A 62,440-nucleotide genomic window follows, 5' to 3' on the forward strand; every position below is an offset into this window, starting at 1 on the left:
TGATAGACCCAGCTCCTTCATCTCCCTCCTGCAGGTTGTGGAGGACTGAGGTCCCCGGCCTCTCCCCGGCTTGTGCTCCGGCCAGCTCCAGCCCATGCGTGTAATGCTGTTTGTAATGAGAAATCTAAACAGGGAACCGCAGTGAGGCATGGCAGGAATGTGTTTCCATTGGAGGGAGCTCCATGCAAGAAAAAGAGGAAAAAAAAAAAAAAAAAGAATAAGAAGAAACGTTGAGGCAGAGATGTGTCCAGAAGGAGCGCTCACTTGGGCCAAAGCGGAAGACTAATGTTATTGTACACTGACTGTCACTCTGCCAGCCCTCCCTCACCAATTGGTTCCTAGTATCCCTACCAGTTTCTCCTCCGCCTCTCTCCCTCTCTCTCTGCTTCCCCAAGACTCTGTTTGCTCAGGTGGACAGTGACACAGTTCTGAACGAGCCCCAGCCGCCGCCCCCCCTTCTGCACGCATGGCTGTAGACTGTGTCATCAACTCAGAGTCCGGAGGGGCCTGCAGAGAGCTGGAAGTTGAATCTGAAACCTGGGTTCACCCTGGATGGGAGGGAGCAGGAAGTTGAGGGACAAACACTGAGGGGAACAAAACAAAAAATGGAGGGAAAATACAAATGCAAAGAAGTTCGGAGCATGAGAGGCATAAACAGAAGGAGAACATAAGACGGGGTGGAAAAGGAGAAAAAGACAGACAAAGAATGAGCGAGAGCAAAAAAATTCGACCACCCATTTTGAAAATCAGAGCGGGGTGGTTGTAGTCTGTGGAGACCGTCTTGGTTTATGGTCCATGGAGGGATGTCTTGAAACGGCACTGTTTAGAGTTTATTTTATCATGCCACACCATTTCAGACCCTCTGTCAGGAATCTCATTCTGCAAAGACTAATTACAGTGTAAACACTACATTAAAGTCTGTAGCCCACTCAACTTCACTATTTACCTTTTCTTCCAAACAATCCTGACATCCCTCCACAGATTGATTTTGTCCATAGAAACCTCCGCTGCTGGTGTTTATTTGTTTTGAGACTGGCATGCAATTCATGCTCAAATGGATGGATACAGATTTCAGTGAGAACGTGATTAACGTAGCTCAGTTTGAAAGACAGCAGAGTTGGTCCCACCTGCGAATGCAACTTCATTTCACTTTACATCTGACCTTAACCAGGTTTTCCAGAAAAAGAGAGTAGAAAATACCAACGTTCAAGTTGCCAAAACATTCAACAGATACAGTACATTTTTACAACTGGTGACTGTCAAAGTGGTAAGACACTCAGGGGAGGCAGCTGAACACAAAAGTGAATGTCGCAATCCTTGGGAAAAAAAAAAGACAACCAGGAAACTGTGCTTCATTAGCACATGCATGGGTGCTGAGGAGTGGTCACTCAGTGTCAGTCACCTGCATGGCCGAGCCAGAGGACTTAATTACTACCACATGGGCCCAAAGGACCGGAAGAGAACGCTTTTAAGGCAGATGGAGAGTTATGGCCTCCCAGATCTTTTACTATATAAAGTAAACAAGGGAACTGCTACTGCATGCAAGTTTATGTGCTTGTGTCGCTGTTTGTAGCCATTGTGTTTTTTATTTTTCATTTTATGATAACTATATAGCATTCCTGCACATGCTGCCTGACTGAAAACTACGCTATACCTTCTGGCAGACTGCAGTTAAAGATTTGCTGATACGAACGGTTAGTTACCACAGTAGAAGACTCTTTTACTAGAGTAAAAGTAGCAGTATCACCTTTGTAAAAACACTCAAAAGTACAAAAGTATGAGCAGCAAAATGTGCATTAATTATCAAGTCATATTTTTTCTGTGTTATATTATGTCACTGACTTACTGTTACTTATGTGAGGTGTAAGTGGCATTTTAATGTTTTGGCAAGCTGTCCGGGAGCTCATTTGAACTGCTTATTCAGTGTTGAATACTTTAATTTGCATCAATGCATCATATCTGATCATGTTTTATACGTAAAATCTTAATATTAAACAATCAAGCAACTACCCGTCGAATACATGTAGCTGATAAACAAGTCCAATATTTGCAACTGAAATGTAGAATAGCATAAAATGGACATATTAAAAGTATAATTATCTCAAAATTGCACGTAAGCACAGGTCTTCGTTACACTCCATCACAAGTTAGCCATAGTTAATATGTATTAATGGAGGTGTCAGGATAAATCAAAAGAATAAAACAGGACACATAGTTTGTGTGGAACAAAATGCAACAGTATCCCTCCATATTCAACACTGTGGAGCATATGACTTAAAAATAGGAGTCTAGCATTTGTGTATGTTGTGTGATTCTTGCACTGACACCTGAGGAGTGTTGATATTCAGGCTGGGCCAGTATACCCGGCAGCTGCCTGGGAGGTGTAATAGGTTGTCTTACAAAGAACAGAGAGGAAATGAACTCTGGTATCTCGCTTGAATCAGCTACATCTGGACTCAATTATTCATCCTGGTTGTTTTTGGCTGGTGATAAATGATTCAGTCACACTGCTGACACCATTTCTCAAGTACAAATATAACTCCGATATAGCTCAATGTATATATTAAAAAAAAAAGCAATTTTGGTCCTTAGGTGAAGAGAATGTTGCAGTTATTCACCTGCAGCTGTGAGGAGAATGATTAAATTACTGGAGGGAAAAAAAATTATATTCTGTTTGGATTGCATGGCTTATTGGCAATTAAATGTTTGCTGGGTTGGATCATCCCTAAGCGTTCTTCGTTGCTTGATTTGTCTCTGTGGTGTGTTTTCTCTATTGTGATTAAGTGTGTCTTAGACAATAAATCCACACTATGCCTTCTGTAATTTCATAACAAAGTGAACACACTATTATCCTTATCTTGACACAATGATCTGATGTTGAGGCTGATTTGAGTATCTTGTTGCACTTGCATGCAGGGTGGAGGAGAGCAAAAACATTCAAATATCTCTCCAGTCCAAATCAAACACTGGCATTTTCTGGTGTGACCACAGGAGAAAGCGTAATAGCTCCTTGGAGGTTATGAACCGTTGACAGTTAATAAGTCATAAAATTTCCCCTTAAAGAGGATGCTAGATTCCATCTGCAGGGCACCCGGTACAAAGAACCGGAAAGTAAATATCTTGCAATGGAAGTGGACTGGAATCTCTCAATGGCTGCTCATGGAGAGTCTCTAGAGCATGTCCTTCAAGGTTTCCTGATTTCTAGAGGCATGGAGAAAAAATGACCACATTACTGAGTAATTTTCCCTTAAACTCCCTTTTTTTTTTAAAAAAAATTTGGAGAATATGGGGCCTTGAAAGTGGAGGCAGAGCATTGCAGGCAACTGACCTTCGTGATTACACCTCATATTATTGTACTTGTCATCTATTTTCCTTGGCCCTTGGGATGTTTGCCATGGTAACAGCACACAGCGGGCTGTCTGAGCTGACCCATGCTGTCCTCTGCATTTCCCAGCTTGGCTGTGATGAAGGGAAGTCTCTGCCCATGATCCCTAACCCCTGATGAGGAGAGTTCTCAGTTTCAGCTCCAGGTCTTGCATGGGCCTCATATCCCTCTCTGCTCCTTCGCCTCCCCCCCCACCCTTTTCAACCACAAAGGGCATCATTTCGTTGCGCAAGCAGCTTTTCTGAGCCAAACTGTACCAGATTGTCTAAACCCTTTCAAAGAGATCAAGTGCTGGTTTTCAGATCCTGAGTGTTGCTTGACATTTTGTTTAGAGAAATAGTTTAAAGAAATTTTTGCTTATTTGTCTTCTTGCTGAGAGTCAGATGAGAAGATCAATACCACTCTTATGTCTGTATGGTAGCTTTTCTTAGTACAAAGACTGGAAATGAGGGGAGACAGCTAGTCCACCTTTGTTTGCAGGTAACAAAATCCATTTACTAGCGCCTCTGAAGATCAGCAATCACTACCTTTATATCTAGTTTGTTTAATCCGTAGAAAAACATGAGTAAAAATGACATTGTTTTTCTTTGCCTGGCGCAGAAACTTCCTTGGAGTCTTGCTGCCACCATAAAATTGTCAGGTCAACACTGGAGACTGTGCCTGGCCAAGTATTAGTCCCTCACATAACCCCATATAAAACCCACAATGTCTAAGTTTTACTCTTGTTTCAATGAAATGTTTTTTAAGTGAACATGTCATGTCATGATTTAAGTCACTCGAGACTTTTTCAGTGTTAAACCAAGACCATATTTAACCTTAACCAAGTGCTGTGAGGGCTTTAACATAACCATAAAAAACTTTAAAACAAATGCATTGTCAGTGAGTGATTAGGAGACACATTTGTCATCAACAATTTGTGACTTGCCACAGCATTTCCCAATTATGCTCAAAAATAATGTGCAAAATCAGGTGACACAATCTTCCTTTCAAAACAACAGAAAAACAGTTTTGCTGTTGTTAATTATTCATGTATTAATGTACTTTCTAGGTGACAGGGTTAGCTTTAGAGGTGCTGGCACCAGCCAGACTGGCTGTTTCCTTCTGTTTCCAGTCTTCGCGCTAAGCTAAGCTAAGCTAAGCTACACTAAGCTAAACTAATCGTCTCCTACCTTTACCTTCATATCAAATGGAGGGATGTGAATGTAGTATAAATCTTCTTATCTAATTCAAATCAGCGTATATCCCAAAATGACAATGTTCTTTTTTTAATAGTGCCTTTTGGAGAGCTTCACTGTCTGATATTATTATTTCTGGAGTAGAGTTTTCCTACACATCATACTGTAACTGTGCTGTACACGCTGCTTTGACAGGTGTCCCTGCCAAATGCTGTGACAAAGTGACTGGGCACCAGAGAGCAACCAGGCTCCATGTTGATGATGAAGTGCAGCTACAGAAGTACAGACACGCTCACGCAGCTTCACCTAAGAGCAGAACTAACAATGTTTTGGCTGACTCTTCTCAAAATTTGGGGCATCCTTATCCTGGGATATCCAGAGAAGAAAAGTTGTGTTTTTTGTGTCCTGTGGGGTTGAAAGAAGAAAATCTATTTACAAAAGCATGAAAATATTTTATCACTAGCAGCAGGGGCAGGAGTGTTTTAATGACCTGATCCACAGGCCTCTGGCTGGCTGCAGGCTTTCTCAAACTGCAAAGAACCCACTGGTCTGCCTGCCAACCCTTGGGGCAGCATTGAGATGAAACAGATAAGATAATTGTCTCTAATGAAATCCAGATCTTTTGGTCCGTCTGGACTAGGACTAGCTGGGCCCTTTTCTCCCTTTCCTCCTTTTTTAAAGGGGGTTGCTCCATATTGATCTTGAATTTGACGAGAGACTGTGGAAGTCGGTCGCTAATTCAAACCAGAGCTCGCACACCAGCCCTGGTGGAGCTTTGATACCGTTTGAAGTTCTGCAAGCGAACACGGCACCGTCAGCCTGCTGGACCCCGTTGTCATGACAACCCCAATTATCTTCCTTTACGGCCAAGTTTTTACACAGGAAGGGAGCCATTATGTTCTTTGGGCATTTGCATCTCTCTGGGGCAAGTGTTAAAGGTCAGGGAAATGAACCAAAATAACACATAATATGAATACAACAGAGCAAACGTGTGTGTGCGTGTGCGTGTGTGTCTGTGTGAGAAAAGGTGACTCACTGCAACACATCGAATACTTTGGCAGGCATTTCTTTTGTTAAACATTTCTTGGATTACTTACTTAAACATATGTTCCCGAAGACGGTTGAAACTCCAACTTTCTGGAGCATTTTGTCGAGGTTATAGCAAAGAGCCCCTTCTTACTAACAGACACCACATTTTTCAATTGTCTTGCTAACGTTGCACAAATTTTAAATAGTTTGTCCCTTTTTTACTTTTTTTTTTTTCACTCAAACAAATAAAAAGCACAGGAAGGAGAGAGTGTGCATTGTGAAATAAACCACCATCCTCCTTCTTCAGAGTATTATTTTATTAATACTTTGAGTTTTGTCCTGAGAAAACAGCAGCCTAATCACAATACATTATTCATTCTTATAATGTGATAATACACTTGTAATACAAAATAAACACACTGCTGTTTTTCCTGATGGGTTTCCAGTTGTGTTCAGACGTCTTCCGTGGAAACTTAATGTGCCACATGTATTTCTTTGCTCTTGGATAATGTACGCTGGTACCAGACTATTTGGTTCAAAAACAGCAGAACATGGCCCAGAATAAACTGCTGCTTTCACACGGTAGATACTGTGATTCTGACATCTTGTTCATATATTTTAAAAAGGGAAAAGTGAACGACTGCCAATCAGCTGCACCAAAGTAGGACTTTCGAAATGACAAACAAAGATTTGATTCATTGCACCAGTGATTTAAGCTTCATTTCCTCTTTTTATTTCCTTGGGATGAATACAAAAGAAACATATGACAGCCACTGGTGTTAGTTATGCACGAGATATGCACGAGATGATTTTATACGCTCATGCTGTCGTGATGTTACAGATATATATGGAATGAAATTCAAACAAACTCTCAACATATAATTGATCGATTCAGTTCGTCTGTCTATAATAACTTTAACTTCCGTAAAACTGATGAAGGCCTGAGTGAAAGTCTTTTTCAGCGACAGTGTGGGCCCAACCGCTCACGGTTAATGTTTCATATAACATTTCTCTAATCTAATTTATGTCTTTTACTTGAGTGGGGCTGTTCTATGTGATGTCGCCAAAGGATTTTCCTTCTGTGCAACTGTGCATGAAAAAAAAAAAAAGGATTGGATCTTTGTGTTAAAATGCTAGCTAATGAAAATAATTTGGTTAACTTCACAGTGAAGTTGGGTATCACCCAGATCTTATCAGACTGACCAGTGTGACTGAGTGAACGGCTTTAAGTGGTGTCGCTCTGCCAGATGTCACAGAGAGCTGCGAATCAAAGGGGGAGCCAGAGGTTGACCAAACACGCTCTGCCCTCATGTAAAGCTATCTGCCAAACACCAGCGGTCCTCTTTGAACTTGATTTAGCACTAAGGTCACAAACAGCCGGTCCTCTGTTGTGGAGGACGAAGCCAGCACCCTGATGACACAGAGACAGAGTAGATAAGATGAGGTTTATGTTGTCTTGCACTCAGATCATCAGTGGGGTCTCAATGGGGTCTCCTGCAGGAACCAGTGGACAAACAAGCACATCCCCAATAACAGCTCAGACTGTTAACCAGCACTGCAAAAGCTATAGTTTTTCACTTCTTAAGATCAGACTTATTCACTGCATTGTGCATATGTGAACGTTAACAATTAATTTTCAGATCTACTTATTCACACTAAAATGACTTATAATACTTAAAACTAGTATTGGTTGACTTTTGTAGTAATTCACCTGAAGATAAAAAAAACAGTTGGTAACAACTTGATAGATTTTTTTTTTTTTGTTGTTTGTTTAGTTTTTTTTAATCCAACCTGATAATGCATAATAATTACAGTACAAGTTATCAGGAAAATACATTTCACTTTGACAAATTGCTTTTTAGTAATTAACATAAACCCTTAGTGTTCTCAGCTGAACAACCATGAGACTAATGAGCAGTGATGACACAGAAACAAACTTGTTGAAGATATCGTTGCTGTTGCTGTTCCTGACGTCATTGTCTTTGTCATCTGACCAGGTGGCTCCTATGTCGGCGAACCGAAGGATCCTGACGCCATGTGTGAAGAGTCAGCGTCCTGCACCGCCGCTCCTGCTGGGATGTGAGGAAACACACGATGAGTCATGACTTCTATAGAACATTAAAGCCAGGTGAGAACTTGACTTGCCTGAAACAATACAAATCAAAATTGATGCCGTTTGCTGCTCAGCAACCTGTACAGAGGACAAGATGATTCAGCAAGTATTCAAATCACAGAATAAAATTTCACAAAGATAAATTTATTCTATACACGCAAGAGTTTGTTGTTTAAACTCGTACACTTGTGCTTCAGTTAGATCAGTTTGATGGTGCTAGATTTGATTTTAGCACAATTTCTGTGCAATTAGAGCTCATCATTGTTTAAGCCATTTAAAAATCTGTCTATCCTCTGGACTTTTGCTCTGAAACTAAAGATGCAAACTCTCTTCACTTCTAATGAGAGATATCTAAATACATAATGAAACATTTTCTTTACAGCATGCAAGTCCATTATAGTAATGTGGTTCATTGCTGAGTTTACATTTAAATACACTTAAGTTTTTTACTGCTACATTCTTGTGAATTTTGTGATTTCTGTGCATTTCTAAATATATTATCCACTGCAAACTGTGAAGAGTTGGTTTGCTGACCGTTTATATGACAAAAATAACCAAGCACAAATTTTTATTAGAACAAGGTTTTGCAGTGATGACCAATTAGATTTTCTCTGCTTCCACCAAATCCTCCCACATGCCAAGAAGCGACTAAAGCCGATAAGAATAAAGTGTTTGAGATGGTGCAGGAGGAATAAGGAGATCATTGTAACTCTAGGTAACAACGCATCAATTATCAGTTTGACATTAGCCTCCCGGTATTCAGTGTTGGTGGGGCTGGTGGGCCAGCAGGTTAATGAAGGCAATGGGATTAATACCCAGGGAGTGGGGCGCCCTCAGGGACAGGAGCAGGGACGCTGCATCATTAGAGCCCTAATAACCCCCAGGCAATACACAAGGACTGCATGTTTCACTCACTGCCTCAATAAGGGACAAATTGTGCTCTGACTCTATTCACATCCACTTTTTAAGTTTCTAATATCATATTGAAAAAAGGTTCACACCACACACGTGCTATTATAATATAATGATATTGAATTTATATTAATATAAATAGGTTTAAATTTTCAGTGTATTGGGACATTTATTTAGTGAATGCATGTGTATTATAAGCTTTGCTAGATGTGTGGCTCAGTTTCCAAAATGAGTGAAAGACTCATCAAGCAGTTTACATTCTATAGTGAGGTATTCTTTTTCCCTCTTCCCTCAGAAAATAATCTTTTGTATTTCACGCTCAAAGTGGGGCTGCAGTTTTTTATATATATATATATATATATATGTGTGTGTATGTACTCTGTCTTGATTGAACATAAACAGGAATGTTTGAAATCACTGAGCTGGACTTGGACTGCCCTCCACCTCATCTGTATGTTTATACTTCCTGTAAGAGGCCCTCTATTTATGGACAACTGAAGAACACAAATAATCATCCCCCTCGAGTGAAAAATCTGCTTTTCTTATCTGCAAAGTTTTGCAATGCCTTTGTGTACGCTCACGCTGCCTTCTGATTGCCTGTTTATTATTACACCGTTTCTGCTGAGCCAATGGGGATCCAGCCAATTCCAAAAGGTGCCAAGCCCTTTTCCAGCCTTTTCCTGTCTGTGACATCATTGTGTATTCCTCTAAAACACACTGATCCGTGTCTTGTCTGCAGCCTGGGTGGCACACATCACACGCAACAAAAGGTTAAACACAAGGTGCAAACGTTTCGACCGTGCCCTTTGGACATGTATCAAAGGACGTTTCTGGTCCTGGATACAATCAGATTGCATGCCTCAATCATGGCGTCAGTCTTCAGGACCGATGTGCCTTTCGCTGTGATGAAGCACTGACCTGTCTCACATTTTCAGTTGAAATCTTTAATTTGCCAACTTAAACATGGTGTGTGTCCACAAGCCTTCAACCAGATTTAAACAAGCGGCCAGTAAACTTTTTCTCAAACAGCCGAAGGCGTGCGATTCCTTGAGCTGCGTCCACTTCTATCCAAATATCTCAAGAAATAGTGTTACAGCATTGTAACTCCGACACAGATCATTTACCTCAAGGCTCACGCTGCTTCTCAGATAAAAGCTCATATGATATATGATCTCTGAATAAAAAAAATCTTTGAATCTTGCAAATGAATGTTTTGCTAAAAGAAAGGAGACAATTCATTTAACACTAATGTATTTGGTCTACTTTCTGCCAGTTCTCTGCAAGTCCAGTTCAATTCTTTATTCTTAAAAGAAAAAAAAAAAAAAAGTCATCAAAACAAGTTTTTCTTCAACTTGCGGAAGGTACGACATATTAACGCAGTTTGGGTTTGTCAGAAAGCATGAGCAGTAATCAGTAAATCATCAACAAGAAAAAGACATTTCAGCCAATAATTTTGCCAGATTCTTTCAAAGCCAAATAACCAATCATCTCGCTCACTGTTTTATTCTCATATGTTTACATAAATCAAGTCAGTGCACCACAGGTGTCTGCGTTATTTAAACATCAAATGCAGCTGAAACTGCACAGAAATGTTTTTTTGGCATGAACATTATCTTCACTTCTCAATGCCAGGTTAGAGACGCAGTATTAGTGTCTGTCTCGGATGAAACTGATTTATATATAAAGACTGTTTTATATTCAGGAGAAAAACTCTTGAAAGTCAGATTCCCGTGTGTTTCCACAGTGATTTTGATCAGTTTGTTATCAGATGACAACTCTCTAGAACAAGAGTGTAATCTGTGATTTTTTTTTTTTTTTTTCCCCCAGAGGTAAACTTTGGTAAGTTTTAATAATTGACAATAAAAAAAGTGTGAAAATTCACACTCAGTTGCTCCAACTATCACCACCATTCCTCCACAGCCTTCAGAGAACAGATGAGAAAGGGGGTTGGAAATATGAAATTCCATCCTTTATTCTTTGGCACAGAGATATTCATAATCTGATGTCTGATCTCATGGTGCTGTCATCTGAAAAAGTAAACGCAGCTGCAGGTAGCTGCTCATTTTCAACAGCAATAAAGGTCAGTGGACCCAGCAGGTACTTCCAGCTGACAGCTGCTCTGAGATGCATAAAGATCATGGGTCAATAATATAAATATACATATTTTTTTTATTTATTTATTTTTTATTTATTTATTTTTTACTTATCATATTTCTAACTAATTATTTATTCCAATTCATTTCTTCTGGCATGTTGTTTGCTGCAACTCTTTTTCTCAGCCACATTACAGGCAAAGAAGTCAGTGCTGCTATGATTAAATGAAGTCACATTAATAACAGAGTTTCCATATTGCCCCAAAAAACGTAGACTTTCCTTCTTTAAAACACCTTTTATCAGTCACGCATAAAATGAAAGATCTCGCACAGACGTGTGAATCCATATGAAGTGTATGGTGCACAATGTGGCTGCTTTCACGCTGATTGAAGTCTTCTTTGTGTACAGCGACTGATCTGACTTTTCACATGTGCATTAGATAAAATGCCCTCTCAACAAAGAGCTGCATTAGAGATGCTAATGTATTCAATAATCAGCAGACTCCAGATGCAGGAGGAATGCACTGTAGCTGTCTGTTTCTGTTTAGCCTCTCTTCTGTTTCCTTGCCTCAAGTGCAGTCCTGTTGTCTGATCCTGTCTCCATGCAGCTCGACCTCTCCTGGGTTTAATATTCACTTTCTGAGGCATCGTTAAAGGTGTGGATCAAACTGTGTGTGTGGGGGCCTGAAAAGCTTTGATTACCAACTGGAGCACTTTCCATTTCTCTCTGAGATTTAAAATGGAAAATCTGGAGTTTCACTTAAAATAGTTGAACAAGCAGTAAAGTCTGCACCTGCTCTTACCTGAGAGGTTCAGAAATAAACATATTTTAGTTATCTGTAGTCTGCATTCAGGAGCCCTTCATAAAGCTTTGTCAGTTAGTTTTTTAAAAGTGGGTTCACTTGAAAAATCTAACTAATCAAATAGTGATTATATAAATGCAATACATAAATGTATTTTTATTTCAACAATGACACAGGACTAAACTTGAAATTATTTCTAAAGAGACAAAAATAATGAGTCTGTTATCGTTATCTAATTTATGAATAAGTTGTTTGACGTGATATATCAGCTGTCAGCTGCGGAAGCACGCGAATTAACTGGGGTTGCAAAACGGAGAGATTTTATTATGAATGACCAAATCGACAAAATAATTTAAATTTTTTTCGCCAACTTTCCTAAGAATCAAATGCATTAAATAATGGTAATAATAAAAATAAATGATAATAATAATAATAATAATAATAATAATAATAATAATAATAAAGAGTTCAATAACTTAAAATCAGTTTTAATATATTAAGGGAGATAGATAAGTTACCGTCTTATAATCAGCCACAAATTAATAATTTCTAAATAGGAACATTTCAGAGAGTAAAATAAAATGAAAAATAAAGAGAATAAAGTAAAATGTAATTTCATATTTCAGACAGTTCATTTTTTATTCTACTTATCGTCATGTCTGACACAACAGTTCTGTATGTTCTACATGTGTCATGTATGTTTTTCACCCCATAGCTGAATGATAAATTCTAGTCCATTTTTCAGTTACTCCCCTCTTTTTGAGCCTCCTCCCTCCCCCGAAACACACACACACACACACACACACACACACACACACACATACACACACACATACACACAGAGGACACTCCGCTTCAAACAAGTCTGAAACTTTGACGGCAGTCGGCCTGTTAGTGTTGCAAGCTTTAAAAAAAACATCCTGATCGTCATGTATCATCTTACAACCAAATAATCAGCAAGTCAACATGTCACACCATCATAACCACAGCAGAGTGTGTGTCTTTTCTTCCAGCCTACCTTTGTCTCCGCGTGGAACAGCAGTCAGATCCATGTTATTCCCTGCAGGTGGCCCTTTATTAAATCCATTTTTAATCAAACCTACCGGGTGATGTGACTGCAGGACTGCGGGCGTCTTAGTTAGTTGGTGTCTGTGTGAAAGCAAAGCTCCTCCGAGCTCTCTCTGCAGAGAAATGCTCTGCACGGCCAGTCTCTGCACAGTCTGAACATCTGCTCATTTCACGTGACTTTTTTTAAAAATACTAACATCTGTTCTAAATAGGTTTCATTCTGTGCCTCTGCATCGTGTCAATTGCCAACTCCTCTCTGGGAAAAAAAAAAGGCAGAGGGAAATTATTTGAGGCTATAGCATTGCATAAGGGCGGAATTGGAAATTGTTTTTTTTTTGTTGTTTTTTTTTTTTTTTTTTAAAGAACAAAAACCTGAGCTTTTTTGTGATACATGTCACGAAGAGGTTACAGCTTTTATTTCTTGTAGGCTCTGTTTATTTGTCTGGTATTGAGTTAAACCCCCTTAACTGTGAACGTTTCAAGAAAAGCTGTTTATTGATCTTTAGGCCTAGACTGTGTTTGTGAAGCAACCCCCCGCCACCATCACCACCACCACCACCAACACCACGACCCTCCAAACTTTCAGTGAGAATAGCCTCTATGTACAGACCCACAGCCAACCTTCATGGCCTCCTTAAATTTCATAGACATCTGGGAATTCCATACATGCCTCGCAAGCCAATTACACACCTTCAAACGGGCACACACTTTGATTTGGACAGTGAGAAACACTTCCCCCAGATCACTGAGATCCATCACAGCATGATAACGGAATGAAAGATTTATTTAGTGACAAAAAAAAAATTGATCGGGAATAGGCTTCATTTCAAGGCTGCACGACGTGCGCGAGGACGCAGAAAGTCTCTTGGTTATTATGTTGCGCTGCAGATCTGCAAATTCACACGGGATTGTCGTCACTATAATAAATCAGATAATGTTATCGATGACTTCATTATTATTTATTGTTGTCATCATGAACTCATATTGGACATACATTGCAGTAAAATGCTTGTACGTGACCTCTTTAGTGACAAGGTGTCTGAAAGTCTGCAGTATCCTGAATAATATGCACCACTGTTTATGTTCCGCTACTGGCACAGGAGAAACTGTAGCATGGACCTAATAGCAGGTTGACATGACCCCTGTATAAGTAATTTACTCCTAATGGTGAGTTTCAGGCCCAGACCTTAATGCAACTGTAAATCCAGGAAGAGAGAGGGAGAGCGAGAGATGAGACAGGAGACTTTTTCATTTTAAATCAAAATGGACTTTGGTTTTTCTACACCAGTCATACAACTTTTTCTCGTTTAAATTATGTGTGAATACTGGATGGTTTTTCCTTATATAGTTTGAGATAAACAAGAGAGGAATTTATGAAATCCTGATTTTTTTTTCTTTTCTTCTCCTTTTTTTTTTTGGATGTGTAACAGTATGAACAAATAGCTGCATGTTTCTCCAACGGTTTTACTCGAGCCAATAACAACTCCATCTGTTTCCCCAAGTGACTGGCGGCTTGCTAGAAGCTTTTGTCATTAATGTTTGAAAGTATCATCCAGATGCACTTGTTGTCATTTAATCCAAAATTATTTTACTAAATTTGTGTGTATTTTATTTTAACATTAGCCTCTTCAGTCGTTTGTCATTAAACGAGATTATTATTATTAATAATAATAACAATAATAATAATAATAATAACACAATTAAGCAATTTCATCGTCATTTGTTTAATGCAAAAAATATACAAACATTTACAAAAACGATAATAAAAAATAGGAATGTATTTGAATTTCAGACACAGGATCCATTCCTCAATGCAACACGTTTCACCAATAAATAAATAAATGTATTCAGAATTTTTTTTTTTTTTTCTTTGCACAGGTTAGGTCCACACAGTCAGTCTGTAATGTGAGCTACACCACCAGTTGACAGTCTCACACCAAAATACTGAGACAACTGCTTCAACAATGCACTTTGACCTGAAGAAATAAGTCCAAAGGCATGAATTAAAAAAAAAAAAAAAAAATCTTTGCTTTAAAAAAAAAAAAAAAAAAAAACCATGATATTTTCAACATTCGTCGTCAACAACATGAAAACACATCAGAATGGGGTGTATGGAGCTAACACACGGCTGCAAGTCCCTGTCGGGCCTCTGCAGGAATCATCCCCCAGACCTTATGTCGTCTTTGGCTTAAATAGAGTGATCCCATGTATCCAGCACTGGACTCCAGATTTGTCCCGTCAGAGTGTGATAAGTAGATTCAGCAGTCACCTGTAGGTTAGAGAAGGTTTTCATTATCACTGATCTCTGCAGAAAATGACACAAAATAACACAGTTCCTACTATGATGTTGCATTAGGCCACAGTACAGCCTCAGTAAACATTTTTTATAGTGTTGTTTTTTCCACAGTTTAAGTGTCAGATCAGGCAGCTCTCTTGACAAACCAAATCGTACCATTTTGGGCATAATTTCTCCAGATGCTAGTGAGATGTTGACATGGACCAAGCGCCCTCCATCCTCCATACAGAGAAGGCGTAGCTCAGCCTCTCGTGAGCCACATAACTACAACTTGACATTTTGGAGTCCAGCTCATCGCTCTGCAGCACCTGGTAGAGGAAGTCGATGTATCTGGCTGCAAGTTTTAGGGTCTGTATTTTGCTGAGTTTGTCCGAGGGCAAAGTGGGGATAATTTTCCGCAAAGCTGCGAACGCCTCGTTGAGAGATTGGGTCCTCTGTCGCTCCCGGACGTTGGCCATGACCCGCTGCGATTGGAGCTCCTCGAAAGACTGTGGGCTGCTGCTGCTGGACTTCTTCCCTCTTTTCCCAGGGGTCGGGCTATCTGAGTCCTCCCCGTTTTTCCTGCCTGGTCTCCTCTTCCTCCCACATCTCTTCGGTTGTCTGTCCAGCTCCCCCTCGCTGTTGCTCAGGCTGTCCACAGGAGAGACAGGGGAGCTGCTCGACTCTTCCCCCAGATTTTCCTCAGACATCTCCACTTGGGTAGATGGCGGCCAGATAGGGTCCCAAAAAAATTATTTCCCTCTCATGAAGTCAAAGAATTAGTCCACTTGTAGGCGTGTGTGGCTTTGAAGACACCAAAGTATCCATAGATGAGTTCCTGGGAGGACAAGTCTTTTCTGATACTTGAGAAACTTTGGCAGTTCTTATAGGCTGCATGGCGTAAACTTTTTGGGGAGGGACAGGATTGGCCAAGAAGATGAATTACGTGAGGCGAGGGGTGGGAGCATCCGAGGAGCTATCAGAAACGCTTTTAATACAAAGTCAGAGTTGGAAAAAGATAACTGGCTAAGACTGCTATTTCACAACATTACACCACTATAACAAAAGCAACCAAAACATAGAAGTGATATTAATCATTATGACGCCAATAGACAAAACAATCTTGTCATTTTCATTTGATTAAGTTAATATAAGGGAGGGGAAAATTAAACATTGCCTCATTATACATATGCAAAAATGACTTCGAACTGAAATCATATTTAAAAAAAGGTAAATATATTTTAAAACCAGATATTGTAACTGCCTCGCTTTTCCTGCAGATCTGAGCGCATTTAATGCCTCTTTTTATCACTTCATCCATTCATCGCCACCCAAATAAAAAGCCTATTGTCTCTTCATACCACTCCTGCCCCATGTTCGCTATAATCTCCAATAATTGTAAGAGCTGACACTTATTTTTTTATTTTTTATTTTTTTAAGGCTAGTATTATGCAACCTTGGCACATCTCTGTAGACCTAACCCACATGGATTTTGGATTTATGTTTCCATCTAGTCTTTCTTAAACCAAGTGAGATCAAAGGACTTTCATATAGGCAACATATGATCCCAATCTTACATTTTTGACATGCAGCCAGTGCTGCAAAGTTTCAAACTTTTCCTTGGAGGAGCGCTGCATGCTCTAATTATATCCCCCACAAGAGGGCATGTTTTTTTGTATGCTGTAGTATTACTGTAAAATAGATGTAAAACTGTTTTAAAATAAAGTTTATATTTCTTTGTTCATCCATAAAACAATAGAAGAAGTGATTCTTCCAGTCAGGGATGAGAAGAGAGCAGCACTGTGTACAAGACCCGCTGGTATTTACTGGGTTGGTGATACAATATCCATCTTTTTTAGTGGAGGATTACTTTGTTTAGGTTGAGAAGGCTGTGGTCCACAGGAGCAGCATCTGGTTCAGGAAACAGGGGGGCAGTTGGGGTCGGAGGTCACAACACCAACGAACATCCATTTACATCTTCGCAGAGGCCTGAGAGTGAAGTATTGTTCCAGGGAGAAACACAGGCTTGTTTAAGTGAGACTTGTTTCTGTTTCTTTTCTAATCAAACATCTAACATTTAAACCAAAAGAGGTGGTCACATTTATTACATTTTTCCTGTTAAAAAACTCATTCATTTGTTTCACTCCTCTACAAAGTAAATGTGAACTTTCATAACTTAAAATTTGGACCTTCCTTAGTTTTCTATATTGAGATGATGATATAGGAAAAAAATAAAAAATAAAACATGAGCGAGAGCAGCTTAAGACTCAAGGTGAGTGTACCTGTCTGGTGGCCCTGTCCATGGTGCTGATCCCAACATACACCACTCTCTACCTGCTGTACCAGACAGGTGAGCAGGCAGAACTGCTTTATCTTTATAGCAAACAAAGCAACAAGTTAGTAGATTTTACTTTAATTATAATCCTGAATTTGTTATCTATTTCGTGTAGAGTGTTAACAAAGCATTAACTTTTCACAACAATGTGTCCCTCAATATATTTAAACCAAACCAAATACATTTAAATAGTTTATGTAGTTTGTTTCCTTTTTATGCATCTTGATACTTCCACTCTAACACGTTTCAGAGGGAAATATTTCTACTCCATGACATTCATTTAACAGCTGTAGTTACTAGTGATACCTTTTTTTATAGATTAAACCACTGTCAAGCAGTTAAATTAGCTCCATCTTGACCAGCTACACCAATAAAGTACTGCTTAAATGTCAGTACATCAATAATAAAGAGCCTGTATGTTAATATAACACTTTCAGGGGTTACCCTTCGTTGAGAGTACTTTTTGATACTTGTAGTGCATTTTGTTTTACTTTTATTTTTACTAAAGTGACATGTTATATGCAGTATTATTGATAGTGCTGTATTGTAGCACTGTAAATGGTCAAACAAAGATCTGATTTTTAATGTTTCTTGCTGTTGGTTTATGATTACATTTGATTGAATGTCAGATTTGTTCATATTGGGGAGGGCTTTGTAGAACCCCCTTACTTTCTTTCTCTCCTGCACATATCAATTAAACTGTTCCCACTCCAGCCAGATTTGAACCAGAGATGTTGTGATTGCACAGTCTGCGTCTCAGACCCCTGGTCCGCAAAGACCCACCATCATTCCCTATTTTAAAAGCTAATCACACAAAAGCTCGTATTTACACCCACTCTACATTTACATTTCTTGGCAGATTGCTCTGTGGAGTTCAGCGCTTTGCTGCTGAAGTGACTCTGAGAAAACACAGCTGCTTCTCTCAAATATGATGTCATCACAGGACAACTTCTCCCAGTGTTGATCTTTAATAAAGACAAAACCTTCATCAGTCAGATACAGGCTGTCGGGGCATGACAATTACAGGAACATGAAAAGGAGATAAACAGCGGCGATTGTTTTTCAGTGTGATTTACCGTATGATGCCGTCCGCTCGGCCTGGAGCAGTGGCAAGATGAAGAAAGCCTTTGTCCTTATCAATGAGCAGTGAGTGGGTGTTATGATAAAGTCAAGTGTATGTTACTGACTCATGCAACTTGAACCACCAGTCATGAGTGACCCCAGAGCGTCATTAACCACCCCTCCCCGAGGTCACATCAAGGCAGACACTACTCAGGCTCTCACTCACTAAGTCCTGAGCCAGAGCCAGATCCACAGAGACCTGTCTATTTTCTCTGCTCCAGCCTTGGAAGGCAGTGTTTCTCTATCAGCCTACTCATATCTATTGAAATAACAAACCGCAGTCCTCCACATGTACGAGGCTCCCACAATTGACAGTGATATTCATGTTCACTCCATTAGAGTTAAACCGCAATGAGACCAATGCCAGCTTGCCAGGATGGATCAGCTGCATAGGATGAAAGAAGACAGGGGTGCGCTCTTCAAAGAGCAGTCCCAGATAGCCTCTAATCAACCCTCTGGACTAACAAGGTCAAGCCGCAGAGTTGGATGACAGCATTTTTCCTCAGCCATAGCTTCAGAATGTCCCATTCTCTAGAGAAATCCAGACATCAGATCAAGTTTTTTTATTTTTTATTTTTTTTCCTGATAACAGCACTCCAGTGGTGGCGAGAGAGGATTTAAGGTGTTGAACTGGGGAGGTGAGGATGAAAACAGCCTTTTATACGCTGTCTGGGCACATAGGAGCCAGGACTCTTAAAGTTAGCTGTAAAAGAAAGCCTTTGAAAGCCACGTGCTTTGATGTCGCAGGTTCTAATCGTGGTTCAAGTCTGTATATCTGTAGCAAAGCCCAATCTAACTTTGTCTGAGAAAATGCAGCAGAGCCCGCCTGTTCCTGGAGTCTTATCTTGCTGAAGTCTTGATTTTTTTATTTTTTTTTGTAGCACGAAAAGACTGATTTTGTGCATGAGGAGGTGCACGTGTCTGTGTGTAATAGATCCACTGTTAAATCTATTTTGTGTCATCCTAATGACTCTGTGGGATATCAGACAGCTCTACCACACAATGACACCTTATTAGCCACTAAGAACCAACAAACCTCCAGTATGTTTTCACAGCTTGGAAGCTCGGGGTGATGTGGGGTCTGTGGAGGAACTGGCATCCCAGCAGTATAATCTCTGTTTATAACACACACACACACACACACACACACACACACACACACACACACGCACATAGACACAAAACAAACACAGGGCTTCCTCCATGGCTTTGAGAAAGAGTTTCACTGGTCTGACTTTACTAACAAAACAACAACACAATATATACTATGTAGTAAGGAAAATCAATTATGTTGGAGACTCACTGATTTCTGCATTTAGCCCATGTAGATTTATTTTATTTCTGTCGGTGAAGACCATAAGATGAACATCAACTCATATATTTTTGTGCTCAAACCTAAACCTCAATATCACTGAGCCATGCCTTCTGCTGCCTATAAAGCCCGCTGCCACCCAGCAGACCACACACACACATTCACCCAGGCCTCTGCAGCGTGGAGACCAGTGCAATGACCCATGCAATGAAAATATCTGTTCCAGTAGTTTTGTACCATATTTTGGCCAGACTGTCGGAGCTTGACAGGTGCCACTGTGAGTTTAGAGAGTAATGTCTCATTCATTAAGGTTTTTGATTGAATCTGTTTCAGAAAGTTCGACTTTACTGGCATTTTGTAGATTGTGGTGCTGTGCTCGCATTGTTCTGAGGGATGTTTCTATTTTTTTTGTACACCGCAGATATAGATACCAAACATATTGCATTAATGTGTTTGTGTAATAAAGAAGTCTACGTACAGTAAAACCCAAGCTAGCCCGGAAAAAACTGTGAACTCTGGTAGCCATTACTTCATTGAATATTGTACTTCAGTGAACAGTGTTACTGTAAAGGGTAATTTCATCCAAATCACACATAAATAAATAGATAAATAACTTACAGCTAGTGGTATCTATGTAGAAAGTTTTGATTTTATATGCTGAAGTTTGAGTTGATCTGTTACTGTGATTTCCGCAGCCACCCTAGTACAGAGGAATTTTGTTTCTGCTGCTCATGACACTGAAAAATAACATTCATGAAATGCAACAGCCACATATTTTTCCAGAAACAATGCCCCAGTTGCTCTTGATAATCCACAGATCTTGCTGTCAACCGTTTCTTTTTTTTTTAAATCATTTTCTGCTGATGAAATAGTCCCAGTGAAATGTATATCAAAATATAAAACAGGCGCCAGATGCTTCATGGTTCATCAGATGTGGACATAAATGCCCTCAAATAAATGCTGAAAGTCAGCACCTCATTCTTTCTGCTTTTTCAGATCAAATGTGCTGCAGTAGGGAGCCAATGTGCCACTTTCCTACAGATGGCTGCACTGTACTGAAGATAAACTGACCTTTTAATCCAATATATAGTTTAATAGTCATATTAGATTACTTGCACACAAATAAAGCAGCACCTGTAACTTGTTGCTGCTCTAAACTATTTTTTCTTAGAGTAAATGATGGCATCTGAGGAATGTACAGTATTTTCATAAGAGTACACTAACTGCAGGTGTGCAGGTGCATGCTGGGTAACAATCACAAACACAGGAAAAAAGAAATTATTCTCATACGCTGCTGTCATTTCCCCACAAGCTAGTTCCTTTATTGTTTCATATATTGAACATAACTGACAAGACGACTTGGCAAAGACCACCTCTGGCTGGAATGTCATCAGTCATGCTCACAATATGAAATAATAAAAGAAGAACTAACTGTTCCAAATGTAACCACAGAGTCTTTTATCTTTATCTGTGGCTTAAAGCCCAGCAAAATAACCCTGGCAGAGGTGGAAAACAGCGTAACATGGGCATGTCACATCGACTTATGTAAGTGATGAGCATAACGTCAGTAGTCCAGTGTGGTTGTTCACTCTAACCACAAAGTCCCACCACAGTCCCTGTTCATAAGGGCTCTGTGAGGAGAGGGGAGGTCAAACAGAGTGCTCCAGCTGCACATGAGGATGAATAGCGTACAGGGGGATGATGGGCAGAGGTGTGGGGGCGGGGTGCAAGGACCTCGGGAGTGATCAGGACAGAGGAGGGTCTCCCAAAAACAACAGAAGAGGAGTGTGGAGGATCACATCGGTCGCTTATCTATAGATAGATAGATAGATAGATAGATAGATATATAGATATTAATATAGATATAGATAGATATATAGAGAGATATCCACACACCCCTTTCACAGTCTATTTAGGTAGCTATCCCAACAAGCATACAGCGTGATAAATTCAAAGACACTCACACAACCTTTGCAGGCAGTCATTTCTGAATTATGTGAGGTAGTAACGACACTAACTCTCCTCTGAACCGCAGCTGTGTTCCCATCTCCCCCAGATTTCTGCTCACCTCTGCTCCTCCCAGTGTGTCAGTTAGAGGCGACCTCCTCCTCCTCCTTCAGTCCGACCAATCTGTCAGGACACAATAGGCTACCTCTCCAGCTATGTTGTTTTTGGAACGGGAGCCCTCCAGCCCTGCTTGTTCTCCCTCTTGGTTGACAGAAATTAGCCACGAAGACACTCTTCTTTGACGGATTTATCTCTCCTCCCCAATCTCAGCTGACTGTAGATTTTCCCTTTTTTTTCACCCCTCTCTCCCTCTTTCACTCTCTCTCTCTCACTCTCTCAGCCTTGTTTACTTTTACTCATCAATGTGGAAGTTGTGTGATCATGACCACCCAGCTCTTTTCATTCAGTCATTCAGATTTATTATCGTCATCAGTGTTTCCAGTTAGAGGAGCGTTTCTGGAGGGAATGACTGTATGTTTCAAGTGGTTGCTTTTATTCTCACAAACATACTGATTATTTCACATCACAGTAAATAACCTCTCTATGAGGATGACCAGGGTTGTCAAAACAAGAGTGAAGGTGGGTTGTCTGAGCTTTATTCAGATGCTGAGAGCTCAGGTCTGTCAAACACATTACTTGCTGCTGTGAAGTGTAGACACCTGCAGCTTATGGCTGTTCTCACCATCTGCTGGGGATTCTTGAAGTAATAGCTGGTAAAAGGAATGGGTCTTTACTATAAGAATAAGCAGCTGTGGGTTTGGTGAAAACTCATGTATGTGTGGTTCTCTACAGTGGTGGAAAGTAAAAGTACAATACTGAGATATTTACTTTTCTATATTTTGGGAAATCCTTACTTTTCACTCCACTATATTTTTTGATGTTTATACTTTTCAAATGAAGGTTTTACACAATAAAACATATAATAAGCTTATAAAATACACTGTTAAAGATCAAACCAGTGTTTCCGAGGCTTTGAATTTGGCAGTGAACTTTGAATTGCAATAATCTATATGTATGAAAGGAGCAAATGGTGTTTCACTGATTGGTTGATTGATTAATGAGTTTTTAACAGTTCTGCCAAAAGTGATTTCCCCCTCTTAACTTCTCAGGTTGTTTCATTTAAATCTGTTTGAGGTTAAAAAAAAATATCCAATATCTTACAACAAAGTTTAAAGAGAAGTCCTGAAATAAACAGATTTGTGTGGCAGAACTATGTTTTTTCTTCTTTCCTATCCAAACGATCATGTCATGACCACTCAGATTTATCTTGTGATGCTTTTAAAGGGTCCAATCCCCTGGTTGGGAACCACTGCACTAAGATACCTAACTGTATAGAAAGTACTGGAGATTTTTCCCATTACGACCAGCTACAGCAGTAAAATACAGGGGCGATTGTTCTACAGAAGGGACTACTTTTACCTTTTACTTTGAATTAACTTCAATACATTTTGCTGATAATAGTTAATGGATATTGAACGCACAACTTCTACTTGTGATGTATTTTTTATGTTGTTGTATTGGTGCTTTTTTTTTTTTACTTAAGTAAAGGATCTGAATGCTTGTTCCATCTGTGGTATTCTGAGTAATATATACAGAAGCCAGTAGTTTATAATGATTGCTCATATAGTAAAAAGGCCTGACATTTGAAGATGAAATGCAGCCTGTTGTTGGAGCTTTTGTTCTGAGAATAATGCACTTTTTAAAGGACGAGAAAATGAATACTCGAGGCTCTGCAGTCGAGTGGTCATTATCAAAATGTTGTGCTGCAACATTCCCATGTCTCATTCCCAGTTCGCCTCCATCTGGTTTTTAGATAGTTGTCGGACTGCGGTGTCACGGTTGGTACATCAGACCTGTCAGCAGACGCACTCTTTGCACCTCCCCCACGCCATCATGGTGCACCTGACAAAACCTTTTGCTGCGAGATAGGATGTGATCACATCAACAAAAATAAACCCGTCTAACACGAGGGGAACTGGAGAAAGACTTTGCCATCATTCCACTGAAGGCAAAGTAATCTCTATAAATCAGGGGCTTTGTTGTGGTCTGAGGTGCAGATGCGGATGTTTATCAAAAAATACTGGGTTTATTTGTGTCTTCTAATTTTCCTTAATCTTTATCGCAGTGTTCCGCCATGACGAAACTCAGTTTCTGTAAGGCTGGTTGATGGAAAAAGTGAGAGTGAGAGCAAAGTGAGGTGTCCAAGGATGTGGATGGTGATTACTCACAAAGCCGCTCTGAGCGCTGCCAAACACTTCAGGTTGTTTTTTTCCCTGTGAGTCATTTGGTAACAGAGCTTCCTCCTTCCCAGCGGTGGTCATGGGAAGAGGCTCCAAGCAGGCTGTTAGTCAGAAGAAAGGCATTGAACTCTGGGCAAAAATCAACACCTTGTAACATACACCACAAACATTTTCAGCTAAAACTGGGAAAAAAAAAAACATTACAGGTTTACACTCTACAACAGTCTCTCTATTTTTGTGATATGGATTTGCACAGAGGAGCAGACGTAACCTCAAGAATTCCTGACAACAATTTGGATCCCTGATTTTAATGTTTTAAAGCAGACCTTGGTTTCAGCCATATTGTGCATTAATATGTGTTAAATGCAAATCTTAGTTCCCATTTAAAACTCTGTTTCGGTGAAGAAGAGCAGTTTTTTTTTTATTGTAACTACTTACCTAAATTGCATAAATAAATTTCTGATTGTCTGCTGCAGTTGTGCTGTAGGTGTGCTGTCGTGGTCGACTTTCCTTTTCACAGAATATATGGAGTCCAACCTTAGTGCAGGTTGCTGTGGTCTCGGCATTTAATCCTTTTCTGAGTGACTAAAACACCGGTGATGAATGAAGTGCAGCCATAGAAACAGTAAACCCATGTTCTTTTTTTTTTTTTCTGACTCTTCTAATTGCTGAACTTTCTCTGCTTTCACATCATCTATTACCAAATTATTAGTGTCCAATCTGAAAAGGGTGGGAGGGATGTGGAGGATGGTGGTGGTGGTGGGGTGGTGCATGGGCTAGGAGACACCACCGCTACCTTTGCAACATGCATAAATCACCAGGCTAATAAATTGAAAGCTAAATGACTTCTTGCCCTCAACATATATCATGGAGGCAAACCAAATGAAGCCTTATATACCCTAGAGGACAGAGGAATGCTTCTGTTCATAACAGTGATTTGTGGATTGCTCCCAGGGCTGTTGGCTTCAGAAATCAGAGCGGACTCTGAGCGGGCTTTCTTATAGCAGCATGGGCATGTGTGTCAGACATAGATGTATATCTGCATTTGTTTATTAGGAAGAAAATATTAAAAATAACCCCAAATTCTTGCAGTTCTATTGCAATGTGTCAGTCATCTTTTAGACAAATACATTTATAACATCTACCAAATGCTTTTGAAAGTTAGTCACCTGGAAATTGGAAACATCAGGTAAATAAAGTGTTGTAATGTGTTTGGCATTGTTTTTCTTTTTGTTTCTCTGTGACATGTTTACGGTGCAGAGAAGTTGTGTCTGTTATCAAGATTATTACTTCAACATGGACATAATGAAACTATGCTATGTTATTATTTATGTATTGAATAAGCATTGTTTGGTAATAACACATCAGAGTTGATGCAAATGAACAAATATGGACAATCACTGAAACCAGCCCAACATCAATACAATGGCGCCACCCACTGGATTAAAAGCATCAGGTTCTGTGTTGCCTGGAGATGGCTTCTGTTTGGGTACACAGTGAAAACTCTGCATTAGAGATGAAACTTCTCAGTAAGAACAGGAAATGTGCTTTATTATTGTATCAATGTGTCATTAATGTGTGGTTTTAGAACTGAGGTTCTTCACAGCAGCCATTTGTAGCAACAGGTCAAAATCACTGAGCCAGTTCATTTCAGCTGCTACTGAGATTTAAGCCATTTTAGGAGAAAGAGAGAAAAACTCATAACTGTAATATGAAGGTTAGTCAGAATCTTCTCAGTTAGTGCATCATCCAAATTTCTGTGAAAAAAATGCTCAAAAGTTTTTCTTGGCTGTTACCTGGGGTGAGAGCCAAATGAAACAGTAATTTCAGCATTTTTTCCCTCTTAAAGAAAATAAAAATCCTGTCAACCTCTCCTTAATCCCACCTGGATCACCACAGCAGACCGAGCAGCAAAGATGAGCTTTGTTTGTGAGGTCTCACCCTGTCTGTCGTTCTGATGAAGAATGGGACCTGTCTGGTTCTTTAAATGCAATCTGTAGTGAGTATTTACCTTGAATGAACAAACTGAGAAACCACGAAATACATTCAGTACGTATGCTATGCAAACATGGCCTTTTTCTGTACGTAACAGAACAAACCTCAGCATCTTGGATGTGTGCCTAGTTCGGTGCATTACTGGAATTTCAGGGCTGTAGTCGGGGATAAACTTAAGCATGTACAAGTCTGAGAGTCTGAGAACATTGTCAGTGTCGCATTTTATTGCATAGGAAACAGAAGGAGCTTCAACATGTACTTTCTTCAACATGGTTCGATATTCACACGCTAAATGGCAGGACTTGGTGTTGATACAGGTTTGGCAGCAGCATCAGTGACTATTTAATGTGTTAACGTGTTGATGTGTTAGGAGGAAGAGCAGTGGCTCATACTGGCACGGAGCTCTGAGTGAAACACAACAGCAGTCTGGAGAAGCTGCAGACATAAACGCATACTCTGTGTTGATCAGTTAGTTTCAATGAGAGCCATCTGTCTAAAGTTCAGAGGAGAGATGCCATTTAGTTCATCCTTCAACAACTAAAAATGCACTTTTGCAAATGCAGTGAGGAAAGAGGACAGACAGTGTGGTGGGTAAAAAGGATGGTAAGATGAGTCATAGCTTTCAGTCTGCTCTCAGCAAGTGGATAAGTGAATGTGGTATGTAAAAAAAAAAAAAAAAAAAAGTTGCTTAAGGCGAGTTGTTGATGTGGCGGCTCTGTTGTTGCTCAGAGTTAATTTTCCTGGAGTGTATGTCTCAGTCTATAGCCTGGATAAGGGCCAGAAAAGTCAATGTAAGCAAAAATAGTTCTCACCCATTGAAATCACGGCTCACTGAATAGTAAAGAATAAAAAGAAAACTGTTTCCCTGATTTCAGAACAATTGAAAAGTGTGAAAGATTCTGAAAGCATTTTATACCGCCAACATTAAACCATCTGAAGGAGACGAATGTGCAAGAATAGCCTGGCGTTATTCTGTATGTAGATGTTTCCTTGTTTCTTGTCTAAACAGTTAACAACACCTTTATAAACATTCGAAGAGAGTTATGTAATGTAGCATCCTTGCTTTTAATTTGGATTAAACATCACCTTCCCTCACCAACCCCAAGAGTTGATCATTTTAACAAGCATATTACTTTCTAATAACAGCTAGGAACATGCGACATTTGCTGTTGAACCCAGTGATCCACCCCCCCCACCCCAGTAAATAATGGGAATAATAATCTGATTCTTGATTTTCAACCGATTTTATTTTGGTTGTAGATTAGTTTTTCCCCATTCCTCTCATTATAGAATACACTGTCTGCTCTTTAGTACTGGCCAACAGGTGAAGTAGTTGAACTGCAAGCAGCCTCCAACACTGAGATTATCCAGCAGCACCACTGCAGCCATGTGAAGGGCTGTAAATGTCAAGAATGTCTTGAACAATGTTGTTTATCCTGCATATTTTAGTCAAGTTTTCACTTAAATCAGTGTGAAAGATGTCAACACACTGCACAGCATTATAGCCCACGGTGTTGAACAAAATAAATGTCAGGACATGGAATATCTCTTAAGACTCTGACAGGCTGCAATATTCATAATAATTATGTTATCCGCACTCCCACACTCTTTCTGCTGCTATAAAAGGCTCCCAAAACAAAAGTGGTCACATTTCATTAGTCACAAAGTTTAATGCCTCACTGCATCTGAAAAATGGGGACCTAAAAAGGCAGTGCCCATTTTTAAATTGGACGCCTCTAACAGTTTTCATTTTTTCCCTCTCATTTCAACCTACATGTCGGTGCTTCAGCCTGTATCTTGTTGTGGCAGCACCCTGTAAAAATATATAATAAAGTTGAACGTGCAATACTAAACCATGCATTTTAAACTAAGCTCTTTTGTACATTTTTGTTGTTTCTATATGAATTATAAATCCAATGATTTCTGGTAACATTTGATGTTTCATATTCCAACTGAGTACATTAATCTTGAATGTTCACAGCTACAGCAACAATATTCAGTAATGATGTTGAATCATTAATGTTTGGTTCCATAACTCGTTTATCTATACTGAGTCATATGTTTGAGCCAGCGCATCAGGTAAATAATCTGACAGAGAACCCTTCAGTGAACAGTGAACCTTTGTCTTCTCCGTGTTCCCTCATAAAGGATACAGAGAGTCCAGTGCTCACAGACCAGTGCTGTACATATGCCAGGGAAAATATGCTTTTAAATGCTTAAAATTTAGGTACATCAATTTGTTTCAGAATCATTTAAAGTTCTGTTTTGATAATCTGAAAATCTTTGCCATGACTGAGAAAATTTGCTTTTCTTAGCACCAAGTGTAACAGTAAATTCTGTGGTGCAGTTCGCTGACTTTACATACTGCCTGAGAAGTGGCACAGTTCTGGCTGTTTGGGCAGTAAAGGAGGCACTACAGGGTTATAAAAGAAAAAGGATGTGACTACTTTGTCATATCAGACAGATGTTCACACAAACTTTATTTTAGTGAGAAAAAAACTCAGCACTGATGTGCAAATAATTTCTTGTTTGGCTTCTCAATGAACATCAGATCTAATGTTTCATATCAGCAATTTTGTCTTTTATGTTCCCGCTCAACTCCTTCATGCTAAATTATCCGACACTGTTTATCATCAGCCTTTTCAAAAAAAATCTCTTAAGTACAGCCTTCGACAATCACTCTCAAACTGGAGATTGAATCAGTTCCCTTTGTTGCCTGATACCATTTTCTTTATTTGATTTACTTTTCCCGAGGTGCTTTCAGTGAGCCAAAGTAAAGTCGGCTCAGCATTCTGTGCTCTCTGTTTGATAGAGAACCAGCACACAATGCTCTCAGCTGAAACTAGCTTAAACAAACAGTGTAGAGAAAAGCAAACAGTCAAGAGAAAATCAATGGAAACACTTCAGGGAAAAGACATTTGTTCTGACGGTGTGATTTAACTCTGCGAAAATGGGAAAAATTACAAATGTCACACAAGGTGTTGAATAACATGTATAAGCAGTTTTTGTTATTGGTCTGCACACATGTTTTATTGAGAGACAGCACTCAAGTTGAATTAGCTCTTTGTTGTTTTTAGTAGTAGCCACTGTACTGAATAACATCTTTATTAAAAGGTAAACAGATCAGATAACTTACTGCAGTCAATATTTATTTATATCTTATGCAACACATCTCCATTTCAGTATCAAAAACATCAATGGTCTAGTCTAGAATTTCAGTGACTGAAGGAACAGTGTACTTTACATGGCACCACTCTAAACACTGAGGTTTGCATTTGGCAATAAAAACCAGAATGCCAAAATGTTATGATTACACTGGACTTGACATTATCTGCTTTGTACATATCTAAGTATAAAAATAGCGAGTACACTAAAACGAAAGACAACAATAGTTTATGACACATGTACTGTAAAACAGCATCTTTACAGTTTGTTTACTGGCATCAGGAAACTTAAAAGGCACGTTTCACTTTGGAAGAACATTCTCATATTCAGCCCACAAATCTACAGTAAATATGAGTTAATGTATTGAAACCTTTATGACTGTTAGTCAGCAACAGTGTTCACATTTATTGGTTTTCTGACCCCCTACAAAACTAGGACCTGCAACTCCCACTCATACGAACATGATAAGCTCCATAATAGTGAGGTGAATCCTAATAAAGAGGAACTGAATATAGTTTGTAGGTACATTCTGTTGAATCAGTATGTGAAATCATCTAAAGAAAGATGGAGAGGCTCATTGGCACTGCAGAGGTTACAGCGGTGTAGTATTAAAAATCAAATCAGATCCATAAATAATCGGATAGAAAAAAAAACCATCAGATGCAATGTGCCATTTGGGTGATATAGAGTTGCAGAAACACTCAGTGTACTGGGTATATGATTAAAAGAATGTAATCTATCTGAGTTAATAGTGTCTCAGTTAATAATTACCCGCTTTTCAAGGGTAAAGAAATAATATATTTGAACACATTTCTACATGATAGTTGAGATTACTGCAGGGCGTCAGTTCCTAACTATTGTAGATTTAAGTTTAAACAGGACCGCATTTTCAAAAACTGAAAATAATCCACCAAATTAAATTTTACTTTAAGGCTCTATTACACTGGCAGAGAAATTTCCTTCTGTCTGCAAGATGAAGTGACATTCCTTCACAGCTCAACAATTGTGAGTACATCTGTATAATCACCAAGTGAGATTTGGACATATAGTGCAAGTACCTGACTGAATTTCAAATTCAGTTGTTTCTAATGGTTTGTAAAAAAAAAAAAAAAAAAAAAAAAAAAAAATTAGAAAAGAGTTACAGAAAGAGAAATAGTTAAGTAACATCTTTAACAAAACCTTATGTAACAAAACCTCTCCGCAAGTGCGCGGAGGTCGTCGACGTCACCAGACTGCATTTGCAAAAAGCTTAGCTTTTCGGGTACGCAGAGGCTCGAAAGATGTCGAGACAGTTTGCTGTGATGAGGGCACCAGTCAGCTGCCTCCACTGTCTGGTGGCAGGATTTCTCATTTTGTCCAGGACCAGGTGCAGATCCTGGATCATGTCCCTGTAGCTGTCTCCATAACGCAGACTCCATGAGTACAGGAAGTCGTAGGCAGGCTTCCACATTGACTGCAACAGAACAGTGGATGGTGAATTGATTGGTAAAATAAAGTGCACATCATATTCAATTCAGTCAGATCAGTATCATCTGCTGTATGTCCATTACTTGCTTTGTCAATGTATACCGTTAAACTGACCTGGGGACCAACTTCTCCACTCCTCCCTCGGTGTGGTGCCTCATAGCTGGCTATCTGAATGCTGGAGAGTTTTCCTATCTTCTCAGCAAGCTCCCGCCATCGAACCCCGAGCTCCACAGCAGTGGACAGGATGACTGTGTTCTGAATCAGCTGAGCCACTAGATTCACAGAGTCCATCTTGAGCAGGCCCTAGGATGAAGAACACATACATAAGCTCCTACAAAACCACGGAAAGCACATGATATCACAGCATACAAATTTATTTTTCTTCTTTGCTTATTTGTAAGTTGACACAAGGATTGAATTCTTTTAATTCTTTTATTAACAATTTGAATTTGTCAGAAATGAAAATCTATTGTCTTTCTCTACTCACCACCATGAGTTCATGCAGAAACTTTTTCCTGCTCTTCTCAGCGTGACAGTCTTCCTTCAGCTTTTCCAGAACACACGCCACCTTATCAGCTTCAGTTTCAGCGTGCCTCCGTGTAATGGTGTCCAGCGACAGGTTGCTGTACCCTAAAGCATCAGCAAAGCCTGTCCAACTGGTTATGTGCTCAGTGACCAGTGTCTGGATGGCAGAGTACATGTAAGTAAGCTTCTTGAAGGGCAGCGTCATGTTGTCCAAGAGGACATCTGTGCTGATTTGAATGCCTGTAAAGTCAATCACCTGGTCTCTGGTAATGAGCTTCATGTTTTTGCAGTGAACCAAACCAGTCCTACCTCTCAGAAATCCGATATACCACTCCTTTACTTTTGAATTACCCACCGACCTAACGGTCTCTCTGGAAAGGAGAGCCACAGTGTCCCCCTTGAAGTACTCCAGAAGGTAGTCCACGCGTGGCTGACGTAGAACGGACTTTAGGGCTACACCGTACCACTGTAGGGTCACAGGTTTGTCTTCAAATTTGGGGAAAACTGGACCACTTTCCTCAGGAATGGCCAAGGTTTTTGGCATTTCAGTCTGCCTTTCTATCTGCCTTGGCACTCGCTTTTCTGATCGAATGGGTGCTGCAGAAGGGGAGGGCACCTGGAAATGTGCAGCAGTCGCAGTGTTTGATTCCTTCACTTGTAGGTCTAATTTAAAGGGAGTAATTTCTGTTTTACTGGCACAAGATAATGCAACTGGCAGATGCAAAACTGTTCCTATCTTGAGCTGACTTTGCCTCACTTCTTTCAGTTCGTCCTCAGGTTTGATTTTAAACCCTGAGTCTGTGATGCTAACTCTGACATGCAGGTTATTCAGTTTGTCTGGTTTAAACTGGAGTTTTCCCCAAAGCTGCAGAACAAGCGGAGGCAGGCTCTTGTTGCCTCTACATATATCTGAAAATGGAAGCTTTGGTGGAACCTCCTCATGACAGCAAACCACTATTACTACCTTGAATGATGGATGGATGTACCTGGGACCATAAACTGCTACAGTGATTTGGCGGTGAAGGTAATCCCATACTGATGTAGCAGGGGACTGAATTGCAGAGGCCTCTGCGACTGCAGTCACATAAAAATGTGTTTTCAGATCCTGGAGCTTCATCTGCATCATGTTTTTGTAAATGTAACAATCATCCACTTTTATATAAGGTCCCTCTCTTTTGGTGGACACCATTCCGACCACAGTGGTCATCACCTGACTTAACGGGTCACCCTTCACCTCTCCGGACAGTTTCATCTCCAGAGAGATACACTCCTTTATGTTGATGTTGCTGAGAACCACCTCTAGAAGCGGACTCATGGTCGTCATGTAGTTGTTATTGAGTCCAGGAGGAGGGTCTAGCATTGCTTTCAGTGTCACTTCCTGGACTTCTCCAGGAGGAACGTGGCCTTCCGGGATATGGATGCTAACTTCTGAGTCCGGCAGCTGTACTGACCCTCCAGAGTGGCCGATCCTGCAGATAACCTGAAAGCCGGTGGCCTGTGTCTGAGCCCATCCGGGGCTCTGGCTCATCAGATTTAAGTCCAGGCATGAGCGGGTTAGCTGCCTGTGGCTCAGCCAGGCCATCTTATAGGCCTCTCTGTCGTTCTTCAGCCACTCAAAATCAGGGTTCAGCACTGGCCTGGGCGGTTTGAAGCTGTCCTCCCGTTTTGGCACTTTTCTCTCCAGATCATCCAGAATGTCCGAAGCACTCCTCCACCTTCCAGATCTGTTGGAGACTTTGTGTTTGTTTTCCAAAAAGTTCCCCAAGTTGCCTTCGTCTGAAGATGTGCTGATGTCGTCATCGTTATTTGTGTCCAGGTGTTTTTTACTGTCTTGTTTTGATGTGTTGGAAATATGTTTGTCTGTGCCGCTATGCACAATGTCATCTAAGAAAGGGTTTGATCCAGATAGTTTGTTCCAAAAGGGATTTTTTGTCTGAGATGGATGAGTGACTTCTGGCTGTAAAAGTGGCCACTCAGAGTTCTGTGTGATTCGTGTCACATACCCACCTATAAAAATAAAAAAAAATAGTTTGGTTCTGTTACTGTATCATTATTGATTTATTGTAATTTCAAGCTGTTTATGTTTTAAAATTAGAATTTTACCATTCAGGTTGTCGCTTGTTGAGGCACTGTCACCCAGGTCAATCAGTGTCCCCTCAGATTTACTCCGCATTAGACTACCAACACGACGGAAGGACCTTGTTCTTTCAGCTGCCATATTTTCATCTGAAAATGTCAAAACAACAGTTTCATTTCTCTTTTTTCCATTTAACTAGCAGCTTTTATTAATCTAAAAAAACATTAATTCATTATTTACATTATTCCTTAATTGATCTAACCAGGGGTCAAAATGGATACCCAATATTTTTCCTATTTATTGATATAACTTATCTAAAGCTGAACAACTACTCAATTAATCTATTACCTATTAAACACAAAATTAATTGTCAAAAATTTTGATAATCTTTAAATTAATATTTAAGAAAAATGTCCACAGATCACTGGCTCCAGCTTCTCACATATGAATGCTGTCTGCTTTTCTTTGTCTTCTATCACTATAAAGTTTGGGTTTTGGACTATTGGTTGGACAAATCAAGCAATCTCAATGTGTCAACTTGGATTCTTGAAAATTGTGATGGGCATTTTCCCCTCCTGAACAATTAAGAAAATAATAGGCAGACAAATTGATTAAAGGAATTGTTAGCTGCAGCCCCAAACTTATCTATAAACAGACATATATTTTGAAATGCTGTGACACATGACAACAACAAATCCCTACACAATGAAAGACATGTGAGTACAGTTATTGTTCTGTCTCTGTTTCCTTCCCAGCCCCAAGGTTTCTGCAGGGCTTCTGTCTGTTACAGAAAACTGTTCCAAATGTGGAATAAAGCCTGAGCTCTTCCGTCTGACACTTGTTTGCGTAAAAGGACACTACCCATTCATGACTTGTCACAGTGAGTCAGTCATTAATAATGTGGTTTATTACACCACTGCACAAAAACAGGTTGGTCTTGTCAAGCCTATGACACAGTAGTCGGTTCTCTCGGCGCTTCTTGCTATGATCAAAGTGCAGAGCCACTGTGACTGTACTACTGACAGTAAAAACGTCTATTCTGGTGAAATACTGCATTGCAGACTTACTTTGTAGCCATTCTACTCTATTTCCTGTGGTACAGTATTATTCCTGTTCAATTTTAAATAAACTATTTGATCATATTCATGTGCATGTTTTATATTTTGATTCAATCAGCTGCAAATTTTCCCAAACAAACGTTACATTCATTAATAATTCAAACAGAGCAAGAACTGACTCAGCAGCACGGATTCAGACATAAGAGCTCCAGCTCCACTAACCACAGCAACAACAGCCCACAGTCTCACTGACAAGGGTCAGTGTCAACGCCTCAACAGGTGTGTACAACTATAGTCTGTAGTTACATATTAATAAGCATGTCCTTTCTAGGCAACTCCCTGTTAATAAAATTCGGAAATAAAAACTATTAACTACGAGACAAAGAAAACAAAGACTGCTCTCACCGTCGGCATGAGATGTTCAGAGCTTTTCGGTGCGTTGGCAGGAAAAGAGGTCAGCCCTCAGGCTCACCTCCTCAAGTTACAGCTCTTTACTCTGTTTGCCTCTTAGGTACGGAGCATTTTGGGACTGGAAGTTTAAAGTAACACCGGAACCCTTTTTGGGAGGAGTGGCCTCGTGTGGTTAGTAACTACAACACCCACAATGCACCGCTCTGTTTACGCACGAACACCTGAAACTAAGCGATACCTGTAGTTTCGACAGGAGCCAGAGGTCGGTGATAAGCATGCTAACATTTTGAAAGGCTACAATAACATGCCGTCACACACTGGTGAAGGCTGCGGGCTGACTCACTGAGGAGACACGAGCAACAAGGTTAATCCACACAGTTAGTATTTTAGACTAAAGATAGATGATACATTAAATGTATTTACACTGACGCAGCGTCTGCAGTCCACACAGCGTTGGCGGAATTTGGAAACCTAAAGCAGGTGTTTATATAGCTAATTGTTGTGGTAAATTAACAAAAGAAGGCCAAGCGTAATGTCAGTACTTCCTCCTCTTATTATTTCACAGCCATTCAGCTGATACTCAGTATATAGAGTTTCTTGGGATTTATTGATTTTTACTGTGTCATTATTATCACTGCTGTTTTGAGTGAGTGTAGATGAAAGCCAACATGAACTGAGAGGTTAACAGATCTTAATCTCATCAAGGACAAAAAGTCATGTTATCTCACTGAATACGTTACACAAATTAACTGTGATGAGTGCCAGAATAGATCACTAATTGAGACTGTTAGCTACATCATATTAGAAAAAATATATAACAGGAGATCACAATTTTTGATAGCTTACAGCTGAACCCTTAAGTGCAACAGTTGCATGCCAAAGTGTATGAAAAGTTCTAGCTCCAAATATCCCTTTGGGAGAAGCTTGTTGTTTGTATTACTGTTATCTTTGTTGATGAATATCCTTGCTAAGGTTGAAATGTCCCTTCAGAGCTGTTGTGGTCTTTGGATGAAAGCCCTGGCATCCAAAGGCAGTTGTTCTCAAGGAATGCAACTAAGCACTCTTGAGTAGATTATGAATTTTCATGTAGCGAATATGGTCAGTGGCTGCAACAGTCTGGACTTTAGCATGACTAATTCACATCCCCTAGTGCAGAAGTGAAAGTATTTTGTAAACTATCTGATTGAGCATCAAAAACCCATTAAATTACAGTTATGTTTACTGCTTTTGTTTTGTAGCCAAATTTCCCATGCATGCATGATGTTGTTAACTTGAGTTAACATGAAATAGACAAAACCTGAGTACTTCTCACATTCCACCAGAACACAGTTGCAGTAATTTCATTATCAGCGCAGAGTCTGATCACTCTGTAGCAAGTATCTGAAACAAAAGATAGTGTACATCTGTGAGAAAACTCTGCTCTCTTGTGGCTGTTTTGAGAATGAAGATGTCACAGGATCGTGTAATATTCACTATTTTTCTTATTTTCCACAAATCCCATGAAAAGTCCAAAACTAACAATGAATTGATTTGTACTCACAAGTGTTGTGTGTGTATCCAGAGCTTGATATAGCTTATTCCTCTGTGCCATTAACACAGAAAAACACATCAGTGTAGTAATTTACTCCTGTCTTCAGTAACATTTGCCTAAAACTACATTGCTTAGCTCTTTTGGAATTTACTGAGGCTTTTTTTAAAAAGTAGATAAGATAAATAAGAAAGTATTGAAAGAGAAATTAACATCTTTTTGGCTTCAGTCTTATGGGATTTGTTGACAAAACAAAGAAGAAAAATATTGAGTAACGCCAGACTCATCCTTTAACACATTAGGCTTTTCTCACAAAATAAATTTTACATGTCAGAGCAGGAAAAGTGGAGGTGTAGGCCACATAATAAAGGTTTTTGATGGTTGAATTCTATTTAGCTGCGTCAGTTTCAGGGTCCTGGTGTTGTGCATGCTGAATCCCTGTCACACTGTCATGGATTACTGGGACATTTGAATAGAATAGAGCCATTGTTAGTGTTTTTTTTTTTTTATTTCTACGACAAATGAAAACATGCGAAAGGTCTTTTACTAATAGTAAGTTTGTCATGATTCATTGGTATGTTTGAAAGCAACAATGTAAGTACAAATGACCTGCTTGAACTTGCATTATTGTGCTGTTACTGTATGTTCTGTATGTTGCCTGTGAATAAGAAGATCACTAAATATAAACAGTGAAACATGTTCATATTTTGCAGATGATTGGAATGAGGCCTTTGCTATTTGTCTTTATACTTTAACAATCAGCTCCTAAATATTCACATTGCAATTGTCCCCCTTACATAGTTTTACTTCTCTTTATCCTGAAAATAATATTTCTGTGGGTGCACTATGCATTGAATTTTACAGATGTCTTTTGTTTTTGCAGCAACATTAACCAAGTCTTTCCTCCCTCACCAGATCTTTCATTTTCAATAAATCTTCCATTTACAGTTGTTGTTTTATAGTATGAAAACATTTACATTTCTCAAATTAGGCTGATTGTCAAGTTTCTAATAAAGTTAAGAGTTAATGTAATCTTTTATACAAAGCCACTGAACAAAGTACTAAACCCCCTGAATAAGGAAATACATTACAACAGTTAGAATAACTGTTTCTCTGAGAAGTTGATATTTTGTAGATAATGAGTTTGAGTTGGTGTCGTAGCCTTACATTTTTGTGTCACTTGGTGGAGCCATTTCTCCACTGTTCACTTGTGCAGACATGTCAGTGGTTTATTTTATTTTATTATTCCTAAACCAGAGAGTGGGCTGAGGTTGTATTTGTCTGTTTTTGATTTTCACCAATCCAACCAGTAAGTAGAAGCAGAGGTCGTGATTAAAACACTGGTGAATATATGGTTGTTTTAAAAGACCAAAACAGAGCTGTGTAAAACTCGGTGTACTACTGTAAGTATGAGCTGATGAAATACACGTCAATAGGTATTAAAAGGCAAACAAGCTCATGTTCAGCAGCGATGAAGCTTTTTGATGGTCAACAGGGAATCTGCTTCTCTGTTATTATGCAGCAATAGCATTTCAGTGTAATTCTGCTGTAGTGATTATGGCTGCAACTAAAGGATTGTATTCACTATCAATGAATCTGCTAATTATTTTCATGAGAACTCAATCAATCACTGGGTCTAAAACATCAGAAGATGGTGAAGATTGTCTATCACAGTTTCTCAGAGACCAAGATGATGCCTTCAGTTGTCAAAAGCAGCAAATCTGCACATTTGAAAAACTTTAACCATCAAATGTTTGACATTTTCTGCTTGAAAATTGACTTAAATGATTCAGCGATTATCAAAATTGTTGGCAAAAAGTCAGTCAGTGGATTTACTAATAGATAAATCATCTAATTTGATGTCACAAATCTTTCAGTATGTACAGCCGTATGGCGTTTCTTGTTTGTCTGTGTCATTGTGCTAGGGAAGTTTCAGTAAACCTATTTGTGAAGGTTTAGACATTTTGTTAGAAAAAAAAACCCCTAACCTTAACCCATCTCCTTCACCTTCACCAGGATGAAGGTTCAGGCCTTACCTGCTGGCTTGAATCTTCATCATGAGTGTCAATTACTCGATGTCTTCTCTGAAGCAGTCTTTATAGCACATTTGTGCTGCATTAAATGTGATAATTTCTTTTAATCTCAAGTCGTGCTTATTGTGGTTTACGTGAGTTTCAAACAGCCTCAAGCCATTTAAGGGCATTTACACTGATTTCACAGGACAAAAATACATATTTGCCTCCCTTTCGATGAAGATGTTCCCTCAGAAGTTTGTTGTCAGGTAGAAAAATAGATCATTTTCATTCTGTACTGAACTTGAACTCACTGAGTTTTTAGACATTGATGCAATGAAGCCATTAAACTGAGATCACTAGTATAGCAAACCCGCAGAGCTTTTCACATTGAGGTTGAATCTGTGCGTATTCCACTCACTTAGACAGGTGAAACACCACCCATGACGTAAATGGATGTAAATTGCTGAAAGCATTGTATAAGGGCACCCCTGTCAGTGTTACAGCAATTACTGTTAATTATTTTGACTAAACTCTGAACCTTGTCAAATTGCCTTTCCCAGGAGATTGGTCGGTTTGATGACAATGACAGTGTGGTTGGGGGTTTTAACCACAAAATTGGCCACAGATGCGTAATCGGTGAGAGGTGTTACCACAACACTATGATTTGCTGGTTGAACTAGAAAACCCAATATATCTTTTCATATCAATAGCAGCTGGTTTTTCCATGTGGACTCAGTCAAGACTCTGATCCGTCTTAGATTTTATTAAACAGAATGCAACCTCAAAATCACTGATACATGCAGAGTATATGATATTATTTCTCTTTCCTGTTTTCTAGGTGACTGCCTTGCAGCTGGGTTGGCTGCCAACACGCTGTGGGCTCCCACAGTAGCTGTTACTGTGGCCTTCATCCACAGTTGGCAGCTCATCCTCCTGGCGTCCATGCCCTTCCTCTTCTAAGGCCAGTTTAATTCAAATGAGGACAGCGACGGGACATTCCTCTGAGGACCAGGTGACGCTGCAACAGTCTGCAAAGGTGCTAATAACATGACAACACAAAGCTGCACTCTGAGACACCGGGCCAAAATGACTCTGTCCATATTTAATGATTACTTTTTGGCTCTTTATATTTTAGTCATGTGTTGAGCCAGTGTCTTGAGTGTTTTTGACAGAAAATTTTGTTTTTTTTCTCAAATGTTCAAGTCTTAAATGTAAAACATATATTACTTCACACATTTTAATAGCAGGTTATAGTTCTGTGGTATGTTGCTGGTTTACTTTTTCCTTGAATTAAACAATGTTTTCCTTTTTTATGTCTAAAATAAACCAGTGTGAAATAAACAAAGAAAGCTAATAAGTCAAACCTTATGATGAAAAGAAAACTTGGCAATATAGCTAAGTATACATGTTTTCCCCTCAGTCCTTTTTCTTGTGAGAGCGGTGAGCAGTCTTTTTCTTTTGTCCCTTTATAACAATAAATGCAAGCAAAACATCTAGTCAGAGCACAGCAAAAACAACATAAAGCCTCTAAGTTGCCTTAAGTACACAAGGCACCCAACTACAAAACCTTTGACCTTAATCTCTGTTTGTAATTCATTAGTATTTTTATGAATATTGAAAACTGATTTTCTTCAAGGGGCTTTTGATCTGAAAAGAGGAATCTGCCTTCGACCATTAACTGCACTAAATGTCTCTTTAACCCAGTCTCCCACGGCAAAGGGCTTCACTGACCCAGCAGACGCAGAATTTCTTCAAAGGCCATCTGCTCTTCTCTTTCACTTCCCCCTCACAAACTTGATTTGGTTTCACCTTTAACTTTGACTGTTGTCCCTGCAGCATTTTGTGCTTGACTCCACCATCGCAGACAAAGTATGAACAGAGGAGAGCAGGCGGGAGAGCAGGCTATAAAGGTAGAACTTCATCTGTCTGAGCAGGTATGTGCACATGTGTCTGCAATCGTATATAGTAGTTTGTTTAAGAAGGAAATTAAGGCAACTAAATGTTCACTGTACCGTCATGGGGATTTGAGATGTCCTAATGTACTGCTACTAAATGAGTCATCCTCGGCACTGGAGGGCTAGAGGGTGAGTGACACACCTTGAAGGCCTTAAATCTTTCATTTGAATGTAAGTTGTAACGCAGAGACAGCAGAGTAGCTAAATGTAGAAGTTCTAATGTCTCCAGACTGTCCATCAGTCCTAACTGACACACATCGAAGTCAGACTTGTTGCACTTTTGTCTCCTTGTCATCCATAATTCAAGTGTGATTCAAAACAACCAGTCACTTGTGATCAACTTATATTCCCCTTATTAATGCACATATCTGATCATATTGAAACAGACACCCGGAATAGTCTCATGTGTTTTGCTCCTGTTGAAATCAAACTTTTTGGTCTAAACAAACAGTTAAAAGTATAAAGATTCTTGCTAAAATAATTCAGAATGAGCTTTCTATGAAACCCCATACCAGATCCCCAAACCACAAGCTGCTCAGGATAAGTGGTTCAACGTCGGGCTTTAAATTGCTGTTGGTTGAAAGAGGAAAGCGCTAGATGGCGCTACAGAGCTGTGTGTGAAAAGCAGACGAACAGAAGTTTGAAAGATACTGGCTTTTAGTTTCTTCCTCACTGAGAGCTCATGGAACAGAAAACACTGGACATTGTAGACATGAAAAATATAACAGATAATAAAAAGATCTTATGATCTTAAGATCTTTTTTTTCTAACGCAGTTCAAATGATCCATGGCTCCGCAGAAGGCACGCTACCACGTATGACTGCATGCGGAAATGTGATGTGCTAAAACCCCAGAAACAAGTGGGGAATAATTTAAAATAGGATAAACCTGGGTTATCTCTATTATCAAATGTGCGTGACAGAAAATACAAAATCCGAGTTGCTTCCATAAAAGGAAAATAACCTAAGTGTGTGACCTCTGTCCAGGTAGCCTGTTTAAAAAACGTAAAAGAGATAATAAAGATAAACCATTTGCTATAAAATAAATGTATACATGTAAATATGTTGTAGTTTCTAAAAGTTTATAACCTAATGATTATTTTGAATTTCAATAATTGGAAAGTTATTTAATCTATAACTTCAGATCAAGTCAGACTGAGCCCAGCCTAAGAGGGAACAGGACTCCTCGCCACAAAATCCGTTTTTGTTAAATTGTGTTTATTTCACTATATTTAAATATTTATAAACTGTTGTCAATAATATAAGCATTAAGATATTAAAACAAACCCGCTCCGCATTTATTAACAGCACAATTTAAACTGAACAAAAATCGAGTGTGTTTTAGAAGAATGTCCGGTGAGCGCATCCAAGTTTGATCACAAAGATAAGCACTTCAAGATAAAGTTTTTTTTCTTAATTTTGTAACCAAAAAAAAAGAAAAAAAAAAGATAAAATCAGAATCAAAAATTTAAATTGTAGTATGTTCCTTTTAAAAGACCGTGACCTAAGTGATATTTACCACACAGTAATGAAAGATGAATAAAGCAGTTAACGCGTGTAGTTTGATCTGTGGTCACTTCGGCCTCAGAGAAGTTTGAGGTTTCATTTTCACGCTTAATAAGAAAACAGACATATGGCGAGAATAATGTGATTTACCTGAATTTAAATTCCTAAAACACTGACTTTGTCCTTTTTCCTTTTTTTCTTTTTTATTTAACAGATGCCCTATTTAATTGCGCAATTCTATGATTGAAATGTAAATTAATTTCTGGGTTAGGCCCTGATGTTGCTACAGGCCCCTTTTCCCACCTTGGCCTGGAGAACCTGTAAAAACCAGCTGTACACGGAAATCATGAAACTCAGTATCTACAATATCTCACATTAGTGAAAGAAAATACATAATATCATATAATATAAAATGATAAATTCTAGGCAACTATGATTGCAAACTTTCTGGTCTGCCGGTGAAAAATAGATTTTATCGACTCAACAATCAAACAAACTGAGTCGATCAACTGCTTCTGAATTCATACTGACTTTATTGAGTGGCTTACATAAAAAGCCATTCTCGGAGAGAAAAAAAATATCATTGTAAAATTAAAATCACTTTACAACATGCTTACTTAAATTAAATGAGTGGGTAAACAGTAAATGATTTCAAAACCTTACAAATAAATTCAAAGTGCGCCTAATGATAGACCCCTAAATACAAGAAAACTCGTGGTTAAATATAACTCCCCACAATACATTTCATATCATGTCAAAGAAAAATCCAAGTACATTTCCGTATATTTTCAAATATTTACTAGAGTCCATATACAACTAGAAATACCTATACAAAATCGTCTCCTGGACAAATACATTACTCACCTTTACATTGGGCTGTAATTATTCTAACCTACATTTCTCATTATATACAACACATTTTGCAGCGAAGTGAAGTGACCTCGACTGGCCTACTTACAAACTTGGAGCACAAACTGTAGGCTGTGGAGTGAATAGCAATATGTGATATAAACCTACAACTGCTCCTCCATTATCAAACGGTTGATGGGATCAGACAGATATATAATGAAAAACCACCCCATCCCATATCTTACCATACTCTACAGGTAGGCTATTTGTCCCTACCGAGCAGTCCATCCACGGGGACAAAAACAATTTCTCCTGCTCGATAATAAAGTGCCAGAGTTTGGTTTTGAACAATATGAATGACAGCAGTAACACAACTTTGCAGGCCCTAATTTTTTCACAGCAGTGTTTTCTATCTTTTGTGTCTCATACCCTGGGAAATAAAACATCAAGAGTTGTCAGGATCAGGCTGCAAAAAAAGTTTGAGTTGTGCCCTGTCCCAGTGTGCCCACGATAACTTGTTTACACTTTCACACCGCATATGTATTAATGAGAAGTTTCTGATGGTACAGCTATGAAATTATGCAATTAGTAGTCTTAAACACTTGGAAAAAGTCAAAGAAACGCATAGGCCTATTTTCTCATTAAATGACAACACTCAGGATGAAACATTTGGCATACACCAAAGTATGTCCACTTTCATGTCCTCTCGGACAACTCCTCCACGACACTTTGCTGTTGTACAGTTTTTACTTCACTGAGTAGGAGTTTTAGAGGCCGTTCATGCCTACTCCCTGGGTTGACTCAGGTGGGTGCAACAGGTCGGGGGAATGGCACGGAGGGCTTCCCGGCGCGCTGTGCTCGCTGTCGGTATCGCTCCCCCTCTTCCCTCCGCTGCCCCCGGAGCCAGAGCCGGCGGATCCTCCGGCGCTGTGAGTTTTTACATGTTTACTCAGGTGATCGCTCCGCATAAATCTCTTGTTGCACACCGGACAGGCGAATCTTTTCTCCCCGGTGTGTGTGCGTAAGTGTCGCTGGAGCTCGTCGGAGCGCGTGAACCTCTTCCCGCAAAAGAGCCAGTTGCACACAAACGGCCTCTCGCCGGTGTGCCACCTCAAATGCGCCTTTAGGTGCGACGTTTTCCCGTAAACCTTCCCACAGCCGGGGATGTGACAGCTGTGGAGACCCTTTCTCCGCAGGCTGGCGCCCGCCGGTCCCAGTCTCTCCGCCTCCTGGCAGTTTGGACAGTCGCAGGTGGCTCTGCCCGAGTACCGGCGGGCAGATGACCTCGGAGACCCCGCTAAAGATGCAGGTGGACCCCCGGAGAGCATAGTCCCCCCTGCCCCGGTTAATGGAGAGGGGCTTGTGTCCGGATATGAGCTTAACACCGGCTTGAAACCGTCCATCAGGTGCTGGCCGGTTGTCAACAGGTGTGGAGAGGGACTTGTACTGAAAGCAGAGTGACTTAAACTCGAGTAATCAGAATTATATCCGCCCAGAGGAGAGTGCAAGGAGGTCTGGAGTCCACCGGAATGTAAGGACGTTTGTAGTGCTGCTCCATTAGGGTTTTGAACATCAATCCATCCCGCTCCCACATCCCACCACGCAGAGGCTCCGGTGGTCCCGACCTCTCCTGTGGGGATGCCGGGATGAGACGATTTGAACCAGGACTCGTAGGGATGCGCCACGCTCATCCTCGGATAGATGCCCTGCAAACTGTCCACTGAGGTGTGCACCTTGGAGATGAAAACCGGCTGGTGGCTGGACTCTTGGGAGCTGCTCGAAACGGAGGCTTGGAACACAGAATAGTCGTTTCCAAAGTGTGAACTAGACGAGCTACCAGACGTGAGGGAAAAAGCACTGGATCCCGTGGAGCTGTTGGTGCCGAAAGAGTCCGAGATGCCGGATCCATTACGGGACACCCCGAAACCGGACAGGCCGGATCCGAGGCTGCAGCTGCTCGCAGCGGCTCTTTTCCACGGGTGGAAGCCTTTTCCAAATGAAGAGGAATTATCCGAAATAGTGGACGGTGAAGGGCTCGGACTCCCTATTTTGTTACATGTTGCAGCTAACATGGCTAAAGGAGTCGATCCTAACCTCGGCTCCTCCTGAAAGGACAAGAAAAGCTGTAAGTGACAGATCAGTTGAACAACAAGTTGAACGGGTTCATTCCATAGCTATATTTTAATGCAGCATTTCAGCTCGACACAGAAGTAGGAGCAGTTTAAACAGTTGTCTAATAAGATATGGCTTTGATTTCTTCTTTCTTTTTTTAAGTCTGGAAATCATTACATTAGATTATTATCACTTCCTACCTGGACAAACAGAAAGCAGACAACTGAAATGCGACACACAGCGCTCACAATCGCATGCCAGACAAGACACGAAGAAAAACATGCGTGTTTTGAGCACCAGTAGGAACTTCTATCGCGTCTACACAGCCTCAGCCTTCTCATACGAACCGCTTGCTGAAAATATAAGCAGCGCACTGGCTTTGCTGTTACTTTGCGGCCGGCTGTAAGTTTAATCCCCCTCCACCGGACAATGACAAGAACTAATTAAACCAGTAAGAAAGTCCTTTAGACTCACCCCTAGAAGTGAAGTTGCCATCACACAAAAACACTGCCCTCCTCAGAGGATCTTTTTATATTTATGAATCAGAGCACTGTTTTTTTTAGAGGTGTGCAATACAATGATGTGTTCCGCCCATTCTTCCACAATTGTAGGCTCCTCTCCGGCTTTGAAGTGCCGCTGTGACACGGGCGACCAATCAGCGGCTCTGTCCCGCCGCACTGCCACACACTACCGTGAGGTCATCAATAGAGCGCCTCAGACAGCTCTCCACCCTCCTCCACCCACCGCCCCCTCCATAATAAAAGACAGCGGAAGGAAGGTAAAGTTAAATGAGAGTGAATTAGGAAGGAGGAATTAGGGGGCCACTTTATTGAAATTTTACAGAACATCACATTCCATAAATTTGAGGGAAGAGGGATGATGACCTGTGTCTGGTGCTATAGCTGGTGGTAGGTAAATAATAATAATGGTAATAATAATAAATAAAAAAAAAGCTTGGTAAAGTATGACTGCACCACTAACAAAAACAAAACATTCACTTTTTTATCACGTTTTTTTTTTTTTTTTTTTACATTTTCAGATCATTCAAATGCTCCTTACCACACACGAAATTATCTCAAGCGAAAAAGTTTCATGTAAACTCTTTTCCACCAAATATAAACGTGAATAAAGTTTAAGTGGGTCAGCTGAACCTCACCCTCTGCATGTGTGTGTGTTTACAGGTTCAGTGCAGTACTTCACCTTTTTGTGTTTTATTCCATGTTTTCTTTCTTTCTTTCTAATTTTTTTTTGCATTTTGCATTTTGCATTTTGCTCATCAGAAACTTACTCTGGCTCTGACTTAATTTACCCCGCTGGGTTTTTAAATCTTTTCACCTCATAAGAGTTAATATACACAAACTATTACACAAGATAAAAAGGCTGCATTGTTCTAGTCGTGGACCTATATTACACCGTCTCCAACTTTCACATTACTGTAATTGTGTTCAATTATCTTGACAGTTTTGATTAAAACTGGTAGATGGTGCAGCATTCCGCAGCAGGATGATTCATTTTGTTATTTAGTGTAAAACAGGGGATGAGGGGCTGATGTGGTTAACCTTGGAACATTTTCAGCCTCAAAATTACAAAATTCAAAAATGTGGAATTTTCTCGGAGGGGTTATTGGCAATATAGATAATGTTGGTGCCTCACGTTATAAGTGGGATTATTTATGAATGTAAGTGATTGCACTCTGTGTCAGGCTGAAAATAAAATGATAAGCTGGTTATATTGAATAGGCTCATCACTTTGCCCACTGACATTTGTTAAATCTATAGAGGAAGCTCCTGTTACATAATAAGAACTTGTAGGCAAAAACGTGTGTTGAACCCTGGGACTCTCTGTGGGCGCTATTAGCATGCAGTCTGCACTGGAAGCATAAATTTCATTTGAATTTCAAATTTAATAACGCAGGAGGTTTTTAATCATCCGCAGTTTTATTTGTTTGATATTAACATGCTTATTGACCGGGTCTGTTGACCAGCTTGGTCATTACAGGACAGGGAAAAGTTAATTAAAACGACCAGGGATTATTCATCACATCATCTGCCTAACCCATGTCGCTTCCTTTATTACACAGCGTGATCGATGGACTATCTGATTAATTCTTGTGTTTCTAGGATTGGACAACAGCTTTTTGGATTAATTTACATCGCTTTACCTTCAGCTGTAAAAAAAAAAAAAAGATATAACAGCCAAAATGTTGCACAGTCAAAAAACAAACTCTGAAACAGGTGCAGCAACACGGACATGCAGTTATCTTAATTATTATTCTGATAGCACATGTGTTTCACATGTCCATTTCACAATAGTTACCAATATAGAAACCATTTTTAACAATTTACTGACATGTACCAAACGGGTAATTAACTATCTTTATTTGAAGTTATTCTGCTTGTTCTCAAATTAACGCATCAGGCGTCGATTTAATTATTTTAGGGGAAAATTAGAAATCAGGATAAGCCATAAATTTATATTAAAGCAAGGAAAGATTTTAGATAATCGGGGGGGAAAAACCCCTCCAGAAACACACACACACACACACACACACACACACACACATACACGTACACACACACACATCCACACACAAGTCCACTTGGCTTATTGACGTTGCAGATAAGAAAGAAACTGTATCGATCTGGTCGTCGCTCGTTCATTATTTTATTTCCGTCAAACTAACCAATCACACCAGCTATCGAAAAATCATAACAGGCTGCGAACATTATGTAACAGTGTTTAAAGGGCGAATAAAATGTGACAAAGTATAATGGCGAGAATAAAACCTACATACCGTGCTCCTCCGCTCCGCAGTGCATTGATTGACCCCCGACGTTTGCTCTCAGCAGAATACAACAGCACATCTCCTGCAGCCGCTGAGACTGTGGACCATGCCAGAGAAATGTTACACTGGCAATTCAGTCAGGATTAACTTTGGAAATTCCCACCGACCCCTGTTTCCCCTACATGCACATACACTCACAACGGTTGTATAAAGATACACATATAATTATTGTTGTTATTTACAATCTATTTTAGTTTATATTTCGGCATAAATATGTGTGGTGAAACTGCTTTTCCCCTTTCTTCTGGCTCTCAGAGGGCATGGTCACTCATGCTATTATGATAGTGATTTTACGCATTTGGAAAGCAAGGTATGGGCTTCAGCTACAGGGGACATGTTGTTCCGCTGATGACAAATTACCAAGTGATCATACCAGCAAGACTGATGTCAGAGGTCAGTGTGATAACTCCCCGACAGGAAACATCTTGCTGCTGAAGCCACCAGAGATTCAAGAGATATTTAATCCACGTGTGCTTTCAAAATCGGATTGTCTAATTTATTCCTAACGTACTACTTCTCCAAAAAAACAAAAACAAAAAAAAACAAAAAAAAACCCTCTTTTGTTGCCTGTTGCGTTCAGCAGCTAGAGGGTTGGTCCTAGTTCATATGGTGTGCACAGGTTGTTCTTATCGCGCGGCTGTAACTGTAAGCCGCATTGAACAGATGTCCCTATTGAAGGCTTTCTTCTCCTACACACATGGGCCATATTACCATCATGAAATCAAACTCAAAACCTGTCCCTTTCGCCACCATAATGACCGAGTTATTCTGGGCCGCTGAGCACGAACAAAGTGTGTTCAATATTGCGTGCTCCAGAATCACTCCGCTTAGAGAACCGGGAGAAAAAGGAGTCAAGCCAGAGACACAGAACTAGCCTATACTTTAGTGTGGAGATTTACAAAGCAGCTCGATAATCTGAAGGCCTCCTTATCAAAGATTTTGCTGGAGGAAAACCGAAGGTAATCACTTGTGTCTGTCCACAGCAATTAGAAGACTGCTGTGGCTCAGGCAGCATATAGTCATAATAATTACTCCATTTTTCTGCACAGTTATTTTTAAAATAGAAAGATATAGGGTACATTATTAAAACGCTGGTATTAATTGATAACAATTACAGACTATTACAGATTATCCTTGAGGAAATTTAGTGCACTGTTATTATATTATAAAGAAGAGACAGATAGATAGATAGATAGATAGATAGATAGATAGATAGATAGATACTGTGGTAGCAGGCACTGTGTAACTGTATGCAGTAAAGTATGCAGAGCAGAGAGTAAGAGAGCAGGGTCTGTTGGTTGTTGTTTTCTCTATTCACCAGGAGGTTGGAAAGAGCAGATGTCCGTCTGCACGGTGAGCTGCCAAGTGGGTCCGGAGCAGGGCAGCCACAGACACAAGGGCCCAAATGGTGTGACAAAAGATGTGCAGGAAGCCCCTCTCCGCCTGGGTGAGCCACAGAGAGGGTCTCCCCTTCCCTGCCAGCCTGCAGGGACACTCACAACACGAGCCAGAGAGCAGTGGCAGCAGAGCCATGTGTTACCGGCTGGGATGCATGGTTCACCAACACTCATATTCACACACACACACACACAAACAAATACACACGCATATGCAGGAATGCGCACATATACAGGCCCATCCCACCCTGCGCTGCCATCGTTGCATGTTGCACTCACTCTAAAACATACACGCATTAATGCTTTTTGTAAAACCTACATCCATCTATCTATTTTTGAATGTATTTATCTATCTATCTCAGTATTTTATCTAGCTTGGAGACTTGGTGTCTTTTTTTCCTTCGCCCATGAGGTCATGAAAAGAGGGTGAAGAGGCCCTGAAAGTGTTCCAAGCACAGGTGTGCAGCATGGCCCGCACTGAAGGGGTGCACTGAACCATAAACAATGATATAAATGTCTGGCAAATAAAATGGCTAGTTAACAATCTTTTGACTGCTCTAACCTCTGAGCTTTTGTCGGGTATCGATCAGCCAGCTGTTCCTGGCTTTGTCTGGCAGGACGGGAGCCTATGGTTCCTCCTGGGATGAATGGAAAGAGCAGCCAAAAAACTTTCTTTTTGCTTTTCAGGTTGAGGCTGTTTGCAACAAAAAACAAAAATGAAAACGAGAAGCAGTTAATCACCAGCAGTGGGTAAAAGATTTTTATATGCATCACATTCACATAAAATAAAATCATAGAATCAACATGTCCAGCTCTTTAAAATTGCTTTTTGTATTGAACAACCCTGGGCGCTGGCTTCTTTGTTCACAGTTGCCATGTTGCTGGTTTACATGGAAACCATGTAAATGGTAATTTGAATGGGCATAATTTGCCTCCCTGTATTAAGATAATTGTATGTTAAATAACGAACATCCTCAGAATTGCAGTGGGTCTCATGTGATGGGTCTTGTCACGCAAATATGTCAAGACAGGGTGCTAATGATCCGTCTCAGCACTTGTCAGTCAAAACACGGATGACGGCAGCAGCAGTGACGTTCTCTGGCCAGGACTTTATAGTTCAGGTTATATAGTGGCTCTCAGTGCTCTCCTGCTAGCGTTAGAGCCCACCACAGTCTGTCTGGGTTGTTTGCTCTTCTCTCACCATAAGACTGTGTGTCTATTGTGAAAATAAACCAAGTTGAATAATTTATTTGGGAATATGTTGGATAGCGTCGTTGGATGTTGTGATCTGTATTTCCCGTGCCACTCGTTTGCTTGGCTGAGGTGATAGATTACAGTGTTTCAAACGCAGGCTGTGTATGATAAACAGAGATAACAGTGCATTTTGCCGCCATTTGCCTCGACTTCTACATCTGTGGGCCGTGAGGTCGTCTTATTGACTTTCACTGAGCCCAACATTGCACTTTGTCAGTGTGAGCGGCAGTCTAAGAGACAGGCGGGCGAGGCAGTCATACAAAGTGAAGTACTTAGGATTAGCCCTGGCTCTTCAAGTTTCAGTAATTATCCTCCTGGAGGCATTCTTGCTGTGTTGGATAATAATGGAAGTCCGGGTGTACGGCTGTCACCTCTCAAGTGTGGGTGGAGGAAGCCAACGAGAGGCGCAGGACAGAGAAATGTTTGCTTTTCTGTTATGTCATCCGAGGAGCACAAGAGTAAGGCAAACTTGTATTGTTCCCTGAGAGCAGATGAAGCTGCATAACAACAACATGCTTAACATGTGGCACACAACTTGAAATCTTTTCAGCTGCGGATGTGATAATGAAACATATTCCCCAAAGGTGATAATGTGCTTTGAGATCAAGTGTAATTACCAAGTGTCATGCATGTGTTTTTGATAAACAAATCTGTTAAAACACACAGTCGCATTATTTGTTGAGAGGGATTGGTGTTGATGACATTTGCAAGCTGCACTTTCCACTTCTCTTGTCAGATATTCACATAGGAAGAATAACTTTGTATATTTTTTTCCCCCCGATCCGGACATGCTGTTTATATATCGCATTATCTTTAAAGTTACATTCTAGTGTATGTTGGAATAGAAAGGTCCTTCTATCCAGCAGAGAAAATACAATGCTTTAATTAAGAGTCAGTCCGATTTCCCAGAGGGGAGATTGTCTTCTTCCATTAACTTAGTTTATCATACAATAAAGAGGTTGCCTTGTCCTTCCCTACCCAGACAATTGGTTTTAATCAGCCAGCAGGCCTTTCATGGCTGATAATTTATGCTAAATTGACAAGGGTGGAGGATATCACAGAAAATCATTATGACAGGGCTCAGGTCACTGCCTGTCACCATCTTGTTTTGTCCTGTCCATTGAGCTCATGGACAACAAGGAAATTCAGAAGAAAAAAAAAAAGTGATGGCAATATTATCCTCTGAGACTGCTCACCTCATGTCTTCGAAATAATTATTTAGACTATACTTGATACATCATGTGAAAGTTTTAAAGTGGAGCGTTACGTTCAACAGCACACAAACAACAGGATACAACTGGGAAAAAGATACTGATACTCAGTTTTTAGAATGTGAATGAGTAAAATCACAAAAAAAAACAGAAGAATCCAAAAGGATCAACAGGTTATTCTAATAAAAATACAATAATATCATGTAACAGTGAGTTTCTGAAGTGACGAATGAATTCGTGTTTCAAAGTAAAGCCACAACAAACAGTAACAGGTTATGCCGGTGATTGCATAGCAGAGTCCCAAAATGTCAGTTTTGACTTTGGCTTTTTAAATGCAGACTGTGCAAGTAAGAAAGTACAAATTGTGATTTGAAGAAAAGGGGGAGGGGGCAGGGGTGGAGGGGGTTGAAGAGAGGGAGACACAGGATGAGCATGAGGAGGAAGCTGGGACACACTTCTCGCCTTGCAATTTAATCACTGTATACCCAGGGAAGTATTGACAGTTGTCCTGTGGAAGCTATTAAAGTTGCTGTCCAAGGTTAAATGAAATTGCAGTTTATCAAGGCAGCATTGAGAAAATAAGGGAATCTGTTCATGGCTGTTGATTAATGTGGAGCGTGATCAACACAAGGGGTTCATTAAGCTATACATCACCAGGGTAATTTAACATGTCATCGCGCCTACTGTCGCTCCCCTTCATACGTTTTCTGCATTGTGTATGTTTGGTGTGTGTGTGTGTTAGTGTGTTGAAATCAAGGGCTCTGACCTCACGTTGTGAGATGTGGTTGTTGCCTGTATGCCTTTGTGTTTACATGATCAAACTTTAAAAAAAAAATCCTTGTCATCACTGTAAACTCTCTCCAGAGACTGGCATCAAATGAATCACTCATGTTGTATGAGGGCACAGTATAAATACAGGGTGGTATATTTTAATTCATGTGCTTGCAGTTGAGCTTCAGTCTGGTGCAGTTTCCTGCAGAATCAGGACAATTCCTGTTGTGACTTTAACTCAAATCAAGACTTTGACACCTTTTTTTTTTTATCCTGATCATCATCTCATTTTATCCTTTTATCAGTGAACTGTTCAACTCATCACATCCCTGCTTTGATCACTTGTAGTTGCACAGCAGCTGATGAGAATACATGGAGGCATGCTAATCAGGCCTGAGACCTGAAGCTGTGTTTTTTTTTTCTTTCTTTTTTTTTTTTTTTTTTTGCCCGGTGGATTTGTTTACTGGTGGATAATTGATGGTGCTTGAGGGACAGGCGTGAGTCGGACATGAATCACGGGCGACATGGCTCATGATAAGGAGCTGAAAGTCGCCTGTAATTAAGCCGGGCACTAGAGACCAATTGTTTGTAGAATGATTTGGTCGGGGCTAATTGACACTAATTGTTTAATCAGATTTTCTTCCCCTCCATGCTTCAAGCAAGTGTGTTCTACCAGGACTTCATCCAACAATGCAGTGAAAGAAGCCCACACCCTTGATATGAGATGGTTGAGGGGGCTGGGGATGTTTGGATATCTAGACATCAAATACTGCAGAGCTGTCATGTTTAGCCATATAATCCGGTAACTACAAGAAATGCGCATATACCGTACGTGCACATGTATGCACATATGCAGCATCATACATGCATGCATGCATTATACATGTGGCACTTGGCTCTTTCTGTATCATTTATCCATTCATTTAGGAACTGACTTTTGAAGCAAGTATTGTAATGTCTCTCACTGATATAAACTATTTGAGCGACTGAGAAACAGAGGATTGACAACCCTCCAGTAGCTTTCTGTTATGAATGGTGACACCACCCAAAAGTATTTTTGGATGAAGAGGAGTTGATTGATCATGTGTGCGCAGTTACCAGGTTCTGTTCTATAACAGCAGTGGTGTTGATGAGCTGTTGAGCAGAGCAGATTTATGACATTTGGAGAAGGCTCATAAATTAGCACAGTAATACCCATGATCCTCCCACACTCGCTACAGGAGCAGGCCTGTTTAGTGTACTATTGCACAACAGCTGGTTTTGTGCTCTGTCGCGGCACAGACTAAATTACAATGCAGTACATAGCACTGGGAGGCTATTTTGGAAGAATAGGACATAATTGTTTTTTAATACCTGTAATACTTTATGTGTATGGGTCAGCATCAAAGCCACAAAAAAAATTTACAGCTCATTTACCAAAATTCGTTACAGTAAGATGACTTGTGATAGCTCTTACACGGGAGTTTAGCATTTTGTAGTCCCTGATCATGATGATGTTAACTGTGAAACAAGTGATAATTAGACTAATGTCATACACTCTTTCATAAATTCTCTGACATAAAAATTTGGAAGTGAGCTGATTCCACTGAGGACACTTTTTTTTGGTGTGAATTCACCTCCTAAAATCCAATTGTGCACTCATTCATTTTACACGATACTGTCCCCTCTGTGCCCCAAATGTGGTTGATTTTATGTTGATATAGTAAAATGAAGCAGAGGGTGACACACAAATCGTGTTTATATTGAGTCTACACTAATTGAATGGATTTTTTTTCACTTCACTTTGCATTTGAGGTTTGTTTCTCTGAGAAAAGATGAAAAACAACAAAGACATTATCAAATATACTCAAGAAATGAACAGTGGTTCTGAATACACACATTAAAGCACACGTAATCAAATAATTGCATTGGCAGAACGCTTTATGGCGATGTTTGATCAATGCGCATCATAGCAAAGATATATTATAAGTTGAGGCTGCAGCACATGTGAGGAGCTGTTTTAGTAAGATTAAATGATGAAGCGGAGCAGATAATTAGAGACAAGTCTTCCTTCTCTATCTGATTAAATCCAGCGAGTCTGAGTGACGAGCTGCTGATGGGTGGAGCTGAACACATGAACATGAGATCTAACATCATTACATTTAACGGCAATTAAACCTGTAGCTTTTTTAATTAACACAAACTATGATGGGAAATTAATGGTTATTACTCGGGGGGCAGCAGAGGGGAACATTGGATATCCCCTCATCTAATGTAAACCACACTGAGCAAGTGCAAAAAAAAAAAAACAAACCTCTAACTGTCCTGAGAGGCAGGACACATACGGCTGGTCATGGTATCAAGCTTAAAGGGGCATTTCACCTAAATTATAAAATGATCATTTTCTTCCTCAGTGGTAAAGATTTATTTCAATATTCATCTCAGTTTGTTGGTACAGCTCATGAAATGACAAAACCCATAGATCATTTGACCACATATGAGAGAAGTAGGGAAGGATTATTAAAGGATCAGTTCACTAAAATACCAAAAACATCCTGTATCACATCTCTATAGCAACCTCTCCAGTTAGGTAGATAGTTTGGCTTTTATCTGTCTGATTTTTGAGATTCCCCTCTTTGAGATTTCAGCAGTCTCCCCAATATAATGAAACTAAATGTATTTTCAAAGATAATGGTTAAAAATCAACACCAGCCTCTCCCTCCCAAAACAATGTCTTGCACTTCAAATCTGTGTTTTTCTATACTGAAACCAAGACCATGATCTTTCTCTAACTTAGTATTATGAGTGCTTAAACAGAACCATTAAAAGTTTAATAACACCGGGGGATATTTTTTCTGTCTTACTGACTCAATAATAAACAATAATGAATGTTTCTGCATGATATTCTGTGGCATTACATATTTTTTGTAGTATATAAATGTAATTTAAAGGCGACAGGGATGCAAAGATGGATATACGACAACCTGTACAAATAAATCCAAACTATCTGACAACTACAGATATGTTTTTGGTTAAAGAAATGGTAATTTGGGTGAACCAGCCCCTTAATATCTCCTCTCTGCATCTTGCCAAACTGCAAGTACATGTTTCATATGGGCTTCATTTCTGTATTTTGAAGCTTATAAACCAATGAGCATGAAATTAATGTTGTTTAAAATCTATGGAAACTAAGTTTTTAAATACTAAAACTTAGTCCTTAAAAGAGCCATATTATTGGAAATCATTTAGGTGGCATAAACTCCTATATAAGTATTTTGTTCATGCCATGAGAAAAAAACCCAAGTTGGAAATTCTAGTTGACTGTTTTAATAGTATTGTTTTTAGTATTGCACATTATTCACATTCCAATTAGCATTTATCTTGTCTGTTTCCCTTTTCAATAAAGTTTTCTGATTTATTGTGGAAGGCTGCCTTTACTTTGTGCTAATAATTGGATGCTATTGAAAGGATGAGTTTCATTGATTTTGTGGATGACTGGGAGCATTACTGGCCCAGACCATAGATTGTCAGCAAGGTCTGTGTTGAGCTGGGATCGATCCCGGTGAATCTTCCCCTCTGGTTTTTATTTACTTCTGTCTCCATTGATTGAAACATGCAATAGTTCAGGGGCTATTATCACACTGATGCTAAGTTTCTCTGTCTCCCCATTGAAATAGCTCCCTCTGTTCCTCTGCAATATCTCACTCCAGCAAGTGCTCCCATCTTTCCCTTTCTAACTAATGAGTTAAGAGTATTGCTATGACCTGTAAACATCAATCATGGAGAAAGAGCGAGACAGTGACTAACTGCACCAGCAGGAGAGGGACAAAATTAAATGAAAGTGTACAATAAAAGAAACATCCAGTTTGTTGTTTGTTTCAGAAACTGAAATAAATAATACCAGAAATTAATGAAGATAATCATCGAATGATTGCTAGTTTGTCGATTTATGGTAAATTATCACACATAAGCAGAAGAAACTGGAGCTGTCTTATCAATTTAATGGAGGGTAATAATACCCTGAGACTTTGGCTGTATTAAATAGGAGACAAAGAAACTGAAACTTTTTTTGTTCACTCATTGTGGATTCAGTGGTGTGCTCTTAATCCAATTTAGTGCTCTTTGGGTCTGAAAAAAACCCATGAATTTCTATTCAACTGTTAAAATTAAACTTCTTTCCAACGGATAACTTGCACAATCTGCCTTGTGGTGGCTGCCTTGCTAGATTGTTACCACAATACAACATAGAGACGGGCCTGTGTAAGTGGTCCATCCTGCGTTTACATATCTTATTTCCTGACAAGACAGCAGAAAGGTCAGCGTCCTATCCAACTGGGACTCCCATGATTGAATGTAATCAGTATGTACTTGTTATTCTGAGTGCCGGGCCTTTCTTTTATTTGCTGGCCCAGAAGTTAATTTCCCTGGTGACCTTTGTGTAATAAAACAGTATTATCTGTTTCTGGAGCCACAACAAGGAAGCAAATTAGCTTCCTCAGCAGTGTTTTGTCACAGAGGAGATCAGTTATAAGTTTATTTACTTTAATTAGATTAAGGGTGCAGTAAAGGCATGTGTCTGTGTGGGCATCATCCCTTGTCTTCTTGCATTATCTGATTGTCCCAGCCTGTGACTTGGACAATGGTTACGCACTTTAATGGTTATTCACTCGATGTAGTCAATGGAGACGCATGCAGATATTGGATAAGTGTTTTTTTTTCTTTCTATTCTTTTCTTTCCTTTTTTATACATAAAATATCAATCAATGCGCTTTCTGACTATTTAAGTTAACCTGAACATATTGCATAATTTTTTGGTTTCGACGCAGGCGTTTAAAAGGAAATCATCAAGCTGTTGATTTCTCACACTTCTGCACGAACATATGTCACTTGATACTGTGGAATTCCTCTAATCCTTCCACTACTTGTAGTGGGAGTGACGCTTTTCCTTTTAAACTGGATCCCTTTTTCTTAAGTGCACTCAAACAAGCTCAGATGAACACCTTACATTTCCTACTAAAATTATCACGTACAATTTGTACCAGTACAACTTCTGCCACTTCTTATTATAGTCACGGCAAAACACCATCAGCAGTAGCATCAATGTTTTTGAACCAATTTCCCTTCCCTCCACTAAAAAAGAGATAAATAGTAGCTTTGAAAGTAGTGAAATTATTATTATTTTTTTTAACTTAGATTTATAGAACAACACTTACACTTCTCAGCTATATTTGCTATTTTAAATATATTCTATAGCTAGCTGTTGCAGTTTAGACTAAAGGTGAATGTGAGAGGAGAGGCTGTGAGCTGTGGAGGCCAAAGTGAATGCAATGCTTTACTGACCCGAGGAATCTCTTTTATTATGGGCTCTTTGTGCCTCTCCCTCCGCTGCTCTGTCAGGCCATTCAGACCCAGTGGCAGCCACCTACATTATATCCTGGATAGGCAGGACATTCATGCCTTTTTAACCCATTGTCCTTCCCCCTGGGGTGAGGGCCCAGAGCGGGATGTGAGAACCCCAGGCTGGGTATTGTGTCCCTCTGCGCTCTTCACACACCCGGCGGGGGACTTCCTTTCTGGTGTCACCGAAACCTGTGTGGTGTAATCCGCAGCTCCCCGCTGAGCAGGATGGGAAGGTTATTAAAAGTGCCTCTAATGTCTCGTTAATAAATCGCTTCCATTTTCCGCTTCATTTCTAAGTAATCGTGTTGGGAGTGTGGATAGGAAGGAATGTGTACCTGTTCCCGTGTTTTCAGTATCAAAGCAGCATAAGAATTAGCATTTCTTTTTTATTTTCAGCTACACGTATCACAGACGCACAAGTACAGATCCATTAGAGATGTGACCCTCACATTAAAGATCAAGTATCTGGACTGCTGTGTGACAGGGTCAGCCAACAAGGTGTTGATGCCGCTGTGATTGCCGGAAGAGAGATTTTTAAACATACTGAGTCCAACCTAGAGGTTTCGGGTTAATGGTGTCTTATACTGTGACCCGGTGGATGCTGCCTTTAGGTCTCCTCTGGGGGTAGCTCTATAAAGCAGCAGAGGTCACTTAAGTTAGAGTGCTGCTGTGTTAAGAGGTTAGAGAGCAGAGGTCCCCACGGCGTGGTATCACAAGCACTCTCCATGATGCGTTAAGGATGCTGATGCCTCTGATTGCCACAGTGGGACCTGGAGGTGAGGTTAGGGATGGCTCAGGACTGCTGGGGTAATCCCATTAACTGTGACTCCCTGTAGCCCTCTCTCCTAATGTGTGTGTGTGTGTGTGTGTGTGTGTGTGTGTGTGTGTGTGTGTGTGTGTGTGTGTGTGTGTGTGTGTTTCGGAGCGAGTGAAGGCGGCAGTGTCTGTGTGTGAGTGTGACCCAAAAGACATTAGCCAGCCCCGGAGGTCAAAGGACAGACGAAATTAAAATACATGTGAATCATTCATCAAATATGAGCGTCTCTTCTGTTTGTAGCGACCGCTTAGCGTGAGTAATTACCTGTCACAACTTGAGAGCCATCAAGCTCCAACTTTGTCGGCAATGACCATATTCACTCATCTTTTCTCCTGAACCACTAACTTCTTTAATATGACACTTTGAATTTGTGTTCTTCACACTGATCTTTCAACCTTTATTTCATTGCAAATTGCCACATAATTGTTTATGACAGGCTCTTGAGTGCTGTGTATTGTAGATTTCTTTTATGAAGTATCGGTAGTTTTCAAATGGCTTGTTGTTTGACTGTTGGAAGTAAGAGTGGCTCAGTCAATATGCACAGTAGTGAAAGATCTCAACACAACCAGGTTTGTCAGTTTCATGTGTTGGTGCGTATCTCAGTCATTAGTTAAGGCACAAATGATCGCTGAGAATAAATAGCAACATGTCCAACGTGGCTTGGAAGGAAAACGCTTCTTGTTGGTTAATTGGTGTCAATTATCACGTGGCTCTCATTTTGATGCATGCAAATTAACTTAAGTTCTGCCTTGACTTGCACAAAATATATATTGACATCCTTGACAGCTGCGAAGATGTCACCATTGAGCTGATTTCAACAGCATTGTTAAAGGCTAAAAGATGGTGGCGATTATGTGCTACGCACTGCTAGGCTATCTGCATTACTCCCAGGCAGGCAGTCAGTCAATGCAGGACTAGGTCTGTGGAAATATAAGTGGGGCAGTTATGGCAAACAAAAAGCTATCAGTGATTCTGAATAGAGAAAAAAATACTGAGGGGGGTCAAACGTCAATGGCAGGGAGTAGGAGAGTGTTTAGTATTGTCAATAATGGATTCTCTGTTCGAGTGTGGGACGTTCACAGCGAAAAGCTTTTGGTGGGCGGGATGTGGTGGGCCAAAATCACTCATGCAACAACACTATATCATGTACATACTGATAAAGCAGAGCAAACACATGATTAAGATGAAGGATATCGTGTCTTCCTTTCCTCTGTGAAACGAGAAATGTGAGCTTCTGTCTCTCTCTTTACAAAATTGACTATTTTGCTTTTTTAATCTTTAAAAGTAGTGATTTTAAAATATTCACCAAAAACCCACCAGCTTCAAATCAGTTGAAATGTGACTGTGCAACTGGTCACAATTAAAAGCTTTTTTTTGTTGTTTTTTAAAGCTTTTTCTCTGTAAAAGTAGCCAGCTGCTGTACCTGTGTCATTCCAGCACTTAAGTTTTTTTAAAATGTTTTTCTTTGGACAGTACCTTTTTTAATTTGACGGAAAATGTATTCAGCTAAAATCTTTACTTTTTCTTGTTTATTGATTAGATTGTTTATCATTCCAATGAAAAGGTAATCTTTTTCAGATATACCAGATGTAAGGATCTCGCCTTCATGTGAACCAAAAATAGATTTTTTTTTTTTTTTGTATTTACACTGACACATGGGATCATCCATACTTTAAAAGGGTACATTTAATTATTTGACTGTAACTAATGCAGTGAAGACAGATATTCAGAGTTATTGGTATTTGGAACAATATGGTGAGTGTGTGTATTGATCAGACTGGAGTCTTGTGACGTCTGTCAATAACAGTAGATGAATCTAATTATAGTTCCTCTCTGTCTACTCAATTAACTGTCAGCATGGGAGCCCTTAGCCTGTATGTGCTTATGTGCTCATACACACACACACACACACACACACACACACACACACACACAGACCTATCACAACATTAGGGCAGTTGACTTAGAGTCCCACCTCTTTCCTTAACATCCCACCACAAAGCCTTTACATTGGTGCTAAAGCATCAGTGGCGATGATGGCATATGATACACCTCTGTCATATATGGATAGAAATTAACCCGCAAACTGAAGTTGACATTCCTCGACGAGCTTTTTTTTTGACTGATATTTCTTCTGGATATCTTCTGAGAAAAAATATTGTTCTGTGGAGAAACAGCAAAGTCACTCTTATGATCTGAAACCGCCCTTCACCGATGCTTTAAAGATGAATTCACTGGGAGCCTATAGCTCAGGTTGTGTTTGGATATGACACAGGATGACGGCATAGGATGTTGTGAGCCAATACTGTTTAACGCATCCACTAAAAGGAGGCCTATAGTCTGTATCCCCCTTACAGACAATATGCAAATTAAATGAAAGAAATTATTATTTCACTCAGAGAAGAATTGCGATCATTTTCCAAAACTAAAATAATACGAGATAGAATAAAAGTGGGGGTATTTTTGTTCAGTTTAGATTGGCATTTAGGGATAAGTTATACAGTGATTTAGTGCTTTATGTTGTTCTTTTTGTGGATTGTCTCTGTTATATTTACTTTGTGTATTTTTGTACTACTGTGTATCTTTGTGCTCGTCGGCACCAATGAATTTTCTTGATTTTGGAATTTTTTATGTGGCCTCTCCAGCTCTATATTTTCATGAGAGCGTCACATCAGTAGTTTGTCAGTTTTATTGAACAGAGATTGAATATTTGATAAAACAGTATATTTGTATTTCTGTGCACACTTGCTTCTCGTAAAGACCCTTTTTAAACAAAGGGAGGAAATGAACAGTTTGGCCCTTTACATAGAGATATAGCGCAAGGGGCAAAGTGCCACTGAATTACAGAGTGACGTGGTGCTAACATGTCATATAAACATCGGTGCCCCATTCTCGGGGATTATTTATTTACCGTAGAATTCATGCTTTCTCACACAAGTTTTACACATCACATACACAAGCTTGTGTCTTTGTTTGTTCAGTCTGTCATCCCACATAGCCGCGTGTGGCCGTTCAGGGACTCCCCTATCTCTGCAGGTTTTTCGAAGGAAAGTCATTTGAGTTCGAAATCTTCTTTGGCAAGTGCAACACTTCATCAAGGGTGAAGACTCCCGGGCTATCAGAGATGTATCAGTTGGTCTGATAAAGCCCTTGCCCTGGTCCCCACGCAGCAACATCCCATCATAAATAAAAGCAGCAGAAAAGAGGCCTTTGTCACTGTTTATCTGGACTGCTTTTCTTCCTCGCCCTTGATTTCCTCTTCAGAAAATTGATGCACCCTTAAATTGAAGCGGAGGGCTTGACAGGTAATGGTTAGTGTGATAACTGCTCAGATTTCATCAGCCAGGGCTTTTTTTTTTCTTTGTGTGCAATTGTTGGAACTTTCAGCTAGATTACCTGTCATCCAGTGCATCAGATAAAAATGCAGAGTTGAGGAGATATAGCCAATACTGGAGCAGATAGGAAGAAAAAGATCTGGATGGAGAATGTTGGATGTGAAAGAAACAGTAAGGATACACATTTACATTTATCTGGTAGCGTGGCAAATAGAACATATTATTACCATCACAATCACAGACCGTTTCCTCTTGGCATACGGATTTGTGATTTATATTACATGGTTCAAAAGGTGTACAGTCTACATACATATATGTGTGTGTTTTTTTTAACAATGTATGAATATGTTTATTTTATCTTTGTTTATGTTCTATTTAAAATGGCAATTGCTGATTTCTTGCAGAGAAAATCTTTTCTGTTCTATGAAAGTTTGCTGATTATTTGTTAGAGGGAGAGAGCCTATTCAAGTCAAGTCAAAGTCAAATCTGCATTTGCTCTTTTGCTCCATCAATGTTATGGTAACCAATAGAGCTGAAATCTTTGGCAGATGTGTGGCAGCAATTTTTTCTCAGCTATTATAGCATTATAATCACTCGGTTAGAGTTACATAAAACATGCATATTTTTGACTGGGAAATTTTCTGACGAGAGAAACAGCTGTGCTGGCCTTACAATGCATTAAGTATTTCATCCCTTTTAGATGGTTAAATTGTGCATGAAATGTTGCTGGCGCAGGGCTCTCCCGAGCTGGACTGATTAGGCAACATCTGTTACATTGGGAGAAATCCGTGTCGTTTCTAATTAGCTGTCAGGCTGCGGCTACGTTGTGCCTGATGGTGCCGAGGATCTGCCACAGGTTCCTCTCCTCGTCCTGTCACCTGCTTGTGTGCCACCTCCCCA

General features: G+C 39.9%; 3 protein-coding genes and 2 long non-coding RNA genes across 6 annotated transcripts; 1 reads left to right on the forward strand and 4 right to left on the reverse strand.

The window, feature by feature from the left end:
* Positions 1-5,888: 5,888 nt before the first annotated feature.
* On the reverse strand, positions 5,889-12,727 carry LOC147818030 (uncharacterized). The gene is made up of 2 exons (XR_015438378.1): positions 12,529-12,727; positions 5,889-7,661 (listed from the first exon to the last, which is right to left on the reverse strand). It is a non-coding gene; the product is annotated as an uncharacterized LOC147818030 (long non-coding RNA).
* Positions 12,728-14,278: 1,551 nt separating this feature from the next.
* On the reverse strand, positions 14,279-15,719 carry twist1b (twist family bHLH transcription factor 1b). The gene is made up of 2 exons (XM_023424946.2): positions 15,031-15,719; positions 14,279-14,847 (listed from the first exon to the last, which is right to left on the reverse strand). Exon 1 carries the CDS (start codon positions 15,561-15,563, stop codon positions 15,057-15,059), a length of 507 nt encoding a protein of 168 aa, XP_023280714.1. The 5' UTR covers positions 15,564-15,719; the 3' UTR covers positions 14,279-14,847; positions 15,031-15,056.
* A 13,147-nt stretch (positions 15,720-28,866) lies between these two features.
* macc1 (MET transcriptional regulator MACC1) lies at positions 28,867-34,717 on the reverse strand. The gene is made up of 5 exons (XM_023424945.2): positions 34,562-34,717; positions 33,125-33,247; positions 30,984-33,028; positions 30,611-30,799; positions 28,867-30,482 (listed from the first exon to the last, which is right to left on the reverse strand). The coding sequence occupies exons 2-5, from the start codon at positions 33,237-33,239 to the stop codon at positions 30,279-30,281; spliced, it is 2,553 nt and encodes an 850-aa protein (XP_023280713.1). The 5' UTR covers positions 33,240-33,247; positions 34,562-34,717; the 3' UTR covers positions 28,867-30,278.
* A 38-nt stretch (positions 34,718-34,755) lies between these two features.
* Positions 34,756-39,459, forward strand: LOC147818031 (uncharacterized). Its single transcript, XR_015438377.1, has 2 exons — positions 34,756-34,931; positions 38,949-39,459. It is a non-coding gene; the product is annotated as an uncharacterized LOC147818031 (long non-coding RNA).
* A 2,621-nt stretch (positions 39,460-42,080) lies between these two features.
* On the reverse strand, positions 42,081-45,255 carry sp8b (sp8 transcription factor b). Of its 2 annotated transcripts, none has more exons than XM_023424936.2 (2): positions 45,006-45,255; positions 42,081-44,524 (listed from the first exon to the last, which is right to left on the reverse strand). In XM_023424936.2, exons 1-2 carry the CDS (start codon positions 45,024-45,026, stop codon positions 43,187-43,189), a joined length of 1,359 nt encoding a protein of 452 aa, XP_023280704.1. In that variant the 5' UTR covers positions 45,027-45,255; the 3' UTR covers positions 42,081-43,186. The 2 variants fall into 2 exon arrangements, with proteins under 2 accessions (XP_023280704.1, XP_023280703.1); XM_023424935.2 differs by lacking the exon at positions 45,006-45,255 and adding an exon at positions 44,732-44,991.
* Positions 45,256-62,440: the final 17,185 nt, after the last annotated feature.

Source organism: Seriola lalandi, unplaced genomic scaffold (assembly GCF_002814215.2).
Source record: "Seriola lalandi dorsalis isolate HSWRI2012SDOR001 ecotype SW California unplaced genomic scaffold, Sedor1 jcf7180002054762, whole genome shotgun sequence".
Classification (NCBI taxonomy): domain Eukaryota; kingdom Metazoa; phylum Chordata; class Actinopteri; order Carangiformes; family Carangidae; genus Seriola; species Seriola lalandi.

Excerpts from the sequence above, each read along its gene's own strand:
- twist1b (XM_023424946.2), bottom strand. The coding sequence starts at position 15,563 with ATGTCTGAGGAAAATCTGGGGGAAGAGTCGAGCAGCTCCCCTGTCTCT.
- macc1 (XM_023424945.2), bottom strand. The coding sequence starts at position 33,239 with ATGGCAGCTGAAAGAACAAGGTCCTTCCGTCGTGTTGGTAGTCTAATG. Across the intron at positions 33,029-33,124 it reads AACAAGCGACAACCTGAATG|GTGGGTATGTGACACGAATC; the intron begins GTAAAATTCTAA and ends TTATTTTTATAG. Across the intron at positions 30,483-30,610 it reads GTGGAGAAGTTGGTCCCCAG|TCAATGTGGAAGCCTGCCTA; the intron begins GTCAGTTTAACG and ends GTTCTGTTGCAG.
- sp8b (XM_023424935.2), bottom strand. The coding sequence starts at position 44,872 with ATGAGAAGGCTGAGGCTGTGTAGACGCGATAGAAGTTCCTACTGGTGC. Across the intron at positions 44,525-44,731 it reads TCTGCTTTCTGTTTGTCCAG|GAGGAGCCGAGGTTAGGATC; the intron begins GTAGGAAGTGAT and ends TTGTCCTTTCAG.